The 68,897-nt window shown below is 48.1% G+C and overlaps 4 protein-coding genes and 1 non-coding gene across 6 annotated transcripts; 3 read left to right on the forward strand and 2 right to left on the reverse strand.

Annotated features, from left to right (window-relative positions):
* The first annotated feature begins 21,982 nt into the window (after positions 1-21,982).
* On the forward strand, positions 21,983-22,174 carry LOC113265722 (U2 spliceosomal RNA). Its single transcript, XR_003320127.2, has one exon. It is a non-coding gene; the product is annotated as a U2 spliceosomal RNA (small nuclear RNA).
* An 873-nt stretch (positions 22,175-23,047) lies between these two features.
* ATP5MC1 (ATP synthase membrane subunit c locus 1) lies at positions 23,048-25,850 on the forward strand. Of its 2 annotated transcripts, none has more exons than XM_026513081.3 (5): positions 23,048-23,120; positions 23,679-23,726; positions 24,531-24,608; positions 25,098-25,276; positions 25,633-25,850. In XM_026513081.3, the coding sequence occupies exons 2-5, from the start codon at positions 23,688-23,690 to the stop codon at positions 25,745-25,747; spliced, it is 411 nt and encodes a 136-aa protein (XP_026368866.1). In that variant the 5' UTR covers positions 23,048-23,120; positions 23,679-23,687; the 3' UTR covers positions 25,748-25,850. The 2 variants fall into 2 exon arrangements, with proteins under 2 accessions (XP_026368866.1, XP_026368865.1); XM_026513080.3 differs by having other exon boundaries at positions 23,089-23,190.
* A 7,727-nt stretch (positions 25,851-33,577) lies between these two features.
* UBE2Z (ubiquitin conjugating enzyme E2 Z) lies at positions 33,578-48,324 on the forward strand. The gene is made up of 7 exons (XM_026513076.4): positions 33,578-33,981; positions 35,948-36,020; positions 37,928-38,115; positions 40,460-40,571; positions 42,843-42,955; positions 43,895-43,985; positions 46,264-48,324. Exons 1-7 carry the CDS (start codon positions 33,665-33,667, stop codon positions 46,432-46,434), a joined length of 1,065 nt encoding a protein of 354 aa, XP_026368861.1. The 5' UTR covers positions 33,578-33,664; the 3' UTR covers positions 46,435-48,324.
* Positions 48,325-49,659: 1,335 nt separating this feature from the next.
* Positions 49,660-58,074, reverse strand: SNF8 (SNF8 subunit of ESCRT-II). The gene is made up of 8 exons (XM_026513078.4): positions 57,925-58,074; positions 57,509-57,559; positions 54,813-54,951; positions 53,813-53,917; positions 53,113-53,185; positions 51,848-51,989; positions 50,908-50,982; positions 49,660-49,893 (listed from the first exon to the last, which is right to left on the reverse strand). The coding sequence occupies exons 1-8, from the start codon at positions 57,976-57,978 to the stop codon at positions 49,756-49,758; spliced, it is 777 nt and encodes a 258-aa protein (XP_026368863.1). The 5' UTR covers positions 57,979-58,074; the 3' UTR covers positions 49,660-49,755.
* Positions 58,075-62,536: 4,462 nt separating this feature from the next.
* GIP (gastric inhibitory polypeptide) lies at positions 62,537-67,410 on the reverse strand. The gene is made up of 6 exons (XM_057318159.1): positions 67,348-67,410; positions 66,529-66,631; positions 65,203-65,349; positions 64,329-64,418; positions 63,505-63,606; positions 62,537-62,644 (listed from the first exon to the last, which is right to left on the reverse strand). Exons 2-6 carry the CDS (start codon positions 66,612-66,614, stop codon positions 62,635-62,637), a joined length of 435 nt encoding a protein of 144 aa, XP_057174142.1. The 5' UTR covers positions 66,615-66,631; positions 67,348-67,410; the 3' UTR covers positions 62,537-62,634.
* Positions 67,411-68,897: the final 1,487 nt, after the last annotated feature.

Consider the following 68,897-nt stretch of genomic DNA (forward strand, 5'->3'; position numbering starts at 1 on the left):
GGTGCTCTCATACTCCGCTGGTGTGATGTAATGAGAAATATGTAATTGGTCTCTGCCACAAGGTCTTAACACGGAGCTCCTAAAACGGAATTTCCTGAGCAGAGGAAAGGAACATCTTTTGTTATTTTCACCCTACCCGAGTTTATGCTAATGAGGTGATCCTGGAAGGTGGGGGTTGGTTGTCAGAGGAACACACCTAGGATCAGAGGGTTGGAACGTTCAGTCCCACCTCCTACCCCTCTCCACCCCACCTCTGCCTCTGGGGAGAGCAGAGTCTGGGGATGAAATGAATCACCAATGGCCAGTGATTTCACTAATTGTGCCTATGTAATGGAATTTCCATTAAAACCCTAAACGAGGGGCGCCTGGGTGGCTCAGTCGGTTAAGCGTCTGCCTTCAGCTCCGGTCATGATCTCAGGGTTCTGGGATCGAGTCCCGCCTCAGGCTCCCTGCTCAGTGGGCAGCCTGCTTCTCCCTCTCTCACTCCCCCCTGCTCCTGCGTGTGTGCTCTCCCTTTCTCTCTCTGACAAATAAATAAAATCTTTTTTAAAAAAATCTGAAGGAAGGGGTTTGGGGAGCCGTCCAGGTTGGCGAACACAATGAGGTGCCGGGTGCACCTGGAGAGGGTGCGGGGGTCTGCACCTCCTCCCACATGCTTGGCCCTGTGCCTCTCTTCCCTCGGACTGTTCCCGTGTTGCCTCGTTCTTGATAAATCGGTAATAGTTAGGGGTGTGTTTCCCTGAGTCCTCTGAGTCATTCTAGGAAATTATCAAACCTGAGGACCAGGAATCCCCAGTTGATGGCTGGTGGGTCAGAAGTATGGGAGGCCTGGAATTGCGATTGGTGTCCGCAGTAAAGGGCAATTTCGTGGCACTGAGCCCCTTCACCTGTGGGGTCTGTACTTACTGGGCAGTTAGGGTCAGAACGGAATTGAATTGTAGGGTGCCCCGTCGGTGTACGGAGACTTAGAGAATTGGTTGTTGTGGGGGAAAACCCCGCATGTTCGGGTCTGAAGTGAACAGAGGAAACACTTTTCCTTTAGCTGTTTCAAGTCCAAAATAGTGTGGTCCCTACGGAGGAGGAACCGGCAATCTCTAACAAGATGGGCATTTATGTTTTGACCTGGCAGTCCCACTTCTAGAATTTACCCTGAATATACCCCTCCAACAATATGGAAAAAACAAGGTTTTTCAGCATTATTTATAAGAGCGAAGTTTTAGAAACTCCTACATCCAAACATAGGAGATTGGCGAAAGAAATCACAGTCGGTCCAAAAGAAAGAGGACGTTTGCTCCAAACTTGAGAGCCAGCAACAGCCAGGATATATTGTTCAGTGAAAAAAGCAAAGTACAAAAGAGTGTGTATGTGGAGAAGGCTTCCTTTTGGGTAAGAGAAGTAATCTCTGCCACAAATGGGATCGAGGGACCTGGGCATTCTACATGGGAGAGTGTCAAAGGAGAGTGAAGCCAGTGAAGCCGGTGAAGCCGCAGACCCACCGTCCAGATGCAGCAGGAGGGCAAGGGCTCCTGGGAGGACAGGCTCAACCTTGCGGACACATAGTGAAAAGTCACAGGAGGGGAGGGCAGAATTAGCAGCAGCTGCAAAGAAAATTAAACAACCAAAGAAATGAGACTATTAATTCCAGGCAGCACAAAAAATTGCATAAGAAAAGAAATGTCATCATAATAAACTCCGTGCCTCAGCTGGGAGCCATAGTTATTTGTCATAAAATGTAAACATTGGGCTGTCTGGCTGGCTCAGTCGGTGGAACATGCAACTCTTTTTTTTTTAAGATTTTATTTATTTATTTATTTGGCAGAGACAGCCAGCGAGAGAGGGAACACAACAGGGGGAGTGGGAGAGGAAGAAGCAGGCTCATAGCAGAGGAGCCTGACGTGGGGCTCGATCCCAGAACGCCGGGATCACGCCCTGAGCCGAAGGCAGACGCTTAACCGCTGTGCCACCCAGGTGCCCCTGGAACATGCAACTCTTGATCTTGAGGTTGTAAGTTCGAGCCCCACGTAGGGTATAGAGATAACTTTAAAAAATATTAAGTGACTATAAATACATGAATATTAATGTTAAATAAAAATAAATATTAAATAGGGGCGCCTGGGTAGCCCAGTCGTTAAGCGTCTGCCTTCGGCTCAGGGTGTGATCCCAGCGTTCTGGGATCGAGCCCCGCATCGGGCTCCTCTGCTATGAGCCTGCTTCTTCCTCTCCCACTCCCCCTGCTTGTGTTCCCTCTCTCGCTGGCTGTCTCTCTGTCACATAAATAAATAAAATCTTTTAAATAAATAAATAAATAAATAAATATTAAATAAAAATGAAGAAATAACAGGTAAATGTTTAGCTGAGAATTTACCAAAAATGGTGATATACAGAATCTGAGAATATGCATAAAAGCTACCAGAGTTCCCTGGAGACTGGAAAACCCACCTCTGTTCTCACTCTGTCAGACCACATTCTACCCCTCTGATTTCAGTCAAGTCTGCACAGAGGAGAATCTCACCGGCAATTATCTGATCGTATTGGGAGATGCTCGAGCATTTAAGACCGGACAAAGGACTTAACTTGGGCTCCCCCAGAAACAGACACTGAGTCAGTTCTTGAAGACAGATGGTGTTACCGGGTGTCGATCCCAGGAAGCTTGGGCAGGGAGGGGACTGGGGAAGTGACGAAAAGGAAGCCAACACGGGGTCTGTGAATGAGCGCATGACTGCTGTGGACAGCCGGGGCTCAATCATTTAGAGAACCCACCTCAGAGTTGTCACAACCAAGAGTGACAAAGCTGGGGTATCTATCCACCAGCTCCTCTCTACCACTGCTTGAAGGCCACCTCCAGAACAGTTAACTCCCCACAGCTGCCCTATTTCCGGGCTGCCCCAAGTAGGCTCAATATGCTTCAACATGCCTCGGATGGAAAGTTGCAGGTGCTTGACTAGAGAACCATCTGTGTAGAAGGGAACGTATGGAAGGGAATGGCGAATGTGGAAGGGATGGGGGGGGGCACTGATGTCTGCACGGGACTGAGAGGGACTGACTCTCTGGTCATCCAGAGATGGAGTATCTCAAGAAAGAGCTGGGATACATGGTGTTGACCGTCCTCTAAGAGGTGTCAGGGAGCAAGAATTCCTGTCCCCTCAAAGGTCCCTCTAGCTGGACTAAGAACGAAATTGACATGAGACAGAGTAACAGGAGAAAATCAAGTTTAATAGCATATGAGCGGGGAATCCACACAGACATGGAAATTCCAAAGACAGTCAGGCAAAATGAGACCTACATGTCATTCCAAACTAAGAGAAGAGGTAAGGGTCTGGGACTTCAGAGGGAAGGAATGCAATTCACAGGAGGGTGGAAAGGGTCAATGTTTGGTGAACAAAGGGGTGTCCTGCCATACAGATGGGTTACTCGGATAATATTCACCTCTGCAATAACCCTTATTCTGGAAAGATCCTCCAGTTTAGATTCTTCTATGCAGTTAAGAGAGGGGCAAAATTTCTCTTGAGGGGCTCCTGGGTGGCTCAGTGGGTTAAGCATCTGCCTTCGGCTCAGGTCATGATCGCAGAGTCCTAGGATGAGCCCATGTCAGGCTCCCTGCTCAGTGGGGAGCCTGCTTCTCCCTCTGCTCCCCAGAAGTTCTCTCTGTTGCTATCTCTGTCTCTGTCTCTCCCTCTCTCAAATAAATAAATAAGTAAAATCTTTTTTAAAAAGTTTCTCTTGAGCTCATAGAATCTTTGTTGCCTTCATCTCAGACTATTCTTCATGTCAAAGTGGCCCATCTTGGGCAGCCCATCCTTAGCCCCTATAGAGGGAAAAGGTGCCGGGGGAGGTGGGGGAAGGGCACAGAGAAAGCTGGGGCAGAGGGGGCGTCCATGTTAAACACCCTCTTTTCTAAGGCTTAGGATGGGAAGACACCCCCCCCCCATACAGTACAATTGGGACACATAAGGTTGATTACTGCCTGTTTTTTCCACACGCCATTGCTCTTTTGAGCTCCTTCATTCACTGTTTCCCACTGCGTGTTTCATGAAGGGAAGACAGGCCCACCATTTGACAGTGATCTAATACTGAGATCACCCAGAAGACCTCAGTTCACCCTCCATCCCAGATTTCTAGGTGGAGTAACTATTAATCACCCCTTCATGGTGTCAACTTTGCCTGAAGACTCTCTTGACTGCCAGGCAACCACAACAATTCCAGGCATAAATCCAGGCAACAGTATCCAGAGTAAGAAAAAGGATCGTTTACCCATTCTGTATCTCTTTCTCAGAAACCCCCTGGCAGACGTCCCCCTAGAGATCATTGGCCAAACTTGGGTTCCATGTAGAGGGACCAACCATCCTGGTTTGCTTGGGACTGAGAGATTGTCTGAGATGTGGGATTTTCAGGCTAAAACAAAGACAGTCCCAGGAATACTGAGATGGTTGGTCACCCTAGTCCCATCCTGTAATGGACGCCATTGGTGTCTCACTCAAATCCCCTTTGCTGTGCTGAGGATTTTACTGAGGGTGGATTGGTAAGGACTCACAGCTGTCTGCAACTCCAAAGTCTTGCAACTGTGACCAAAGCCACCTTGCTATGGCGTTTCCACCACCACCACCAAAACTGCCCCTCCTTCAGGGGAGCCTGCAGCCAGTGACGACTGATGGGGAGAGGAAGGAGGTACGAAAGGTTAGCCCCTGGTTCCAAGATGGGAGCAACTATGTGGCTCATTTCACACTCCAAAGCCCACCATGTACTCAGATTGAAGCTAATCTCCAAATAAGACCACATCCTCCCTTCCCTTTTCCCTGCTTCCCTCATTTCCTCGGGGCAATCGGTTCATCAATCACTTGCGCAAGCATCCCTGCCTCAGGCTCTGCCCTAGTGACCCCAATACTTGCCCATTACTAAGCCAGTCAACAACCAGGGAAGTGGAACTGCCACGATTTACTTCAGGCTCTGCCCCGGGCTTGGGATGGAGCCCCCTTCTGACGCACATAACACCATGGAGAAGGAACACCTGGTCCAAACAGGTGGGCGATTAAGAAGGAAGAAGAGGAAGACGTGATCATTGGTAAGGCCATCAAACCAAAAAAGGTCCTTTAATAAATAACACTCTTGAGGGAAGAAAAGAAGTAATTCTGTCGCAACTGGGCTACCCATTGTATAAGGAGAAACGTCTGGGGTTTTATGAAAGGTAAGGCCCCGCTTTTGCTCCCTGTGAAACACCTCTGTATCTTTATAATAATCCTCCCAATGTTGGGGCGCCTGGGTGGCACAGCGGTTAAGCGTCTGCCTTCGGCTCAGGGTGTGATCCTGGCGTCATGGGATCGAGCCCCACATCAGGCTCCTCCGCTGGGAGCCTGCTTCTTCCTCTCCCACTCCCCCTGCTTGTGTTCCCTCTCTCCCTGCTGTCTCTATCTCTGTCAAATAAATAAATAAAATCTTAAAAAAAAAATCCTCCCAATGTTTTAATAAATTGCCTTGGAGTCTGTTACTTGTGACCAAGGAGACCTAAATGATATAGACATGAGAATGTTTCCCCCATTTCTCACATAATGAAGCCTGGGAGAACCTTTGGCTGCGTGGTGGGGGGGGGATGAGTGTAAGGAGGACACGGGACCACAGAAAGGGAGGTGGCAGTCCTTGCCATGGGGTAGTGAAGTGGGTGGTGAAGTGCTTCCCTGATGTCTTATGTGCTCAGCTCACACGTCCTCTGAGACCGAGGCTTCCGGTGACTTTACAGCAAGCAGGATGTGTGGGGCATGGCTACGGGCTTCCGTAGGGTGCAACCAAAGACAATCTGTTATCCAGCAATGACCCCGTTGACAAAAGATGGTTAAAACCCAGGGTAGCCTACCTGTGATTGCTGCGATCCAGATAAGAACAAGCCTTGAGGAGCATCTGACCGGCTCAGCGGGAAGAGCGTGCGACTCTTGATCTCTGGGTGGTGAGTTCAAGCCCGACGTTGGGTGTAGAGATTACTAAAAATAAATAAACTTAAAAAAAATGAGCCTTGACTTGCAGATTCTCTATGCCACCTCCACACCCAAGAATGAAGTTAGAGCATTGATTCGAGCGTTGATCGGAGCATTGATTAGAACACTGTAAGATCTTAGCTGTGGGAATGAGGGTATTGAAGAATCCCCTCCACACATATTCACTGAGCCCCTGCTGTGAGCCAGGTACTGCCCTGAGCACTGTTAAAAAACAAAAATGAACCAAGTAAGTTGGAAGCTCTAATCTAAACTAATCTAAAGATTCATAATTGTGGCAGCATCCCAGCGAGCCAGGAGAGGGCCACTCCAAGGAGCTGTACAAGATGGAAGGTAAGGTCACTTGCCCTTAGCAGGGAGGGCAGAATGTCTTATGCACATGACCTCATCCTCCTTTGGGGGTTGGAGAATACCTATGCACACACGACCTCATTGGGGCTTATCAGAAAATTCCTGAGTGACCTTTCTGGGGGAGGTTGAAGCTGCAATTAGATTGAGTTTGGTGACTTGGCCCGGCCCAGGTAACGCCATTCTGGGCCTGTTGGTTTTCCTTTGCACAGCACAGTGAACAACACAGGCAAACGTCCCTGTCCTTGAGGACCTCAAACTGCACGAGGGTGAAAGATGAGAGACAGTAAACATAACAAACAATTGCATCTGTTACAGTCAGAACAGAGCAGCATGTCACAAGGTGCTAAGGAGCCCCTGAGCGGCTCAGACTCTGGATTTCGGCTCAGGTCCTGATCTCAGGGTCCTGGGGTTGGGCTCTGTGCCCAGCGGGGAGTCTGCTTGGAATTCTTCCTCCCTCGGCCCCTCCCCCTCCTCTCTTTCAAATAAATAAATAAATAAATAAATAAATAAATTTTTAAAAGGTCCTAAGCGCTAGAGAGGAAATAATAGAGCTAGGGAAGGAGTTTGGGGAGTGTGGAAGGTGGTGGTTGCAATTTTAAATAGGGAGGTCAGGGCAAGATTCATGGAAAAGGCAAGCTTTGAGCAAAGACATGGAAAAAGCAAAAATAAAAAACGAGGCGTGAGCTCCATGGACATAAAGGGGAAGAGCAAGAACATGCCTGGGTGTTCAAGCAACAGGAGGGGAGCCCTGGGGGGCGAGGCGTAGGTGTGGTCAGGCAGGCATTGGGGGATAAGAGGGATGGGGTTTAAAGACTTCAGCTTTCGTTCTGAAAGATTTTGAGCAAAGGCGTGACATGATGTATGTAGATCTTAAAAGGATCTCTCTGGCTGCTGGGTGGGAGGAGGAGAGATGATATGATGCCAGGAAAAGCAGAGCAAGCGTTAGGCATTCTCTGCAATGATCCAGATAAGAAACTGGCAGGGGCTGGGGCCAGAGCAGTAACCCCACACTTATGGAGGTGTGGACAAGTGGCCAGACCCTGAATGTAGTCTAGAGGCAGAACCAGCATGGTTTCCTGGGGATGGAATGTAAGGTGTCAGAGAAACCAGCTTTTTTTTTTCTTTAATATTTGATTGATTGATTGATTGATGATAGAGAGAGCACAAGCAGGGGGGAGCAGCAGGCAGAGGGAAAAGCAGGCTCCCCGCTGAGCAGGGATCCCAGTGTAGGGCTCGATCCCAGGACCCCGGGATCATGACAGGAGCCGAAGGCAGATGCTCAACCCACCAAGCCATCCAGACATCCCACCAGCTTTGCTTAAAAAACAGGAAAAAGGGGGTGCCTGGGTAGCTCAGTCGTTAAGCGTCTGCCTTTGGCTCAGGTCATGATCCCTGCGTCATCGGGCTCCCTGCTCAGCAGGAAGCCTGCTTCTCCCTCTTCCACTCCCCCTGCTTGTGTTCCCTCTCTCGCTGGCTCTCTCTCTCTCTCTCTCTCTCTCTGTTAAATAAATAAATAAATAAATAAATAAATAAATAAATAAATAAATAAATAAATAAATAAATAAATAAATAAATAAATAAATAAATAAAATCTTCAAAAAGAAAAAAAAAAAAAACAGAAACAAAACCCCCAAAACCAAACCTCAGTTCTCTCCAAAGTATCTTCCATTGAGCTCCCTCTGCTGGACAAATGTGAAATTGCCTCCCTTTTAAAAGACCTCGGACCGCTGTGGAGTGCACAAGTACAGGGTTAATTAACCTCTGGGCTCATTAGCGGAGAAATGCTCCCCTTAGACACTTCCGCCCCCCATTACGCACCATTCGTACTCAGGGGCTAAGACCCTTCCTTGAAGAGGAATTGAGCAGAGCACCCTAGCCAAGCGAGGTTCTGACTCTACAGGGCCTGGGAATTATCGAAGAAAGGTGAGGTTTCCGGTTTGCGCTATATAGTAGAGACACCCTCGCCCCCCCCCCCAAAATGCTCAGGCCAGCAAGGTTTTATGGGAATTGTAACACCAGAAAAATATCTATATAATGCTGGCAAACAGAGGCCAGAGATTTTCTTAAACCAATGTTGCTGGAAGACTCCATCCCAAACCCCATAAAAAGGGCAACAGCAATAGCAGGAAATGAGTGGCACAATCGTCACAACTCCCTGTAGGAGACCCTACCCACTGGTCTTCTTTGGGACAGCCTTGAAGGATGCTGGTTGTACAAGAGCAGTCCTCCAAGCAGGTAGGTCATAGGAACCAAGGAATGCACTCCACTCTCCAGAGACTTAGTGACACGACACGGCACCCGTGAGATCTGCTGTTCTGTCAGTTACCCGTATGGACGTGTTCAGCAAGATACAGCACAGCCTCTAGACCAACGGCCAAGTACGGTGCTTTCATAGAGCCTCCCCACTAAACGCTTTGCTTAAGGGTAGCTATTATGATCGTCCTTCCTTTTGTTCTTTTTTCGTTCCCACTACTGTATATGAGTAATGATTAATGGTAGGTCCTTCTAATCAGAACTAGAATTGGGATTTTGTTATGGTCGGTAGTATAGAGGGAAATGTACCTTATAACTGACGCTACTGTGAACATGGATGTTTAGGAATATATGTGTCAGGGAAAATTCAATAAAATGAGATAAACACTAGTGATGGTCGCACAACAATGTGAATGTATTTAATAGCACTGATCTGTGCACTTAAAAATGGTTGAGATGGAGGTGCACGTGGGTGGTGCAGTCGCTTAAGCGTCTGGCTCTTGGTATTGGCTCAGGTCCTGATCTCGCTGTCCTGGGATAAAGTCCCGCATCAGGCTCCACGCTCCGTGTGGAGTCTGCTTAAAATTTCCTCTCCCTCTGCCCCTCGCCATGCTCATGTGTACTCGCTCTCGCTCTCTCTCTCTAAAATAAATAAATCTTTTAAAAATTGGTTAAGATGGAGGAAGGGAGTGGACTAAAAAAATGGCTAAGATGGTAAATTTTATGTTACTTGTATTTTAACACAATAAAAAATTTTCAAAAAAATAGATGAGTGGGTCTCATCAGCAACATGCTGGGAGTTGCAAAACTGATTTAGACATGGATTGTACCATCTGGCATTTTTTTATTATTTTACTTTATTTATTTATTTATTTGACAGACAGGGAGAGCACATGCAGGGGGAACAGCAGGCAGAGGGAGAGGAAGAAGCAGGCTCCCCGCTGAGCAGGGAGCCTGACGTGGGGCTCGATCCCAGGACCCTGAGATCATGACCTGAGCCAAAGGCAGATGCTTAACCCACTGAGCCACCTGGGCCCCTCATCTGACATTTTTTAAATCATGAGAGGGAGGAACCAGACTGGAAATGGAAGAAGTTTGTGCAAAGATAACGACTGATGAAGGTGTAAGCTGTGGATAAAATGAAATACAATAAACCCAGGTGCTCCAAGAGGACTTGGTACTACACCTGCACAAAGGAACCAGGTGTCCGTGAGTCTGTTCTGACACTTGCACCAGAAGAGCTTTGCTGCATGGCAGGAAGCCCACGTGAACGTCAGGGAGCAAGAACTCCTGTCCCCTGCAAGGGTCCCTCTAGCTGGGCTAAGAACCAAATTGACATGAGACAGATTAACAGGAGAAAGTCAAGTTTAATAGCATATGACTGGGGAATCCACATAGACATGAAACTTCCAAAGACAGTCAGGCAAAATGAGGTCTACATGTCATTCTAAACTAAGGGAAGAGGTAAGGGTCTGGGACTTCAGAGGGAAGGAATGCAATTCACAGGAGGGTGGAAAGGGTCAATGTTTGGTGAACAAAGGGGTGTCCTGCCATACAAATGGGTTACTCGGATAATATTCACCTCTGCAATAACCCTTATTCTGGAAAGATCCTCCGGTTTAGACTCTTCTATGCAGTTAAGGGAGAGACAAAAGTTTCTCTTGAGCTCAAAGGGTCTCCGTTGTCTTCAGAATAATCTTCATGCCAAAGTGGCCATCTTGGGGTGGCCTGCCCTTGGCCCTGACATGAGCCGAGGGTGGGGCAGGTGGACGTCATACTTACTGCTTAGTCCGTAGATGACAGAGCGATGTGGAGCCATCCTGAGGTGAGATTGAGCCTGAGCTACGAGACGTTCGTAGGTTATGTACTTGGGGAATGGCCACCCCATCATGGTCCTCTGGAAACTAGCTGGCCGTGGATAATTTTAACTTTGGGAAGATGAGTTGTAGGTGTCCTTGAAATGATCGGGTCCTGCTTAGTGGGCTCATCTTGGGCTGTATTAGGAGAAAGGTGTGTGTGTGTGTGTGTGTGTGTGTGTGTGTGTGTGTGTGTTTGCACACATGTGCACACATGAACTAGACAACAAGGCCTAGAAAATATGGAGACCTTTTGACGTGTCTGCTTGGTCAGGACTCATCACTTACCCTTTTGCAGAGACAGCCCCTCAATTCTTGGTATGACTCCAAGTCATATTTGAAAGGGTGGTTTTTTTTTTTAATGTCTAAATGCATAGATTTTAACGTCTTGATTTCTTATGTAATTGCATTGTGGTCTGCGAATGTGGTCTGTGTGATATTGATTCTTTGGTATTCATTGAAGCTTATTTTGTGGCTCAGTAAGTGGTCAGTTTTTATAAGTGTTCCATGTGTGCTCGAGAAGAATGCATACTCTCTAATGACGGAGTGCAGAGTTCTCTGTAAATTCAATAAATGAAGGTATTTAATTGTGCCTCTCGAATCTTCTATACCCTAGTTAATTACTGGTCTGCTAGATCCGCCTATGACAAACAGAGATGTATTAAATCTCCCACCATGCTGATAATTTCTGAATTTCTCCTTATAATTCTGTCAGCGTGCACATTACATGCCTATTATTAGATGCATACAGTTTAGAATGTAGTTTCTTTATGACTTGAACCCTTTATTAATGTATAGATGAGCCTCTTGTCTATAGTAGTGCTTTTCGCTTTAAAGGATAGTGTGCCTGATATTAATATAGTCACCTAAGGCCAGCTCCTCTTGGCCACTTAAGAACATTGCTTCAGAAGTCCTCCCTTCTCTCCTTTATTATCAGTGTTTTGCATCTCTGATGGTTTATTCCAATCATCATAAAGTCATGCTGCTAATATTCTGTCTTAAAGAAAAATTCATTCGGTCTCACTTCCTCCACTAGCTACTGTCTTGTTTCTGTTCCCTTTCCAGCAAAATTCCTCAAAAGGGTATTTATTAGTCCTCTCTCCCCATTCCCTTATTTTCTCATGGTATCTCATTGCAGAGTTTTTTCAGTACTTTTTGTTCAGGATTATGTTTTTAAATAACCTGCTGTTATTTCAAAAGACACACACGAGCATTGCAGAAAATTAGAAAATGTATGGGCGCCTGGGTGGCACAGCGGTTAAGCATCTGCCTTCGGCTCAGGGCATGATCCTGGCGTTATGGAATCGAGCCCCACATCAGGCTCCTCCGCTATGAGCCTGCTGCTTCCTCTTCCACTCCCCCTGCTTGTGTTCCCTCTCTCGCTGGCTGTCTCTGTCCTGTCAAATAAATAAAATCTTTAAAAAAAAAAATTAGAAAATGTAGGTAAGCAAAAACAATAAAATGGAAACATCATATTCTAACCACATTGAGAGTACCAATGTTAATAATTTGGTACTCCAGTAATACCTGGATCTTGTAGACCCATATATATGTTTTCATGTATGGGTTTTTTAATCAACATGAGATCATACTGTGTATACTATTTTATAACCTTTTTTTTAATCAGTTAATCATCGCTGCCTTTCCAAATCAGAAATTTTTCATCTCGGGGCGCCTGGGTGGCTCAGTCAGTTAAGTATCTGCCTTCGGCTCAGGTCATGATCTTAGGGTCCTGGGATCGAGCCCCACGTCGGGCTCCCTGCTCAGCGGGGAGACTGCTCTCCCTCTCCCTCTGCTCCCTGCTCGTGCTCTCGATCTCAAATAAATAAATAAAATCTTAAACACACACACACACACACACACACACACCAGAAACAGAAACACCAAACCCCTTAACAGTCACTCCCACTTCCCCCTCCAGCCCTTGGCAACTGGTAATATCTCTGTCTCTATAATTTGCCTATTCTGCACAAATGCCATATAAATGGAATCACACGATATGCGACTTTGCATCTGGCTCCTGTCACTAAGCATAATGTTTTCAAGGTTCCTCCGGGTTGTAAAATTTATTAGTACTTCGGTCCTTTTTATGACCAAACACTGTTCCGTGGTATGGATACGCCGCATTTTGTTTATTCATTTGTCGGTTGATGGAACTGTGTGTTATTTCCATTTTATGGCTATTACAAGTACAGCTGCTATGAACATTTGTGTACAAGTTTTTCTAGAGACATACAGTTTCATTCCTCTTTCATTTCTGGGTGTACACCTGAAATGGAATTGCTAAGTTATATGGTAATTCTGTGTTGAACATTGGGAGAAACTGCCAAACTATTTTCCAAAGTGGCTGCACCATTTTACATCCCTACCAGTAGTGCGTGAATGTGCTGACTTCTCCATGTCTTCACCAACAATGGTTATTGTTTGTTTTTTTTGAGTATAGCCATCCTCGTGGGTGGGAGGTGGTATCTCATTGCAGAGTTTTGTTTTTTTTTCATTGCAGCTTTGATTTGCATTTCCCCAATAGCTAAGAACTGATCATCTTTTCATGTGCTTATTGGCCACTTGCATATACATTTTTTTAAGATTTTATTTATTCATCTGTCAGAGAGAGAGAGAGAGAGCACAAGCAGGGGGAGTGGCAGGCAGAGGGAGAGGCAGGCTCCCCGCTGAGCAAGGAGCCCGTGGGACTCAATCCCAGGACCCTGGGCTCATGACCTGAGCCGAAGACAGAGGCTTAACTGACTGAGCCACCAAGGTGCCCCTGGCCATTTCTGTATTTTTGAAGGGGAAATGCCGCTTCAGATCTTTTGCCTATTTTTAAATTGTGTTTGTTCTTTTGTTTTTTGTTTTTTATTTTTTGTTTTTTTTACTGAGTTACAAGAGTTCTTCATATATTTTAGACATAAGTCCCTTACTAAATATATGATTTGCAAAATTTTTCTTGCATCATGTGGGTTGCCCTCTCACTGTCTTGATGGTATCCTTTGAAACACAAAAGGCTTTAATGTTAATTATGTCCAATTTATCTATTTTTTTCTTTTGTCACTTGTGCTTTTGGTGTCATATCTAAGGAAATATAGCCTAATCCAAGGTCAGGAAGATTTATACCTATTTTTCCTCTAACAGTATTATAGTTTTAGCTCTTATGTTTAGGTCCGTCGCGCATTTTGAACTAGCCTTTGTACCTGGTGTGAGGTAGGGATCCAGGTTTATCCTTCTGCATGTGGATATCCAGTTTCCCCAGAACCATTTGTTGACACTAGTATTCTTTCCTCCATTGAGCTGTCTTAGAACCCTTGTTGCGGGGCGCCTGGGCAGCGCAGTCGTTAAGCGTCTGCCTTCGGCTCAGGGTGTGATCCCGGCGTTCGGGGATCGAGTCCCACATCAGGCTCCTCTGCTGGGAGCCTGCTTCTTCCTCTCCCACTCCCCTGCTGTGTTCCCTCTCTCGCTGGCTATCTCTCTGTCACATAAATAAATAAAATCTTTAAAAAAATAAAAAAATAAAGAACCCTTGTTGCAAATGAGTTGACTATAAATGTAAGGATTTATTTCTGTACTCTTACTTCTTTTACGTTAGTCTGTCATCTCTCCTTATGTTAGCACCACACTGTCCTGAGTACTGTAGTAAGTCTTGAAATTGGAAGGTATGAGTCTTCCAACTTTGTCCTTCTTTTTCAAGACTCTTTTTGCTGTTAGGGGTGCCTTGAATTTTCATTTGAATTTTAGCAGCAGCTCCTCAATTTCTTGGGTTTTTAAAAAGATTTTATTTATTTATTTGAGAGAGAGAGTGCAGAGCAAGAGAGAGAGAGAGAGCACGAGCAGGAGCAGGGGCAGAGGGAGAAGCAGGCTCCCCACTGAGCGGGGAGCCCAACTCAGGGCTCCCTCCCAGGACCTTGGGATCACGACCTGAGCCAAAGGCAGACGTTTAACCAACTGAGCCACCCAGGCGCCCCGTAGCTCCACAATTTCTGCAAAGAAGCCAGCTGGGATTTTGATAGGGATTATATTGAATCCCTATTGCAAAAATCCCCTTCTATTCCTAGTTTATTGAATGCTTTTATCATGAAAGTATGTTGCATTTTGTCAATGCTTTTTTCTGTATTTATGGAGATGGTCATGGGGTTTTTGCTCTTTATTATATTAACATGTTGTATTACATTAATTGTTTTTGTATGTTAAACCCACCTTGCATTCCTGAGATAAATCCCATTCAGTCATGGCATATAATCCTTTGTATATGTTGCTGGATTTGGTTTGCTAGTATTTTGTTGAGGGCTCTTGCATTCATATTCATAAAGGATATTTGGCCTGTAGTTTTCTTGTGATCTTATTATCTGATTTTGGTAGCAGGGTACTACAGGTTTCATAGACTGAGTTGAGAAGTGCTGCCTCCTACGCTTTTCTATTTTTTTAAGAGTTTGTAAAGGACTGATGTTAGCTCTTCATTAAGTGTTTGATAGAATTCATGGGTGAAGCCATCTGGACCTGGGCTTTTCTTTTCAGAAGTTTTTTTCTATTACTGATTCAATCTCTTTATTTGTTATATATCTGTTGAGATTTTCTATTTCTTCCTTTTTGAAGTTTTTAAAAATTGTTTATTAATCTCTACATCCAGTGTGGGACTTGAACTCATGACCCCAAGATCAAGAGTCGCATACTCTTCTGATTGAGCCAGCCAGGTGCCCTGAGATTTTCTATTTCTTCTTAAGTCAGTTTCAATGGTTTGTGTCTTCCTAGGAATTTGTCCATGTCATCTAACTTATCTAATTTGTGGGAATATAATTGTTCATAGTATTCCCTTATAATCCATTTTATTTCTATAAAGTCAGTGGTGATATTTCCTCTTTCACTCCTAATTTTAGTAATTTGAGTCTTCTGGTTTTCTTGGTTAGTCTACCTAAAGGTTTGTCAATATAGTTAATCTTGGGGACGCCTGGGTGACTCACTTCGTTAAGCATCTGCCTTTGGCTCGGGTCATGATCCCAGGATCCTGGGATTGAGTCCCACATTGGGCTCCTTGTTCAGCAGGGAGCCTGTTTCTCCCTCTGCTTGTGCCCCCCTCTCTCTCTTACAAATAAATAAATAAAATCTTTAAAAAAAATAAAATAAATATATAGTTAATTTTGTCAAAGAATCAACTTTTAGTTTTGTTGATTTTCTCTACCATCTATTTTCTATTTCATTTCATTTCTTTTCTTTTTTTTTTTAAAGATTTTATTTATTTATTAGACAGAGATAGAGACAGCCAGCGAGAGAGGGAACACAAGCAGGGGGAGTGGGAGAGGAAGAAGCAGGCTCATAGCTGAAGAGCCTGATGTGGGGCTCGATCCCATAACGCCGGGATCACGCCCTGAGCCGAAGGCAGGCGCTTAACTGCTGTGCCACCCAGGCGCCCCTATTTCATTTATTTTCATGTTATCTTTATTATTTCCTCTCTTCTGCTTGCTCTGGGTTTAGTTTTCTCCTCTTTTTCTCGTTTCTTAAGGTGGAAGAGTGGGTTATTGATTTGAGATCATCCCTCTTTTTTTTTTTTTAAAGATTTTATTTATTTATTTGACAGAGATAGAGACAGCCAGCGAGAGAGGGAACACAAGCAGGGGGAGTGGGAGAGGACGAAGCAGGCTACCAGTGGAGGAGCCTGATGCGGGGCTCGATCCCGGAACGCCGGGATCACGCCCTGAGCCGAAGGCAGACACTTAACGACTGTGCCACCCAGGCGCCCCCATCCCTCTTTTTTAATACAGGTGTTAACAGCTATAAATTTACCCTAAGCACAGCTTTATCTGCATCCTATAAAGCTTGGTACATGTGTTTTCATTTTCATTTAGCTTAAAGTATTTTCTAATTTCCCTCATGGTTCTTCTTTGACCCATTGGTTATCTAGGACCATGTTATTTAATTTCCACACACTTGTGAATTTTTTCTTTTGTGTCAAATAGATATTTCTAGTATGTCATTTTAATTCTCTTGTTTCTTTTACTGAGTTATTTTTTTGAGTTATTACTTAATGGCTGCTGTAGGGATTTCAATTAGCAGCTTAACTTAAAACAATCTACTTCAGATTAATACTAACTTAATTTCAACAGTATACAAAAACTTTAGTCCAATATAGCTTAATTCCCCCACTCTCCTTTGTACTATTATTATACAGATTATGTCTTTAGATATTATAAACCCCATTAACACAGCTTTATAATTATCTCTTTATGTAATTGTCTTTTAAATCAGATATTAGAGAAAAAAGTTACAAACAAAAACACATTATATTGTCTTTTATATTTACCTGTGTGTTTACATTTGCTAGTACTCTCTATTTTCTTTTTTTTTTTTTTAAAGATTTTATTTATTCATTCGACAGAGATAGAGACAGCCAGTGAGAGAGGGAACACAAGCATGGGGAGTGGGAGAGGAAGAAGCAGGCTCATAGCGGAGGAGCCTGATGTGGGGCTCGATCCCATAACGCCAGGATCACGCCCTGAGCCGAAGGCAGACGCTTAACCGCTGTGCCACCCAGGCGCCCCACTAGTACTCTCTATTTTCTTCATGTGGATTTGAGTTACTGTCTAGTGTCCTATTGTTTCAGCCTGAAGGACTCCTTTTAATATCTCTTGTAGCTCAGTTCTGCTAGTGATTAATTTCTACTATAGTTTTTGAAGGATAGTTTTGCTAGATATAGAATTCTTGGCTAACAGTCCTTTTCTTTCAGCACTTGAATATGTCATCCCACTGTCTTCTGGCCTCCATAGTTTCTGGTGAGAAATTAGCTGTAAATCTTACTGAGGATCTCTTGCCCTGTGATGAGTTGCTTTTTCTCTTGCTGCTTTCAAGATTCTCTCTTTGTCTAGGTCTTCTCGCAGTTTGGCTATGATGTGTTTAGATGTGATGCACTCTTTCTTTCATGATCTCACCCAGTCTCAAAATGTTAAATGCCAACTATTAACTGATGACTCCCAGATCTATATTTCAAATCCAGACTTCTCCAGGACCCCAGACTCACATATTCAAAAGCCTACTTATCATCCTCACTTGAATGTCTAACAGTTACCTCAAACTTCATATGGCGAGATTGAAATCCTAATCCCACTTTCGAAAAACAAAAACAAAAACACAACGTGCTCTAATCACAGTCAAGACTCATCCCATTTGATGGCAGATCCATCATCCCCGCTGTTTAGGCTAGAAACCACAGAGTCTTTAATTTCTTTCATTCTCTCATCTTCATCACCCATGAATAGCTACTCATTGCCTCCACCTTTATTTATTTTTTTTTTTTAGATTTTATTTATTTATTTGTCAGAGAGAGAGCACAAGCAGGGGGAGCAGCAGGCAGAGAGAGAAGCAGGTTCCCCATTGAGCAGGGAGCCTGACACGGGCCTCAATCCCAAGACCCTAGGATCATGACCCAAGCCAAAGGCAGACGCTTAACCAACTGAGCCACCCAGGAACCCTGTAAACTTATCCAATTTTAAATAATAACAAATGTGGGGTGCCTGAGTGACTCAGTTGGTTAAGCGTCTGCCTTCAGCTCAGGTCATGATCCCAGCGTCCTGGGATGGAGCCCTGCATCAGGCTCCCTGCTCAGTGGGGAGCCTGCTTCTCCCTTTCCCTCTGCTGCTCCCCCTGCTTGTGCTCTCTCACTCTCTCTGTCAAATAAATAAATAAAATCTTTAAAAATAAATAAATAAAATCTTTAAAAATAAATAAATAAATAATAACAAATGCATCAGTAACACTATGTGCCAAGCACCATTCTATACTAATTCATTTCATTTTCATAACAGCCCTGTATCAGGCAATGGAGGCACAGAGAAGCTAATCAACTTACCCAAGGTCACCTGAATAGTAAGTAGAGCACTTGGACTAGAATCCAGGCAGTGGGACTTTAGAACCTATACCTTTACTGCCTCTTTTATAGTTGAATTTTCATCTGAAAAATTGTGTTGTCTGAAATTCTTGCTATTTGCTGTGTTTGCTCATCTTTGCTCATTGTGGATTATTTCTGTTATTGTGGGACTGCTGCATGGGTCGAGAGGAGGAGATTCACACTGTTTCAGCACAAGGGCATCCCTCGTCCAGAACCACTTTTTTTTTCTTTAAGATTGTATTCATTTATTTGACAGAGAGAGTGAGAGAGCACAAGCAGGGGGAGCTGCAGAGGGAGAGGAAGAAGCAGGCATCCCGCTAAGCAGGCAGCCTGATGTGGGGCTTGATCTCAGGACCCTGAAATCATGACCTGAGCCAAGGCAGCCACTTAACCGACTAAGCTACCCAGGCGCCCCGCAGAACCACTTTTAATGCCAATTCCTTATCTTGACATTCCTGGACAACAGGGTATAGATTTTTCTCTTTAATGTGGCTTTATTTATTTATTTAAATAATCCCAATGCCCAACATGGGGCTTAAACTCTCAACCCCAAGATTAAGAGTTACATGCTGTACCAACTGAGCCAGCCAGGTGCCCAACAGGGTATAGATTTGAATTCAAAATCAACATAAAATATAATCCTATAGTTACAAATTCTTAGGAAAGTTGTGTGTGTGTGTATGTGTGTGTGTGTGTGTGTTTCATTCAGAGCCAGGAATAGGTGATAAGCTTCCTTGTTACCTCCCTGTGGATGGAATTTTTTTTTGAAGTCCACCCTTCAAAGGGTATAGCCTTTTGAGGATCTTAGCTTTATTTGGAAATTTCAATTCCAACTCCCTTTCTCACACAGGCCCCAAACCCTTCCATCCTCCTGGAGGATTAAAACTCAAGCCACTTAATTCCTGTGACTGACACTCCTTTCTCTATCGCACCATATTCCCAGCCGTGGTTGCTTCAGTTTGATATTACATGTTACTGCTCTGGTTTTATGTTCTTTCTTTGTTTCAGGTCCCTAAGGACTTTCCTTATTTTCTTTTGAGCCCAGCTATGCATTTAAAAGCTAGCATTTATCACCATGAGTCATTTCTCCCCATCCCCCCTCCCCCAAAAAAGTCCTTCCTTTTATATTTGTTACTATTGTTGTTCCAGAATATATCATCACCAGCTGGGTCATTTAGTAGAGGAGGTGTTTTTTCGGACTGTGGAAAATTGGTAATTTAATATAATAGAGAACATATTTTATTTTAGTTGTCAAAAACAAGGCCATGCATTTAAAAATGTATTTGTTATATTTTATCTTTAGGTAGCATCTTTAGGTGCTGCGGCAGGAGGACTTTCAGAATATTTAATTTAGCCATATTGCTGGAAATGGAAGTGTAGCAGTCACAGGACAGCCGTGTGCTGGCCATGGCTGACTGGTCTAAGATTGGACGCACCAACTCTCCTGTGTTTTTATACATGGTTTTCACTCTGCCTGGAATAGCCTCATCCTTTCTCACCCTCTCCCCTGACATATCTAGCTAACTTATATTTATCCTTAAAACTCAGCCCAGAATTTTTTTTTTCCCCAAAAAGGCCTTCCTTGGTTCTCTCCAGATGAAGTTAGTCTGTCCCTTCTTTGTATTTTGTAGATAGTTTTCTTGTGGTGCCCAGTAAGATGATTAGTTTTAATGATTTGTTTGCATAATTATTTTCCTGCTAGTTTTGAGCTGGTTTGGGGTAGAAACTGGTGTTATTCATCTGTGCTCAGAAATGTTTGTTGAGGGGCGCCTGAGTGGCTCAGTCGTTAAGTGTCTGCCTTCCCCTCAGGGCGTGATTCCAGAGTCCTGGGATCCAGCCCCCATCGGGCTCCTCCGCTGGGAGCCTGCTTCTTCCTCTCCCACTCCCCCTGCTTGTGTTCCCTCTCTCACTGGCTGTCTCTCTCTCTGTCAAATAAATAAATAAAATATTTAAAAAAGAAAGAAAGAAAGAAAGAAAGAAAGAAAGAAAGAAAGAAAGAAAGAAAGAAAGAAAAAGAAAAAGAAAGAAAGAAATGTTTGTTGAACTGAATTCCTAGTGAGGAACTGGGCTTGAAGGAAGAAAGACATCTTGCAATAAAACCCTAGGTGGGAAAGGAGGGTTTTGAAGAATCAGAAATGCCTTTGGAAAGAGAGCCCTCCTGGCTTATTAGCCACAAGCTTGCTCTTTGCCACCTTCCTCAATAGCATTTCTGCCTACACAGCAATCCTCTGAGATCCCACAGTTTTTCAGCCTCCTCCAAGAGAGCTTGTCTCACCCCAAGATGCTGGGTCCAGATTTGAGGTTTCCCAACTACCTTTTACTTCACACCCACTCCTGATTTACTAGTACTTTTCATTTCAATAATTAAAAGACCACCTCCACATATACTCTCTCATTTCCTCCTTATAACAATCCTGTTGAAAAAGGAATATTTCCCTTTTATCGATGAAGACTGAGTCTTAAAGAGATTAAGAGCCTTGCCCCAAATCACACAGTAGTAAGTGGCAGTGCCAGGAGTTGAAACCTGCTAGTTTGACTCCAAAATTCACATTGAATGGCCTGAATTCCAGTAGGTCACAGGATAAACTTGACAACTTTGAGTGTATGCTAGGAGTAGAGCTATATGACAAATCTGTATGTGAAAAAAAATTAATACACATAGACAAAGAGATAATCCATGTGAAAATATAACTTTTCTTTTTTTTCTTTTTTCTTTTTTTTAAGATTTTATTTTTTTATTTGACAGAGAGAGAGACAGCATAAACAGGGGGAGCAGCAGGCAGAGGGAGAGGGAGAAGCAAACTCCCCGCTGAGCAAGGAGCCTGATGTGGGGCTCGATCCCAGCACCCTGGGATCATGACCCGTGCTAAAGGCAGACGCTTAACCAACGGAGCCACCCAGGCGTCATGAAAATATAACTTTTCTTAAGAGTAGGAACAGAAAGAGAATATTCACCAACCACTAGCCTATGCCTTGCATGTATTTTATTTTATATTTCTATAAGGCAAGTAGTATTAACCCTGTTTTACATGTTCCTGGCGTTAGGAGGCCCAAGAACCTCCTTAGCCGTTAGGTTAAGAGCTTCTGCTTTGGACCCAGACACACTTGGGTTCCAATACTGACTTTACCTCTTAGCCGAATATGTCAAACTGGAGAAAGATGTTCTGTGAAATGTGGTAATCTGTCAAATGGGGATAATAATACCTACTTAAAGTGTTGTTCTAAGGATTAAATCATGGACGAGTTGAAGGAACTTAACACAATGCTTGCCATAGGATGAGGCCTCAACCAATGGTAGTTTATAACACTAAAGCCAAGAGAGATTTGGTAATCTCAGAGATATGCATATCTAGTTATATGGTAGAGCCATGATAGGAACTCGGGGAAGTCTATGTTATCTCAAAACTCCACACTCCATTATATCATGCTGGCAGGATAGCCTACATCTCCATCTTAAAAATATTTTTCAAGAGTCCAGAGGTCTAACCTTCCAGATTAGTATAATTTTTCATCTTTTTCTATTATTATAGACTCATAAAAATATAAATCAACCTTACTACACTATCCAGAATTAACTATTAATATTTTGTTTTATTCCTGTAAAGATTTCCTAACTCATCTGTTCACCGGCAATACTATAGGATAGTGCCTGGCTCACACTAAGAAGAATTCTGATCGTTTTTAGGCCTTCTAGCTAAGATCAAGGGTAGTATCTGTTCTTATCAGTTTAATATCTGATACGTCCTCTATCCGAGGACAAGATATTAAATGGATTTTTGGAGCAGGGAGTTGGACTAGGAGCTTGCCCCGTCCACTCCACTCATCGACCTGGTAATTGCAGTACTTGCAGGAGAGGTGCACCCCCTTGGGGGAATAAAGGTTGCCCAAAAGAAAGGGGGGAAAGGAAGAGAAAAGAGGAAAAAAAAAAAAAAAGAATTCTGCTCTTTCGATAAATGCCAAATGACACGCTTAAATTTCTATTTTTTTGATTAGCGAAGTTAAACATTCTTTCCTTTAATTTCTATTTATTCTTTAGCGGACTGCCTGTTCCTATCCTTCGCTCGTTTTTCTCAGGAGTATTAAGTGTTTTATCCTTAGAATTTGTTTTTCACAATACAAAAAAAAAAAAATACTTAAAAAAAAAAAAAGAGTCTGGCTGGTAATCCAGGGCTGCTGAACTGGCTGAAGCCCACAAAGCCGTGCTCGCCCACTAGTTAACTTTCAAGGCCAGCGGGCGGCCTTTATTCTCCAAGGCGGAAGGAAGGCTTCCACGAATCACGAGGGCGCGAATTGCTGCAAAGGCGTTGGCTCTCCCGGCCTCGGGAGGAACGTCTCGCGGGATCTCAGCCGTCCTTGGAGCCTCCGACCCGACTACAAATCCCGACATACAACGTGCCAGAAGGCCTACGCGCCCGAATGAAGGCGCAGGTCCAAGGTCATGTGTCTGTCTGCGTAAGACGTCCGGTCATCTCTCCCACGCCTTTTTCTACAGCTTCCACCTTGGCCGCCATTTTGTGCTGGAGGTTCTGGAACCTCTGAGCCCCGCCGACTCTATGGTTGAGCATTTCAGGGATCGACCAATCGGAAGCCAGATTTCGGAGGAAAACCCCGCCTTCACCCGCATGGAGGCGGGAACTGCCACGAAGCTCCTGTGGAGAGAGAGGAAGAAGCTGCGGAAAGCCAATAAGAAAGGAGGACTTGAGGACGTCAGCCAATGAGGGTGCGGGGGAATTGCGGCCAATGAGAGTGGGGGGACCCCGGGACACGTGGGTGGGGGAGCTGAGCGCTGAGACCTAGAGCTAAAGCCGGGAGGTGAGTCAGTCACCTTGAGCGGGGCAAGAACTGTGGTCGGAGTAGGGACGGCGGGGCAGTGGGAGTGCAGGTGACTCGGGGCGGAAGCCAGCGTTCGTCAGGGGTGTGGGCTGGGCTGTGTGGAGGGGCATTTGTCCCCAGGGCCGGGAGAAGCGATGGGTGCCTATATCCTTAACAATTAATGTTAATTACCAACGGTAGTGCGCGATTAACTGTCCCCATTGAGGCGGGTCGAGGACAGCTGTGTAAAATGGGCAGGACTCTGCCCGGCACCGACCCAGTATCTACCTCCAAAAGTCGTCCCTGGAGACCATCCTCTTTAGCAACATTTCCTTCCTGGGGTTTGGGCCTCCTTCCTCTACTGAAGATCTCCGTGACCTTCCTTTGCAGACCCTTTCGCGCTGTCCCTCTGACCTCTAATGCCCTCCTCAGCTGGGGCACGGTGCAAGGAAGAACGTGGTCCAGGGAGGGCGGGCGGGGTGAAGGGGACGACCGAAGGTCGCCGCTCTAAGCAAACGACTAGGCTGTGAATGAATCTTTTTTCCCCCCCCTCTGCAGACTGAGACAATGCAGACCACCGGGGCACTACTCATTTCTCCGGCTCTGGTAAGCTGCGGCTCCGGGGTGGTCTGTAGTGCCAGATGTGGGAGCTATCCATGTTTAATGAATGAACTGAGAGGAGCTTGGCGTCCAGACGATGTTGGCTCTTTGGGGAGGTTGTAGTGATGCAATTAACCCCTGTTTATTCAGACCTGTAAACCAAGATTTCTGGGCTTTGCAATGTGATCAGAGTCTGGATATGATCTTTACACCCAGTCTGGCATGGCCGGAGCCAGACAGCCCACTGAAGGCAGTCATTCTCAAGCTTGGCTAGAGCTCTCCAGGTGATTCCAATGTTCAGCCATGTTTGAGAACGTCTGCATTATGTTGACATGTCTCAAGAAAGCCAGGTTACAGGGGGCTGTGCTTAGATGGTTGTTGGAGGAGCCTCACCAGGCTTACTGGCCCAGTGCATTCAGGGTGTGTAACAGTGAGTACACTCTAACCAAATATGATTTCCCCCTTCTGATTCTTTGGGTGATCTGGGAACAAACCTGTCCTGTACCTGGTTTGATGTTAGTGTGGGTTCTGCCATTCTGGGATACTGATAAGGGCTGTGCCCGTAGAAATGAACTTTGATACCTGGGTTTAAATGGGAAAGTCACCACTGCTAACTACACCTGGGTCTTGGACAGCTGTCTCTGGTGCAGGCCTGTCTGGTAGGAACAGGAATGCATTAATTGACCTTGAAACACATGGGGCTTTTTTCTGTTTATAATCTTGTTATTTTTGACAGAAGTTCAGCATTGCATCTAGGTTTTCCTGTTTCCCTTTCTTGATTTGGAGGAATGTGTCTTTCTGATTTGACAGATCCGCTGTTGTACCAGGGATCTAATCAGGCCTGTGTCTGCCTCCCTCTTGAGTAGGCCAGAGATCCCAGCTAAACAGGTAAAGGAACGTGGGCCCTCCTGTAAATTTCCGCAGGGACGCCTGGCTGGCTGAGTCGGTAGACCGTGCGACTCTCGATCACGGAGTTGTAAGCTCGAGCTCCACTTCGGGTGTAGAGATTACTTAAAAATCTTAAAAATTAGTTAATGAATTTCCCTAGGGAAGGGTTCTTCAAGATAGTGGCCTGTAGGCCAAAGAGGGAGGACAGTTAGAGAATCTGTGGTGCTTTAATAGCTCTAAGTATCCCAAGGTGAACGTTGTAGGTGAAAAGTGCAAAAGCGAGGTTTCCCTAACCCACAAAATTTCCCTGGCTCTGTCTGAAATTGGGCCCGAGGACTAATTCCCAGCATGCTCTGCAGTCTGAGCAGCTGTACCTGCCTGGCAATTTGCCAACAGTTTCAGAGCCCAGGTGGGTCGGGTGAGAGGGGATGGGAGTCAGCCACCTGTCCTTATGCCTCACTACCTCTCCTTCCCTACTTGCCTCTCTAGCCATCCTGCAGCAGCTCCCCGCTCCAGGTGGCCCGACGGGAGTTCCAGACCAGTGTTGTCTCCCGGGACATTGACACAGCAGCCAAGTTTATTGGCGCTGGGGCTGCCACAGTTGGTGTGGCTGGTTCAGGGGCTGGCATTGGAACAGTGTTTGGCAGCTTGATCATTGGCTATGCCAGGTAAGTTTGGGGGTGGCCTAGAGCATCTCCCACCATAAATTCCACCCCCTTTGGGAGAAGCCTCAGCAGGAGCTCCCACTAGCTTGGGACTGATTTCATCGACCTCTAGTTTTCTCCAGTGATCTCTGGATCATTATTTAAATGTTTCCAACCTGACTCACTTAAACTTAACCGTGTTGGTATTCTGCTTACCTGTCCAAATCGCTAGGATATATGTAGGTTAGGCCCTCTCCCAGTTTCAGCACCCACTGCCCCCGCCGCCCCTCCCCAATTGACCTAACCTACCCATGTCCTCCACCACCCATGCCCTCACCCCTTCCTGTCCCCCGGCTGGCATCGGTCTCTGTCCCTGGCAGGAACCCATCTCTCAAGCAGCAGCTCTTCTCCTATGCCATTCTGGGCTTTGCCCTGTCCGAGGCCATGGGGCTCTTCTGTTTGATGGTCGCCTTCCTCATCCTCTTCGCCATGTGAGGTTCCGTGAGGGTCACCTACCTGTCCCTGCTGCTTCGACTTCAGGCCATGCCTGGTGCTGGAGTATGCTAAGCTTTACCATTAAACACAACGTTTCTCTAAACTCATATGCCTGCGCCTCTGTCCTTTGCCCCTGCGGAGGGCCTTGGTGGAAAGGTGGGACAAGGGAAGTGGGAATGGGCCAGCCATGGGTTGAGAAGCAACACCGGGGCTGAGAAGCAGCACCGCCATGACCTGAGAACATGGAAGGTTCCCTTTATTTCCCAGAGGGAGCAGGGATTTGTCCAAGTAATGATAATTGGTGCTTTTTTTTCCCTTTGAATTTAATATAATAACATGCCATTTTTGAGGGGCTTAATTTGCACCAAGCTCTGTTTTACATTTGTTATTTCAACAACCTTATGACCTAGGAGTACAATGGTTTGTACCTGTTTTGCAAATGAGGAGACCCAGGCTTAGGGCAGCAAAATAACTTGTCCCACATCACAGAGCTGGGAAGTGGAAGAATCGGAGATTCCACCGCAGGCCAGCTTAACCCGTTAATTGCTGTGCTGTCCCATCTGTTTTCGCGATGGCTCCACGAGTAAGGTGGCACAAACAGGGAAACAGTCCCAAACAAGTGCTGTAGCCAGTTGGAAATGGAGGCGGGCCTCCATCTGCCTGCATTTAGCCCCACTTGTAAGTTTCATTTTCATTCTTAGATGAAAGAATGAAAGACACTTTCCTAGAGTGTCTAAATGTTCTAGAATAAAGCAGATGAGGTACAGTTCCTGTTCTTAGAGAATTTACAATCTTAGCCTTGCTGGGGATAAAAAGGGTGAGTTTGTTTTGGTTGAACCAACTAGCGAATTGCTTAGAGAGCCTTGCCCAGCATCTTCCTCGCGGTCCCGTTCTGTGCCCCGCAGGCTTCCCCAGCTTGGCTCACGTGCAACTGATAACCCAGGGAAGAGGGGGCTAGGCTGATAACATCCCCAGCCGCTGCTTCTCTCAGCCCTGGCACGAGCAAACCATGACAGCGAACACAGAGGGGCTGGTTAACACGATCTGTCTCAAAAGGACTAAGAGTGGGACCCGTTTTGTGAAAACCTTACACCTCAACTTCAAAACTTCTGTGAAATAGTGAAACCAAGAGTATTTCTATCCAGCTGAAGGGCAGCTAGCAAAGAGGGTTAAAACACCAAAAATGTGCTGGGGCGCCTGGGTGGCACAGCGGTTGGGCGTCTGCCTTCGGCTCAGGGCGTGATCCCGGCGTTATGGGATCGAGCCCCACATCAGGCTCTTCCACTATGGGCCTGCTTCTTCCTCTCCCACTCCCCCTGCTTGTATTCCCTCTCTCGCTGGCTGTCTCTATCTCTGTCGAATAAATAAATAAAAAATCTTTAAAAAAAAAAACACCAAAAATGTGAGTTAATAAGAGTGGACTGAATTTACGTGCAACGTAAGGGTAGTCCACAAGTATTTAGGTGCTGTGCATCCTCCTGGAAGTCTTGGGGAAGGCAAAGAAATCTAAGATCCTGCCCTTAAGGAGTTTGGGGTGTTAAGAAAGTGGGAACCTTGAACAGTGTCCCACATCGAATATGTGGGCATAAAAACTATGTGCTGTGGATAAGGAAAAGCAAGGAATCCAGTGTGGTAATAACCTCAGCTAACATTTGAGCGCTTGTGGGTCAGGCACAATGCTAAGCATTCTCTGTGAATAGCTTCCAACATCCCTATGAAATAGGTCATTTTATAGTCGAGGAAATAGAGGCCCAGAGAGGTGAGGCAACCTCGGAAGGTCACACAGCTGATTAGTAAAACTGGAATTCAAACTCCAGAACCGTGTTCTTACCACTGTGCTGACTCACCTAAGCTTCACACAAGTTCCCTGACGTGCCCAATAGCACACAGCAGGCCAACGATTCCAGTCCCAAGTCCATCTGACATTCATTCAACAATCATGGTCTCGTACCACAGGGTTTTTCAACCTCGGCACATCTGGGACCAGATAATCCATTGTGGTAGGTTGTCCTGTGCCTCGTATGGCCTCAGGCAGTATCCCTGGCCTCTACACGCTGGATGTGGGTAGCCACCTCCAAACCCCCGAGTTGTGACAACCAATTGCCAAACACCACATGTCTCCTGGCTGGGGGCAAAATCACTCCCAATTCAGAACTACTGGTCTACCATAATCTGCTGCTTGTCTACCCTAAGGCATGCTCCCCAGGCTGTCCACAGCAAGCCAGCGGTAGAACCTGAAGCCGAGCCCGGGAATCTGAAGATCAAAGAAAGAACGGAAAACTCAAGTTGAACTGGCAGCTGAGGTATCCCCAAGGGAGCAATGGATTAACCAGTAATGTTAAAAACGGAACGTAGTAACCTTTTGGGACGTCAGGCTGGCATCCTTGCCAGGTCACTACCCTCTAATGGTAAATCAAGGAGCAGCCCCCAGGGAAGGTGATTGTCTTTACTTCTGTGAAGCTCCAGGAACTTAGTTTTTGCCAAGGGGCTGGCAAGAATTTCCCTTGACCGTGAGCTCCAAACAGGCTTGGAATTGCTGGACTTACAAATCCAAATCAGCAAGGTTGGGAATGTAGTGGGGCCTAGGGAACCCTAGAGAGTCAGGGGAGACTGCTGCCCCACCCCCAACAAGGCTGGTTAGTCCATTACCATTGAGATTCTTTAGGGTCTGTGGTCTAGGGTGGACCCAATTTGCTTAGTGCAAAATACTTATGAGTAGATACAGAGATACACGTTCTTGGGAGAGGACCCGTTGTTTTCATTATACTCTCAGAGGTAGTAACCAAAAACAATTAGTAACCACTCCTTAAGAGTTCAGCATGGTAGCAAAGAGCATAGTCAGAGGGGAATGCAAACGCCATCCCTGCCACTTCTTAACCGGGTAATTCTCTCCCCTGAGACTCGAATTCCTCATCTCTAAAATGGGATTAAAAACAATTCACAGGGGGCGCCTGGGTGGCTCAGCCGTTAAGCGTCTGCCTTCGGCTCAGGGCGTGATCCTGGCGTTATGGGATCGAGCCCCACATCAGGCTCCTCCGCTGGGAGCCTGTTTCTCCACTCCCCCTGCTTGTGTTCCCTCTCTCTGGCTCTCCCTCTCTCTGTCAAATAAATAAATAAAATCTTTAAAAAAAAAACAAAAACAATTCACAGGAGTTGAGGGGTGCCTGGGTGGCTCAGCCGTTAAGCGTCTGCCTTCGGCTCAGGGCGTGATCCCAGCGTTCTGGGATTGAGCCCCACATCAGGCTTCTCCGCTAGGAGCCTGCTTCTTCCTCTCCCACTCCCCCTGCTTGTGTTCCCTCTCTCGCTGGCTGTCTCTGTCAAATAAATAAAATAAAATCTTTAAAAAAAAAAAAAAACAATTCACAGGGGTTGGGACAACAAAATGAGACTATAGGTAAATACATCAAATAATGATAATACATATAATACAGGCATTGCAGTATTAATGAGATACATGTAACATCAGAATGTATTCAGAGAGATGTAATAACACATGTATTACTAAATTTTTCAAGGGGGCACCTGGCTGGCTCAGTGGGAAGAGCATACAACTTGATCTCGGGGTTGTTTGAGCCCCACTTTGGGTGTGGAGATTACTTTAAAGAAATTCAATCTTTCTTTAAAATTTCTTTAATATAGCTATTATTATTATTATTATTAGCTATTATTATTGTAATCAGAAGCCGCAAAACCCCAGTCCAAGTTCTGATTTTTCCTTTTAGTCCAGGATTTATGACCTGGATGGGAACTCTTCATCTACCCCTGAGCATTGAGCCCAGGACAAAAGGCTAGGCCTTGTAGGGGAAGGACTACTCCTGAGGGACACAGAACTTTGGGAAAGGGGAGAAAGATCGTCACAATTTCTCTTCTTAGAGTTGAGGCACAGCAGTGACCTGGACTCTATGATGCTTGCTGGCCTCTGTCCTTGGGGGAGGACACTTGCCTAGTTGCCATGAGCAAGGTGCTACCAAACTTCGTTGCACTACGAGATGGCTCAATGCAGGGCAGTCCAATGCTGTGGAGGAGAAAGAGGCTAGGATCCAAATTCCTGTAGGGAGACCGCTTAGTTGTGTCATCCACCCCCAGAGGACATGGGAGAGGCTGCAGAAGGCACACTCTTGCCCTCTAGCCAAGCTGCCAGAAAAGCAGCCAGGTGTTGCCTTTGAAAAGTCAGTAAACACTGGACTAAGTAATGCCAGCTTCTGACACTCTGCTGCTAGCCTTTCCTTGGCCCTTCCTCTTTTCCGGCTTAGAGGCTTCCTGGAGTTCCCTTGGAAGGTGGTGAGCTGGTCCTTTAAGCAGCTGCCATGCTCTACAGCCCTTTGGGCCTTGTCTTGCAGATTCCTTATGCAAGCCTGGCTCAGCCCTTTGGAAAGAAAAACAGGCATATCGGAGAAGGAGGAGGAGCTGAAATTCTAGAGATCCATGGCCAGGGGAAGGGCAGCTGGCTACCATGTCCTCATTTCTGCTCTGTTCACCATGTCTGCAGCACTCCCTGAATGTCAGTTCCTAGAGGTCCAAGATGGGTGCTCCATGTTTTCTGCCCTAGAGTGTGTCGCACGGAGTAGCTAGACAGATGAGTAACCAAACCAGTAAAACAAAAAGTAGTATGTGCTACAATAAACTCGAGGATGGAGTAATTTTAAATGGCTAATTAATAGTAATAATAATAATACACCTGGAGGTGCTACGGCTTGACAGAAAAAGTAGTATTTCGGCCTGCACTGGCGATGAGTAGGAATAATAAGAGTTAATAATTATTGAACATTTACTCTGACCAGGTATTGTGAGCATTCATTATCACATTATCACTTTCTTGTTTTTTTTAAGATTCATTTATTTACTTTAGAGACAGAGAGTGCATGGGGGGGGGCAGAGGGAGAGAGAGAGAGAGAATGCTGAAGCAGACTTCCTGCTGAGTGTGGAGCCTGACGTGGGGCTCGATCCCAGGACCTCAAGATCAAGACCTGAGCCAAAATCAAGAGCTGGCCACTTAACCGACTGAGCCACCCAGGTGCCCCACATTAGCTCTTCTTTCTAGCTACTATCATTTTACCAGTATTACTGATGAGGAATAGAGGCTCAGAGGTTCAATAACTAGGATTTCCCCTGGTAAAGTAGAGGGAAAGAGAATTCCCGGTAGAGAAAGTATGAGCAAAGGCCTGGAGGAGAGACAGTACATGGACAAGTGGGATTAGACAGTGCTTGCCACTCTACAAAACACTTGTAGAATTGTCACCCTTAATCCTCAGAAAAACCCTAAGAGGTAAGAATTAGCACTGTTCTGTGGATGCAGAAATAGGCTCAAAGAGGCTATTGGTAGAGTGGTACAGATCAAAAGCTGGAACCTCTTTCTTCTGGATCCAAAGTAAGCGTTTTCTTTTCTTTTTTTTTTTTTTTTAAAGATTTTTTTATTTATTTATTTGACAGAGATGGAGAGAGCCAGCGAGAGAGGGAACACAAGCAGGGGAAGTGGGAGAGGAAAAAGCAGGCTCATAGCAGAGGAGCCTGATGTGGGGCTCGATCCCATAACGCTGGGATCACGCCCTGAGCCGAAGGCAGACGCTTAACCGCTGTGCCACCCAGGCGCCCCAAAGTAAGCGTTTTCTATCCACTAAAAACAATAGTCCAGTAGTAAGGAGAGAACCACACGGAGGAATCCTATCCCCCATTGGGCCATCTTTGGGCCTCTGCAGTCTGAAGCCATGGAGGACCAATGGAGTACTGTTTTCCTTTGTGTGAGGTTATCAGTGAATTGACTTTTGACCACCTTACTAAATAAGTAATACCCAAATGAAATCCAAAATCCTTTAAAAATTAATAAAACCGGGGCGCCTGGGTGGCTCAGTCGTTAAGCGTCTGCCTTCGGCTCAGGGCATGATCCCAGCGTTATGGGATCGAGCCCCGCATCGGGCTCCTCCGCTGGGAGCCTGCTTCTTCCTCTTCCACTCCCCCTGGCTGTGTTCCCTCCCTCTCTGCTGTCTCTCTCTGTGTCAAATAAATAAATAAATCTTTTAAAAAATAAATGAATAAAACCTAGTCTGAATAGGCAATAGATCCACAGTACAATATTTTAAAGGTACACAGACATACACATGCTTCGGCCCACCTTGTCAGCCCTCAAACCATCTAGAGGCAACAACTGTTCCTAGTTTTTTGTGTATGTTTTCATGATATTCTGGTATCCTTATCATAGAGTGATAAAATGCTATACCAACAAAAAACATGAAATCTATATAAAACATCATGTTGATTCATTGCATTTCATGTTAAGTACCTAAGCTGTACCAGGCCCTCTGCTGGATTCACAGACAGTACATGCTCAAGAGCCCTGAGAAAGGGGGGTGCGGGGATAGGGGTTGGGAGCAACAGGTAGCAAAGGACCACAGGAAGTAAACTTCGGTAAGTGTGGGAGAGCTCCAGCCTGTGACAGTACCACATAGTGGTTAGAACTTTTTCTTTGGAGTCAGATTTGGCTTACAGCCCCAAATCCGTTGCTTGCTTTCGGTGTGACCCAGGTTAAGTGATGGAACCTCTGTAAGCCTCTGTTTTTCCATCTGTCAGAATGGACTAATAATAGTACTTACTTCATAAGGCTGTTGAAAGGAATAAATAAGACAAAGTCTACAAAGTGCTTGGCACATATTAAGCACTCAATAAATGTCAGCTAAAGAAACAAATGTTTAGCCTCAATAAGTGTTAGCTATTACCTGTTCAAGTCCATGGTCCCTTATTGGAAAATTCAGGAAGCAGTGAAAACTGGACTTCTCTTCTAAAAACCAGTTTGGGCAGCAAAATATAACACAGAGTGAGGTTATTTGTTTGACGTAGTATCAATATTCATAAATGTACCCAAATTAGTATGAATATTCTTACACTTTGCTGTCGAAATACCAATGTTTGGTTACCGGGAGCCGCCCCAGACCTTACTGGGAGTATTCCTCTCAATTCTGAAATGCATCTAGCCAAGAGATTCCGGACAAGATTATGAGCCTGTGTCCTTGCTAGAAAGAAAAGGGAAAACCTTTTTTCGAAGGCTTCTGGTTTTCTTGGTCCATAGTATGCCATTTCACCTTACAAATCCCAGGAAAGCCCTGAAGAATCCTCCCAGGATTTTAACTCACAGCCCCTTGATTCCTATATATTCAAGGACTTGTGGGAAGAAAAGACTGAGCTTGGAGTCAGGAGGCCTGATTTTCTTTCTTTTACCAAGCTTCTCTAGGTCTGTTTCATTATCCCTATGGCAACGCCTAGCAACAGTGCCTGGCATTTAGTAGCCCCTTCATAAATGTATATTGAATAAACTCTAAAATGAGGTCGTTTTTCACTCGCAGGTTCTGATGCCTTCCTCTTGGTCCTGTTGCAGGCAGGGGGCAATGGCAGCCTGCCCTCCGTGGTGACGGTGCGGGAAGCAAGGATAAATTAGAGGTTTTCAGACAGGAAAGAGCCCTGAGCAAGTCGACTCATCTATTCAGAACCTCCCCCAAAGAAGCTCGATGCCCCAATCCTATCCCGTGGACACGACTGAGGAGGGTCTCTCTCGTTAAGGGTGGGGGTATAATCTCCCTGCCACACTTGAAAATAAAACATTGCACCGCACTGGGCTCTCCGCCGCACCTCGGCGACCCGGCACGCTTCAGAGCCTCCTCCCGCAAAGCGTGGGCCGGCGCAGGCCCGGGGCCCTGGCTCCGCCGGCTAGTTCCCACCCCCTCTCGCCCTGGAGGACCGTGGGTGGACGCTCTTGCAGAACGCCTCTCGCTGGTCGGGCGGGGGTGGGCGGAGCCAGCGCCGCCCGGGCTGTGGAAGCGGAGGGTGGGGACACTCTGGCCCGGCTCTCGGTGGTGCGGGAGCGGGAGGGAGCAGCGGCCGCTCTGGTCGGCGGACGTGCTGCCGAGCAGTCCCGGAAGCGAAGCAGCGATGGCGGAGAGTCCAACTGAGGAGGCGGCGACGGCGACGGCGGGCGCCGGGGCGACGGGCCCCGGGGCGAGCGGCGTCGCCGGTGTTGTTGGCGTTAGCGGCAGCGGGTTCGGGCCGCCTTTCCTGCCGGATGTGTGGGCGGCGGCGGCGGCAGCGGGCGGGGCCGGGGGGCCGGGGAGCGGCCTGGCTCCGCTGCCCGGGCTCCCGCCCTCGGCCGCTGCCCACGGGGCCGCGCTGCTTAGCCACTGGGACCCCACACTCAGCTCCGACTGGGACGGCGAACGAACCGCGCCGCAGTGTCTACTTCGGATCAAGCGGTGAGCTGGGGTTTTTCCTCCCCCAGCCCCGAGCTGCGGGGCTCGACCTTCCCCGCCCCCCCTTTCCCATTACACCCCCCCCCCCCGCCCGCTGTTTCCGAGCTTCCCTCGCGGCGGCCCAGCTCCAAGGCCCACGTCTTGCCAGCCCGAAGCGTCGCGATCCAAGTCCCCTCTCCCCCCGCCCTCCCGCAGCTCCACACGCATCAAACCCCTCCTCGCGTGCCCAGGTCCGACCCCGCCCCTCGGCTACCTCCCTTGAGCCCTCCGTCTCGGTACCGGACACCCTCCCCCATACCTCCCGCCCGAAACCCGACCCTTTCGCGCTTCAGCAACACCCCTCCCGCCTTCCGCGCCGCCTCTCTCCCCCCTTCCCCACCCCAGCCTTGCTAGATGCTGCCCGGAGGCCCCACCCATTCCCCCCCCCCCCCGTCGTCTCCTCCCGAGCCCCGTTTGTAACACACATAGAGCTTGCTTTCCGTGGCATCAGAGTCGAGGCCAAGCTTTCTTTTTATTCCCCATCTCCTCAGACCCTCTCCGCAAGTCTAGATCGCTTCCTTCACATACCCGCAATCTCCCCTTGAACCACTTCTCCAGAACCCTAAAGCTATCCACTCTCACACCTGTTCCAGGAATGCAGGCTTTCTCCCCCCAGTCTCACTCTGGCTTGTATTATCCCACTCGAGACTTTCTTGTATTTTTTCCTCTCAGTCATCTGGTTTACTTTTCTGAAGCAGATATACCTAATTGAAATACAGGAACAAAGGCCCAAGTCCTTTCTGTGCTTATTTCTTGGGTGACTGATCTTAGATACTATCATTTAATAGATAATGTTTCTGCAAAAATGCTTAGCATAGTACCTATCGCATAGGAAAAGAGTAATGCTGTTTAGCCGCTATTAATCCTGAAACCTGTTTCCTGATGACCAGTCTCTGCCTCTCCCTCTGTCCCCCCACTGCAGCCATCTTCATCTAGGTAATCTCATACACCCCCCCCCCAAGGCTCCAAGTCCCTTCGGATGTCTCTACCTACCTGTCAAGGTTGTAATAACAATTAAACAGCACACTGTGTGTAAAGTACCTGGCCCAGTGCCTGAGATAGACACCAGCTTCATTAGGGTCTCCACCTCTAACTTCAGAACCTCAGCACTCCCCTCTGCCCCTGTCCTCCATCCACTTCAGTCCGCCAATACTGACTTTTGTCTTTGAGTTCTGCCAGTACTTCTTTCCTCTGCTCTCTCACTTGTTTGAACTTTATGTCCCGATGTACCCTACCAAGTCTTCCCACCTAGAATGTCCTCTAGACCCTCACTCACAGCTGATGCCTTCTAGATTATTCGATACAACCTACAGGTCCTCTCAGCTGTAGTAGCCACTGCATGTCATCTTTCAGATGTGAGACTCTCAGCAATTTCAGAGGGTACCCTCCAGTCTGAAGAGATGTACCCTGTTGGGCCCCCGGGCAGGAAGACCATTATTGCTCCTTGCTAGCTTCACTTGCTTCGTAGAATCCTCTTGCCAACAACGGTCCTCTGCATGGTTTATGGGACTCACTTTTTTAGTGGAGTTGATTATGTCTTCCCAGTTACTGAGCAGTCTTCATTTAGCATTCAGTCATAGTACCTGGGAATCTCGGAGGTGGGGAGTGAATGAATTGCCCTGTGGGAGGAAGAGAGAGTAAATGGGATGTGGCTTTTCCAGGGTGACATCTGATGCCATTGGGATCTCTGATTTTTCCCCCTCCCCCTGAGGAAACAATGCCCTTTTGATAATAATTTGCTCTCTGCTTGCCTGACAAGTACTCAGCTGAGATTTCTCAGCCAACAAGACAGTGCAGACATTTGTGGTACCAAGCACCACTTTCTCAGACCCTGGCCTCGTTGAGGTGATAACAACTGTCCTGCTCAAGGGATTCCCCTTTTTTCTCCTCTCCCTCACTCCCTTCCCCACCTCCTCTTGGTGTTATACAGGGATATCATGTCCATTTATAAGGAGCCTCCTCCAGGAATGTTCGTTGTACCTGATACTGTTGACATGACTAAGGTATGTACTTGGAGGGGGTTGGGGGTTATTGGGAAATGGGGCCCAGAAAGTTGGAAGAGCCTAAAAGATTATCCAGCTCACATCTCTGATTACATAAATGAATAAATCAGGATCCCGAGAGAATAAGTGGCTTGCCCAGGGTCCCACAGTGAGGTGCAGCAGAGCCTTGCACAAGTGTGCCAGTAGGCCTGGTTGGCTTGGAAAATGCCCATTTATGCCTCTTGTCCCAGCTTAACTATTATTAGGGCACTCTTTCACTCTCAAAAATGCTCCAGTTGGGCTAAAAAATTATAGTCATCCTATTCATTTTACTACCCAATCAATTCTTCCCCCATCCTGTCACTCTTGATTCTTAAGTATGGTGCTGTAAATCAAATGCAGAGAAAGTTGAGGATGGGGCAAACCTGAATGAACAGAGTTTATACTTAAAGGGCCTTGTTCAGGCTCCTATCCTTACTGGTTGCTTTTGAATATCCTCTCCACCCCAAAGACCATTCCTGTCTTGTCCTCCACACACAAACAGAGAAGCTGAAATTCCCCTGGCTTAGATACCTAGGCCTCTCTGTCATTGAGCGCTCTACCCTCAGAAGTGAATTTTCACTTAAACTGATGTTGGGAAGAAATCTCATTTCCTAAATCTAATGTTGTTTAAATGAAAACTCTCCATAGTTTCAAATTTCTTACAGTAAAAGTTCAGACAGTGTATTGTTGGTATATCTATTTTGTTTCAAGTAGGTTTCCCTGTAAATTGATTTTTTCTTTTTATGTGGTTGGAAATGTTTTTCCTGGGACATCTTGTCCTCAGTCAAGTATCAGTGTTAATATGCTAGTCCCTGGGGTCCCAGAATTGATGTCCCGTGGATGCCATTTGCGCTTGCTCTTCCAAATGACTGAGGGCTAAAAGATAATCCAGGGTGCCACCAGGGCAAAGAGGCATTGGATTGCAGGTCTTTTTTCGTCTTGCTGTTTAAATTCTGAGCAGACCTAAGTGCCTAGCAGCCTTTGTAGGAGAAGAAATATAATGGAGTCAATTCAGGTTTTCCTCTTTTCAGGAAGGGAAAGCTTGTTCAGTAATCGTGGCTGGAGGAAAAGAGTTCAGCGTTCTGTTTTCAATGCTGCCGATTTTTTTTTTTTTCTTTTTAAATTGACCAACAGTGTTGGGGAAATTTCTAAGGATGGTTTCAAGGCTCCAAATGGGCCCTGAGTTTTCCCCTTTTTTCTTTCTGTCTCTGACACAGCTGGATGCGGCCTGAGCCACATCCTCCGCGGTAGGTCTGTCCTCTGCGGAGGCAGCAGACAGCCCAGGCCTCCATCACAACCCGCAGCTCTGCACTCTTCCTGGTGCCGCGGCCTCCAGTCCCTTTGCTCTTTTCCGTTCATCTTCCGTCCCCTTTGTGCCACTTAAGCAGAGGGTGGCTCGCATCACACGCATGTTTAACCTACGCACATCCCAGCTGACATGCTCAGGAAAAATACATACTCGTTTCTTAAAATGAAGCATGCTAGGATAATATTTTATAGGTGCATATATTAATTTGCACAGTGGTGTTCCATCTAGATTTGTTACATATAACACTGGTGAGAGAAGTCTAAACAAAAATCATGCTGTCGTGGAGTTTTAAGGGACACTCAAGGGTGATTTTTGACTGGAATCAATTTTCACCTTGAGCTCTCACTTTAGAATGTAACCCCCAAGTAAGATGCCGCTCCACCGTAATGGGATTTCTTAAAATTCCAAACGCATGTAGCAGTATGAGTGAGTACGGGCCGCTCAGCCTGCATGGTGAGGGTGTGGAATATGGATGCCCGCTGACGGTCCTGCTGCTGGTGTGGGTAGCACGTGGAAGCCAGGAGGGGTTGGGATGGGACATCACCTCACGATTTTGAGATGGGGTTTTATTTTGCAGATTCATGCATTGATCACAGGCCCATTTGACACTCCTTATGAAGGGGGTTTCTTCCTGTTCGTGTTTCGGTGTCCGCCCGACTATCCCATCCACCCACCTCGGGTCAAACTGATGACAACGGGCAATAACACAGTGAGGTTTAACCCCAACTTCTACCGCAATGGGAAAGTCTGCTTGAGTATTCTAGGGTAAGAGGAGACTCTTCTAAGTGGCCAAGTTGGTTGTTAGCAAATAATTGCTGTAGGCCAGCCTTTATCAACCAGGGTTCCTCATCTGAACCACAGAACACGATTGGAGTGACTGTTTCCTCAATTCTCCCCAGGATGGTACACGACTCGTACCATTCTAGGTGCAAAAGAGAGAAGTTCATTTATGACCTACACTGGCTGCCTTAGTGAAGTGATTCTCCCAGAGCAGCAGCACCCAGGAGCTTGTAGCCCCGCAGATTCCGGGGTTCCACCCTAGACTTCCTGTATCAGAAACTCTAGGGCTGGGGCCCAGCAATCTGTGTTTCACAAGCCCTCCGGGTGACTTCTGGCGCACACTGCAGCTGGGGAACCACTCCCTTAAGGCATCAGGACTTAATTCTCTCCCGAACAGGTTGAGAAAGGCTGCAGATCGGTGCCATTTAAGACTGTGGGTGTCTCGTTTCTGAGTCTCTCAATGAGTGGCTTTGGAGGCGGTGGTGATGATGAAGATGATTATGATATTTTAACAACTGAATGAAAAATGTCTAAGGTTGGAAATCACATCAGATAAGAAACATGAGTTTCAAGTACATTTTGTTTCTGGGTGCTACTGAGATGTTGCTTCATGTGGTTCTCATTCGTTCCCTTTCACGTGCCTTTGGGGGTTAAAAATTCAGAATGGAAACGTCTTCTCACGTCTTCTGGATTGGTCTTGTTCCTGTGGTCTGAATTTCCCCGGGGCGGAGAACCAAGTGCAGGTTGAAGTTGGGAAAGTCATCCAAACTGGTGGCGCTGTTTTCTTTCTTGTCCGGCACGTTTCCGAGTATGCGGGGGGAAGACGCAGCTGACCCAACCTGGAGACGTGATTTGATTTATTTATTTATTTTTTTACTCTCTCCGATCCAGGGTTATGTTCTGTGATGATGGCAGGGAGGAAGTCCTTCAAAGGAGTTTGTCCTTACAGAGGTCCTTGATGTCGTTAGGGTATCTGTCTCTGCTGGCAGGGCAGCGGTATATCTAGCCCACAGCGGCGAGGAAACTCAGCTGTTGTTTCCGCATGACAGTTGTGCGCCACAGTGTTTTTGCTCTAGGTTCTCCATGAGGCCAGTATAAAACTGTTTTAAATAAACATCAGCTCAAAGTTGAACCAGGGGAAGTAAGAAGGTGGGGTCAAAGGGGCAGAATCATGTTGGGTGGAAAAGGAGAAGCTACCCTGAAATTGAATTTTGACTGCAAGGAATCACAGGGTAGAAAATTCCCATGTGTTCTCCGTTGACTGTTCCCTCTGTCAGCCTCAGTCCTTTCCTCCCTACCTAGAAAAAAAGATTGGGGCTTCCTTACTGACAAAAAAAAAGTAATGAAAATGTACCTCATTGGCTCGCCTCCCGGAATATGGGAAGTCTTAGCGCAGGGTCTGGTGTTCCTGGAGGAGCAGAGCTGAGGGGAGCAGGCCGAGAGGCTAGAAGAGCAGGCCTTGAGGAGAATGAGCTTGCCTGACTGGGCTTTCCTCGAGTTTAGCAGGGAAAGGGAATTGGCCTGTGAGCTTGAGCAAGCCCGTGCTGGCTTGGGTTGTGTTCAGCTTCCAGATCAGGTGCCATCTCTTCAATGAATTGAACTAAAAAGAAATGTCATTAATGTCCAGGCTGCGCTCCTCCTCGCAGGACTTGGTCAGGTAGATGGAAGAGAGGAGCAATTTGGGGGCTTCTCTTTTATTCAGCATGGTTTCCATATATTATCTCAGACCTTCCATGGGTCTGACCCTTACTCCCTTCCTGTCCTTTGGCAGAGTTGTGTAGTCTTCAGAGAATCGGACACTCTTTGGGGGCTGGATACAGAGCAGGATCCCTGGTCATCAGCCCCACCACATGGCCTCTAACCAGATGGCTTCAGGCCCCCCTGCGCCCCTTTGCTCAGCTTCTCCTCACTAACTCCTTCACCCCCCACCCCCACCCCGTAAATAAGTAAGCTCCGGGATCCACAAAGGTTAACACTTAGACTGCCTTTGGTGCTGTTTTCTTACCTTTTTCTTCCATTGTGATGAATGGAACCTTCCCTGGCTACTGTTGCTTTCCTAGGCCAATGAAAATCCCTTCAAAGTCGTCTTGCTTGCGTTACCCTCTTTTCTTTTGTCCTACTTGATAAGAGGATTAGGCAGTTGACTGATTTCTGGTGAATGAGGGTGAGACAGGCTGGGAAATTCCAGAGCATTAATAGTGAAAGAGAAACGTTGACTCACTGAGCGGGTGCTGCCAGGCCCCAGGGTGCTGGTGCACTCGTCTCTCTGTGGTGGCTTCACCGAGGCACTTGGCCTCACCCTCTTCCCGCCCTCTGCTGTGTTTTGCAGGACGTGGACTGGCCCCGCCTGGAGCCCAGCCCAGAGCATCTCCTCTGTGCTCATCTCCATCCAGTCCCTCATGACTGAGAACCCCTATCACAATGAGCCTGGCTTTGAGCAGGTAAGGCCAGGGGGACCAGCTGGGGAGTGGAATACTGAGTTTGAAGAGCTCTGAGGGGTGTGCTTAAGGGTCCTGTTTGTGTGTTTAATGTCACCATAGGAGAGAAAAGGAGCTGGTATGTGTGCTCCTTGAAAATGATTTTTTTTTAATGTAAGTGACAATAACACTGTCAGGTTATTTCCATTTGACTTGGGTTAATCTACAAGGTGGGAATCAGTGGAGTCATCTGGAAATTCATTTTAAGCCTGCTTTTGGGAAAAGGCTGTTGCCACAACCGGTGGGTTCTTCTCTGTGTGTCCATTCTCCCAGTTTCCCCTTAAGGTACTAACTGTAGAGACGGGCTGCTCCGCCAGGTGCTCTTCTGGAGTTAGTTACAAAGTACTATTGGCTGAAGAGCCAGAGGACCTAGCCATTAGCTAGTAGGACAAGAATATTTTAGTCAGGCTGCCAAAGAGAAGCGGGGAGTTGCGTTTTCCAGGGGTAGACTATATGCCAGCCGCTGCCAAATTTTCATATATATAATATCACATTTAACCTTTACGCTAACTCAAGGTCAGGGCACCTGGCTGGCTCAGTTGGAAGAGCGGGCAGCTCTTGGTCTTGGGGTCGTGAGTTCGAGCTCCACGTTGGGCGCAGAGATTACTAACTTGGGGTAAATGTTATCCCCATTTTCAGATGAGGTAATGGTGACACGGAGAGGTTAATTAACTTTCACAGAGATACATAGATAATTGGAGAACCCAATATTTTCCCTGGAGCTGAGAGTTTTTCCATTGCTCCAGAATGGCTGCCAGGATTACTCAGAAGTACAGGGAAAGAGTCCAGTGATAATCCCCAAAGGTAATAATTCTGTCTAGGTGATTAAAACAGTTTAACTAATTTTTAAACTATTTGAGATAATGCTAACATTGATGGTTCTTTTATAGACCGGAACAATGGGAAATACCCTTTAAGAGTGAACAAAAGTTACTCCCAAAACCACCTTTCCAAACAAATAGTGTATTTGATTTTGAGATTAGGTAGAAATGGAAAAGGACGTCATTGGCTAACCAAGGAGCTGATTTTAAGGTCTTTTCTTTGGAAATTCAAGAGATGTGACTTTTATTCTTAATACTCCCCAAACATTATTGGTTCACAGCCCCTGGTATCTAGGTGGCTTTTTTACAGCTCCCCAGGCAGAAGGAAGTGCCCCGCTGTTTGGTTTCTTAAGCAGTTAGATCCAGACAACTCACTTCTTCCTTCAGTAACTAAAATGGCTTCATGACAGGAAGGGTACACTGGTTGGGCACCACACAGCTTTGAAGATCTTGGAATCCGATCGGATCCACCACCCTCAGTTCTCTTCCCTACTGTTTTCCTCTGCTACTTGGTATTTATGAAAGTAGTGATTGACAATCCAGTTTCACAAAGATAACATGTCATCGAAAGGAATATAATGCAGTTTAACGTCAGAATGGACCCACTGAGCCCAAGCTAGTAGTACACGTGGTGTTTGACAGGTGGTCAGTGCTGTGGTTTTCTTCAAAAACTTTAACGTACCCCACAGCACCCCTGTGATCTCGCTGTGGTGCCTTTTGGAAACCACGGTAGTAGACGGAAGGTGTGTACGTCTTTTCTGTTCATGATGTGTTTTAATCAGAGGCCAGGGTTCTGGTGCCCAGCTTGGTGATCGGAGGAGCCTTGAAGCGTAAAGGAGGAGTTAAAGGATGGAAGACTGTTCTCCCTTCCGTTTATGCCCACACTTTCGTATTGGCTTTCTCAATCAGTGTCGGAGTTTTCTTTTGGAAACTTCAAGTTCTACTGCGGACACATTCGTGGTACTTGATTTCAGTGATGGTGGAACCCTGCAGACACAGAAAGGAGTTAGCTGGGAAGCATCCAGATAGTTACGGGGTTTTTTTACTGAGACTCTGTAATGTCAGATTTACCTTTTACCCCACCACCATTCCTAACATTTGGTTCTTTCCCAACCAATCTTTACCTCAGAGGCCCCTCATTTCAGCCTTAGGAGAATTTGATGGGTCTGGTTTGCTGCTTCCAGGTTGAGTGACCTGTAACAGAGGAGGGGTATTGGCACGCGTGGGGGGAGGTGAATGATCTCAAAAATAAACACTCAGTTGCACTGCATGTATCTGCCGTAGTCGGAGAGGGATCTTCTAGGTTTGTTTACTTGGTTCACATACCCCATATTAATCCTGAAGTCTCTTCCTGTTGACTTTTCTCTTTCCCTAAATTTTGTATTTGGACACTCTGGTGTCGGTTGCATTACAGGAGAGACATCCAGGAGACAGCAAAAATTACAATGAATGTATCCGGCATGAGACCATCAGAGTGGCGGTCTGTGACATGATGGAAGGAAAGTGTCCCTGCCCTGAGCCCTTACGGTATGTGTGCGCCAAGAGCGCCCACTTGGCACTTGTTGCTCCTGTTGCAGACTTGGCTGGTTCATACCTTTAAGAACCTTTGAGGCGGAATCCACTGTTGGGCACCAGGGGAGATACAGAAAAATGAAAGTTATGGTTCGTGCTTTCAAAGAGTGGTGGCTGGGGGTCACTCAGGAGGAAGCTGAGAGAGCTGCTGTGCTCTAGGAGAGTGCCAAGCCTGATGGGAAAGATATAGTCCATACCCTTAGGGAGCCCCCAGTTTGATGAGGGCCTGGACCTGTTGAAGATCCTTATTTGATCTACAGCCAAATGAGGTGTAGAGCCCTTCATAAGGAGCCCGTCTCTCCGTGTTCGAGTTTATTTGTAAGTGTTCAAACTAGATGAACAAAGTCAGAGTTATTGAAACAAGCTTCCGGAAGAATTTTGAGTTAGGTTTGGGATTAGGGATGGCCTATGGAAAACAAATGAGATTGAGTCATGAGTTGAAGTTAGATTCGAATGATCAGTATTAATAGTCACCCTCCTTTAATAATCCCTAAGGTATAAGAGAAATCAGCCTTGGGCCGTCAGCTGTTCCTTTTCCCTTTTTCCATTGAAAGATCTTTGTGAGGGGGGGCGGGACACCTGGGTGACCCAGTCAGTTGAGCGTCTGACTCTTGGGTTCAGCTCAGGTCATGATCAAGCCCCCCGTCGGGCTCCACACTCAGCATAGAGTCTGCTTGAGATTCTCTCTCCCTCTGCCCCTCGTGCTCGTGCACGCTCTCTCTTTCTCTCTCTCCTCTCTCTCCTCTCTCTCTGAAATCTAAAACAAAAAACGGGGTCTTTGTGAGATACCGAATCTGGGCTTGGGAATCCTAATTTGGCAGTAAGGTTAGATGGTGAAGGGATGGTTCCTTCCCCACCACGTTCCTAACTTAAGTTTCTCTGCTTGTTTTCCAGAGGGGTGATGGAGAAGTCCTTCCTGGAGTATTATGACTTCTATGAGGTGGCTTGCAAAGATCGCCTACACCTTCAAGGCCAGACTATGCAGGTAATGCAGCCCCTGCCCTGACTCCAGAGGCTTCACAGCAGACCACGTAAACCCGCCACCAAGGATAGCAGCTGCATCTCTCAGAGAATTCAGAGCCAAGAGGAACTTGGTTCATTGAGGTCGCTGCGGCCCAGAGAGGAGAGCGACTTGCTAACTCATGTGGAGCTGTTTCTCAGTCTTGCCATAGAATAGATGCTCATGAGTAGAGGCTGAACCGTCCTGCTTTCTAGCCTGGAATGCCTTCCCTTGTTAGTAGTCTTTTCAAACCAAGAACATTCAGCTCTCTCAGAATCTTAGTGATGATAAGGTTGAGTGCTCTATGGAGTTCCGTCCCTAGCTCAGAGGGGTGCTGAGAGAACGAGGCTAGGGAAACGTTGGGTATGTGGTGTTGTATGTTGAAAGATTCCTGTTACAAAGACAGTGTGCAGTTGTTTAATTACTCTCTGCCTCCACTGGAGAAACGTGCTTCCACTTTTAATAGGAATGCAGGATTTAGGCTTGTTTTAAAGAGGAGATTCTTGGGGCACCTGGCTGGCTCAGTCAGTAGAGCATGTGACTCTTGATTTCGGGGTCGTGAGTTCAGGCCCCACATTGGGCATGGAGCCTACTTTAAAAAAAAGAGAGAGAGAGAGTCTTACTAAACCAAATTGTAAATGGGCTCAAATATAAAAGACCTGGTTGGTAAGAGGGTGAGACTCCTCTTGTCCTGAGGACCAGTTCTTGTGTCTTTTGGGTCATTTACTGGTGGTCTTGCTTAGAATCGTGCTGACTTGGATGAATGACTGAGGCCACTTAAAGTTCTCTCCAGCTCTTCCTGAGCTGCTTCCCCACCCGGGCCCCACCAGCAGCAGTAGGAGTAAATGTCTTCTCTCTTCAGCTGCTGCTTAGAAATGGTAGTTCCCCTGTCCTTCCTTCAAGGACTTCCCACCCATCTGCCACACGAAGACTCAAAGGGCGGGGCGCCTGGCAGGCTCCGTCAGAGGAGCCTGTGACTGTTGATCCCAGGGTTGGAAGTATGAGCCCCACATTGGGTGTAGAGATTACTTTTTAAAAAATAAAAAACAAAACAAAAACAAAAAACCTCAGAGGGCAAGGCCAGCTCAGCATTAACTTGTTCAGAGTCCATCGTAGGTGATGCCTGCCATGGTACGTTCCCCATGAGGAAGTCTCATTGCTGGTATTCAAAAGCATTTCCAGTATTCACTCTGTGGAGGAAAAATAACTCGTGATGAGAGAAGGAAAGGGAAGAGCAGCGTCTAGGGAGGAGGGAAGTGGGTGGAAATGGAGCCAAGGATGAAAAAAGGAAGATGTGAAAAGTGGATAGCTCCGGACGAAGTGTGGAGTCCAGCCTTTGGGGACTGGAGCCCTCGGCAGTGAGAAGTGTGGGCTGTAGCCACAGTGACGGTGTGTTCACCGGTCCCTGATCATGAGGGTGACGTGTGCGCAGCAGTGTGGAAGGAGTTGATGTGGGAGAAGCAGAACGTGAGAGGGAAAAATCGTGTACCTTACTGTGACTCAAGAAAAGAGGTCTCCACTTGGCTAAACCCTGGCCGTGCGCTGCTTTGCTGCCAGATTCTCTGTGGAGCATTTTACGGAGCATTTTGCGTCCCTTGTGTTTACACCCTCCACTCCAGCCTTCCTTGTTTTTGAGACTTTAAGGACAGTTAACCCCTTTCTACAAAACGTTGGGAGATCTTTGATCTAGAACAACAAGGATCAAGGCTGGTGGCTCTGGAGGGATACCACAAAACGGACACCCACAAAACGGACAGGAAGGGGGTGACAGGTCTCTCTGGAAGAGTGTACGGGTATGTATCTGGAAGTCAGAATTCCCGAGTTCCAGACTCGCCTGTGATGTTGGAAAAGCAAATTTTCCTTTTTGAATATAGGGAAAGAAGGATGCTATTTCCCTTATGTGGTTCTTATGAAGTTAATTGAAAACACAGGCACACATAATGATCACAGCTCTGGTCTTGAATTTCTGCTTCTTGCCTGTCTCACCTTTACTGTGACCCTCTTCTGCGTAGTGGCTTGCTTCCAGGGAACGAAGACACATTTTAGTGTTGGCCCAGGCCCGACCTGTCTGGGTGGTTAACGTGCCATAATTTCCCTAAACAGAGGGTATGCTGTCTGCTGTTGGGAACTGTCAGTGCTCTACCCTCCTCTACTCCCGACTCAGAAGTTGAGCGTGTGTCCAACATGGGCCCGAAGCTGCTCTCTCTAGGGTGAGCGACCCAGACTCGAATCTTCCATCCCGCTTGTCTCCTTTCCCCCACAGGACCCTTTTGGAGAGAAGCGTGGCCACTTTGACTACCAGTCCCTCTTGATGCGCCTGGGACTGATTCGTCAGAAAGTGCTGGAGAGGCTCCATAACGAGAACGCCGAAATGGACTCTGATAGCAGTTCGTCTGGGACAGAGACAGACCTGCATGGGAGCCTGAGGGTTTAGACCCTGCTCCCTTCTCCCCTCCCCCCACTCAAGAGTCCCAGCAAAGTCCCTTCCCCCCCACCCCAGGGATGGAGAGGCACTGTGTATCTCCCTCCAAACGTGACGTCATCCTGCAAGATGGCAAGAACCAAGCAAGCTCGGATCCCAGGGTGTGGGAGTGGGGAGGCTGTTCCCGATCTGACCTCCCTGGCTCTCGAGCATCTGGGGTTGTGTTCATCCCATAGCAGGGGCCAAGGTACCTATGCAGGAGCACCTAGGGCGAGGGCCTCTGGCAAAAACCAACCAACCGACACACCTCTCCACAGGGCCAGCTCCTTGGGGGTAGGTGGGAGACAGAAACTGTAATTCCAAGAGGGAGTGTGCCCAAATGATTGATGGGGATATCTGGAAGGGAGCTTTGGGTGGGGGGCTGTCTGTGACACTTAAGCAGTCTGGGTGGTTGTCTGTCTGTCTTCAGTCTTGAAGCAGGGCTTCCCAATGCCCTTTTCCTCCCTGCCTCTCTTCTCCCATTACTTCCCATGGGCCAGCATAATTTTGTTTTTCCTAATTTATAGTCACTGTTCTAGACAGACCAAAGAGAAGGAACAGTGGTGGAGTCTAGGCTGCTGACCAGTAAGCTTTACCTAGCACCTGAGCACCTTTCTCCTCTGCCCCCCCATTCCCTCGCCCATTTCTAGATTTAAGACAGAAGGTAGATGTGACGGACTGAACCAAGGTCCTGGTAAAGCCTGCACAGGCACCATGAGCAGCTGATTTTGTTCCCGCAATCACTGATTTGAAAAGTTCCCAATACAGCCAGCTGCTGTGTGGGGGGGGATAAGAGCCACTACATAGAATAGTCTCTTACAGATGTTCATAAATGCTAGCCACAAGGAGGGTATTTCTCCGGGGGCGGGGTGCAGTGGGGAGACTGATGCTAGTCCTGTTGTGTTTTGTTTGGCTGTCCATGTGTATTTTCACCCCGGCCTCTAGTCCCCTCCACCACCCTCCCCCCACTTCAATGCCCAGGAACTTGTGGGGAGCAAGGGTCGCCAATGGCAGAGGGGCTGGGGCTGGGACTCTGGGCTCCTCCGCTTCTCTTGCCTCTCCCCCTCCCCTTCCTCCCAGCTGCTCTGTCACTGGCTCTGATGGGCATTTGCCTGGCTGTGTTGCTTCTCTATCTGTATCTAGCTGCAGTGATCCTTTAGCTGGTTGGCTCAGAAAAATGTGCTTTAGGCGCCCTGTGGTACTGGGCACTGAGGGAATCCAGCCTTCCCCTTTTTGGTGTGTTCTCCCCATACTTTCCAGATTCTTACTGTTATGGCTCCCAGTGGGGTGTTGGTGATCCATGTGACGCAGGGCCTCAGTCAGTATCCAGCCACGTGTACGGGAGAGGATAACTTGTGCCTGCCCTGCCCGCTGCTGTGGAGGCCTCTGCCCGTGGGTCGTGGGACTTCGGGGGGAGTTCGGAAGGGGTTGGGCACAAAGGAGAGTGTCCAACTTGGGAGGGCAGGAAGCAAAGAAACTGGACAGGAAGTGGGCTTGGGGAACGGAAGTTTATCTCGGATACCTAAGGCTGGGTCTCTTAACAAGGAGACTCAAAAAGGGACCCTGCTTCCAATTTCCCTCTTCCATTCTCAGAGCAAGTACAGGGCTTAGAAGAATGCCCTTGGTCTGTTGGTCCAGTGGTTGTCTGTCATCCATTTAAGTGTTCCCACTTTCAAGTGACAATCCTCTCCTTGGCCCTGCCATGGGCAGAGCATGTCTGGCATACCAGCCTGACTTTTATGCCCTAATCTTGAGTTGAGGAAATATATGCACAGGAGTCAAAAGAGATGTCTTTATATCTGACTGTACATAAATGAAGTTTTTTTTTTTTTTCTTTTTGGTGCAATAAAGTTTGTTTTGGCAGAAGGAGGAAGCGACTATGGGTGTGGGAGGGTTTGTGTCAAAGGAGACTGGGATCCTCTCAACAACCACACCTCTCACCTAGGTCTGAAGCTGTCAGGGAGAAGGTGCTCGATGCGTTGTCTGAAGGCTGGAAACCCCGGTTACAGGACGTGGGTGGAAGCAGGGCTGCCGGGGATGAGTTTCCCGCCAACTAGAAGTAGAAGGGCCTTTTCACCTCTGGCAGTCAAGGAGAGGAATGCCATCTTGGCCTCAGTTACTTCTAAAGAACTCCTCCTTCACAAACTGGGAAGGGAGCATGGCTCCTCCACGGACAGGCCGGTCTAGACTGAATCTCTGGGTAAGGAAAGCGCGGTTTAAGTAATGGATAATCCAAACCCCACTGGGTTTTCGATCTCTGGTACTAAACCAGCTCTTAGGAATTCAGCACTCAGACCACCAGGACAGCCTCGTGCAACCACCTTCCTTCCCTACTTGCTAAAGAAGGGCTCTGGCTTTCTGGCGAGAGGCTTTTCCTCTTGGCTGACCATGTGTATAGGAAGACAGCCCACAATATCCAGCCAGCCTGTGTCCTGCAAAGCTGTGATACAGCAAAGTGAAAGCCCGCACATGAGTGGACTTAGGCTCTGGCTCTTTGATTTGCTTCTTAAGCTGGTGGCCCCCTGGTGAATTACTTCAGTTCCTCACCTGAGACATGAAGGAGACCTACTTAACCAGTGAAAGGGGCTGTGAGGATCAAGTGTGTTTAGGAGGTAGCACAGGGTAGGTAGGTGTTCATCAAATGATGCCCTTCTCACCACTAAGGCTGGAGGGACCTAGTGATCAGCACAGGAGGGAGAGCTAGTTCGGAACCCGAGGACTATACTATGTCCGCTGTTGGTTGATTCCCCTAGGTTCCATTGTTTCTTTCCTCTAACCACCATTTAACTTTGACCTCTACTTCCTTCACACTCAGCCAAGCCTGTCAGAACCCGGAAGCTCTAGAGGAAGCTGGAGGAGACTGGATGAGTGGCTATTACTGGTCCGTTAGGGTCTGCTCGTTTGAGATAAACATTTTTATAAGGACAAGGTTTGAATTAACAGCTATAATTTACGTCCCAGGGCTACAAAGAGACTAGACTGTCTAGCCAGGAGACAGGCCGCCTCCGTTCTAGACCCAGCTCTACCGTGAACTTGTAGATGACCCATGCAGGTCGTTTCGTACGCGCTCACTGTTCTGTGTTACTCAGGTTATCCTTACTGGATAAATGAGGTTTTCTCCAATAAAGATGCAATGTGAAGGCACTTTAAAACAAATAAAATAATGGGTGAATATTGAGGAAAGAAAAAACTTGGAACTTTTTCTTAAAAAAAAAAGTTATTCAGGTTTTATTCACCAGCAGTTCCGCCCTCCTCTCCCTGCCTGCTGCTGGGGCCCCTTCCGCACTCCCAGAGTCAGGGGAGGGCTTCTCTGGCCTCCTCAGCTGTAATCTCCTGGGAGTAGAGGTCAGTGAAGAGAGCCGGCAGCCAGTAGTGGGCCTCCCCTGGGGCCTGCAGGTCCAGCCAGGCCAGCCCTTCCTTCAGCAGGTGTTCCTGGAGGGAAAAGGCAGAAAGAGTCAGTTATGAAAACAGCAGTTCCTGTAGGGTGGACAAACAATCCCCAAACCTATTTTGGCTTCAGTGGGGTTTTCAAACTAAATCTACACGAGTGCCTTCACATATTTACACAACCAGACTGCAATTCCAGGTTCTGTTTGGCCCTGACCTTTGCCTGAGGTGCAAAAAACTGCCACCAAATCACTTAACCTGTGCTGCTGGGAAAGACGGTAAAGACAAGTAGAGTGGGCTGCTGTAGGAGGAACAAAGGGCTACGGAAACGTCCGCCCTGTGACCCTAAGCAAATCCCTGATCCCATTTCCCTGAAGCAAAATGGAGACCACTGTTGTAATTACGTTTCAGTTACCCTGTGGGTAAACCTTTCTGGAGAAATTAATGGAAGGGCTCTATTTAGAACGGACTTGCAATTCCTACAGCTGGAAATATGCTCAAGACGGGCTGGTTATGCCCAGTAGCATTAAATAGATGTTCATGTTACCGTACTTTCCAGAAGAAATTAAGTCTCTAGTTTTAATTACCTGGATATGGAAGAAGGTATTAAAAGCCAGGGTTATGTTCTCCTGCTACTCCTTCACATCAACCTCTCATTAGTACTATGAAATCTGTATATATAAAACACTAACTATATAATATACAGTATAATAGTATATAATTATGGATATGTAATTAAGTAGGTAACAATTCCCTGCACTCTGTATGAACAGTGTTCCTTCCAATACGAACTGTATGAACTGTCTGACCAGGCTCTACGGGTCAGGAGAGAGAGGCGGTATTGGTGGCTTGCCTACAGCGAAGTCAGAAGCCTGCCTCTGAGTTGGACCTCAGTGGCACCTTCACAGGAATGCGGGCGTTGCTTCTCCGTGGTGACAGCAGCCTTCAAGGCAAGAGGCCAGCAGAACAAGGCTGAACTTTCTGCCGGTGTGCCATCTCTCCACCCATCTCCACCCCTCTGGGGCCCATCTTTTCTGGGCCATTCCAAAATTCACATACCAGCACTTGCCGCGCGCGCTCGGTCTCCCATTTAAGACTGGCCTTGATATCACTGACAGTCACATAGCCATTTTTCTGAAGGAAGGAGGAATGGGGGAGTCAGTTAACTGTGGGCTTTCCCCCAAGAACCCAGCGTCTGCCCAGCAACAACGGACTGACCCAGCCCGGAGGAAGAACTGCCCTGGAAGCCTAAGAGCACAGAAAAAGAACGTTCAGAAGTCCCAGCAAATAGAGAAGCGACTTTCAGGGTGGCGGGGGGGGGGGGGGGGGGGAGGCAGGTTCAAGGCAGGTTCAATCTCAAAAAGTCGGGTCCCTGGTAGGAAAATATTAATTTAGACTTTCTCAGAGAACTTCAGAACATGACAAGTTTCAGAATAATTAACGGACAGGAAGAAATGGTGGCAATTCCCTGCCTCACCGTACCCGTTCCCCAGTAACAAAAGCCCCTCCTTATTTAGCTTTGTTCTACATGATCAGAGTAGGAAAACTGGACACGTCTTCCCTCGATCCAGGACAAGGACTTGGGGAAGAGGGGATATCCTTAAGGCATGCTGAGGAACGGGATGGCAAGCAAGATGGAACCTTCGCTTTGAGGAATCCGTACAGAAAGCAGCATGACGGAGACCCCGCGAGCACGCAGTTCGCCTTCTGCACGTGTGTCTGCGCCGCTAGCCTGTACGCTCCCCGGGGGCAGGGACTCTCGGGGCCCCTCGCTCTCCCCGCCCACAGCCCGGCCCGGTGCTTCGCACTGTAGCTGCTCAATAAACGTCTTCTCAACAAGCGCAGGTCTGACTGGTGCGTCCGCCGGACAGTCTCCGCCAGAGACCGCGGTGCGAGCTCCTCCCCAAGTGCCTCCCAGACTGCCCCCCCACGCACGCACGCACACGCACGCACGCACGCACGCGCGTCCCCCGCCCTCCCCGCGGCAGGCAGCCGGTACCTCGGCCAGCTGCAGCACCACCGTGTGATCCATGTTGAGCTCCGCCGGCACGGACTGAATGAGGTAGGTGCCGCCCACGGGGATGATGCCGAAGCCGCTGCCGAGCGCCTTCAGTTTCTTGATGGCCCTGAGCAGGTCGTCTCTGAGGTGAGGAAGAGCTGCTTAAAGGCCGCGGGCGCACCAGAGCCGGCCCGGCGGGGACACCCTGACAGAAGACTCGACAGGCTGCGCAGCGGTCAGTGAGGTCAGTGAGAAGGCGGGGCCGGGGGGGCACCGGCGGGGGGCGGACACGGGAGACGGGACAGGGAGGGGGCTCTCCGCACAGCGAACCATTCCGACCCGGACAGGGGCCCAAAATCTGCCCCCGGGGGGCGCCTGGGTGGTTCAGTGGTCAGGCGTCTGCCTGCGGCCCAGGTCATGATCCCAGAGTCCTGGGATGGAGTCCCGCGTCGGGCTCCCTGCCCAGTGGGGAGCCTGCTTTTCCCTCTGCCCCTGGCCCTGCTTGTGTTCTCTCACTAATAAATAAGTAAATAAAATCTTTAAAAAAATCTGCCCCCGGGAGCCCATCAGAGAATGTGACTGAATGAGCTGAATGCAAGAGACAACGGGGAGCAGCGTGAACTGTGGCGAAACAGAGAACGCTGATCCATTTCACAGAGGGCAACCCCGCTGATGACGGCCCTTTGGGAAGTCAGGCCCAGTCCTGCCGGATTGTCTGGTTTCCGGTTAACAACTAACTTGAATCAGGGAAAAAGAAAACCCACAAGACAATGTGTAGACCATATACCCAGCCCACATACTGACAGCCTTTCTTTTTAACCTTTTCTCAAATTGAAGTCACACACAGAGGCTGGTGAACCAGATCAATTTGTACCCCATCTTCTGACTCCCACTCCGTTCCCCAGCCTTTCTCAGTGCGCCCTAGTCTCCTTGATCTCAAATAACCTCAAGGGTATAAACCCCAGGTATGTTAAAAAAAAAAAAAAAATAGTAACAATACCTATGTACACATGAAAAAAAAAATGCTTCCCAGAAAATACACCAAAATGTCAACAGTTGCAATCTCTCAGTTGAGAAATCATGGGTGGTTTTGGTTCTTTATATCCCTGTATTTTCAGTTTTCTAAAAAACATGTTTTCTGATCATAAAGAGGAACAAAAATGATCCCAAACGTAGCCTATACGTGCGAGCAGTAAAGAGAAAAGATTTCCATCTGATTTTTAAAGACCTTTCTATACTCCAAGGGGTTGGAAGGCAAGACCTACTGGCTGACGTCCTGTGCGAATTTGCCCCTTCCTTTCAACACCTGCTGATGCAGCTCCTCCAGAGTGATCAGACCTGTGGGAGCGGAAGGAAAGCAGATGGACGATGACCCTCATGGCTAAGCCAAACCAAGCCAAAAATATAAAAAACAGAGGCAACATCATCTCTGAAAAACTATAAAGGCTCTCTTAACATCAAGGCCCTATCTACTTACGGTCAATGATTTATAACTGGTTTTAAGTTTTCTTTAACTTCAACACAGACCATTCAAGTGCTTAAGATGACACCACTGGGGCCATTTTTAGGTCACGTTTTGGGGAGCCCAGAAACTTGGCATCACCCCACCCTGAAGTGCCAGGACACACAGTTACTAATGATAAAATCATAACCCAGACGTGTGGTATATCGGGGAAAGGCCTATTTCCTCCCTCCCTATTCTTTTCTGTCATAACCAGAGGCTAAGAGCTTCCCGGGCAAAGGTCTCCAGGGAAGACAGACAATCATTCAGGTAATTCCATTTACCCCTGGCCATGGAGACCTGCCGGAGATTCAACCACATGAAGCCGCTAAGATGCTCTGAAGACCTAACGGCTTCTCAAGATCTTACAGGCCCGCAGACTGTAGGATGGAAAAGACGACTTTTCAAGGGTTTCTCCCTCCAAGAAGCCCAAAGCCCAGCGCGCAAGACCAAGCCAGCCTCACCTCCATTCCGGTGCTTCAAGGCCAGGCACACTTCGATGATCTGGACACCCAGCTCGTAATAGAAATCCCCCACGCCTAGCATCTCGGACCAAAATCCTTTTCCGGCTGAAAGACAGAAAAACAAAAGCCAGGTTATACGTTGGTTTCTTTCCTTTCTTTTCTTTCAAAGCTAGATTAAAACATCACTCCATGGGAAGCCTTCCCTGCCTAGCCTAAATCCTTGGGCTCCATTTACTACTCAGGATCCTCAAGACAGTTGAACATCTTGGAAATTCCTCCCAAAAACCAGGCTCTGACAGTTGTAAAGGGCAGGCAATCTAAAAGGCATTTCTATTTGGCTGATTCTGGCTCAGCACATTATAAAAATGAGTTTTCCTTTCCCAAATTATACAGTGAAATATAATGGGACCTAGGAGCTAGACAAGGCTGAGAGAAAGAATATGCAGACCTGGCATTCAAAAATCCACTGAAGACAACAGTTTATTGAGTAAAAAAATGCAGGTTACAGAGTAATTATAGCATAATCCAAGATATTAAAAAAAAAGTTTATAAATAGGATGAAGGTGTCCAGAAAAGTATCTTAGACTGTTAATATTTCTCGGCAACCATGGGACAGCGTCAGGAGACTTACACTTTCTCTTTTTCTTTTTTCTCCTTTATTGACCGACTCCATGATGACATGCTACTTTCATCAAAACAAAATTATCTTTTTAATAAAGGGAAAAAACAGCCATTCAGAAACTCCACTGTAGGTCACTCACGGGAAGGCCCGTACCCTGGCTACTAGCCTGCACGCCAGCAATCTCCAGCTTCCCCACCACATTGAGCACTTAGCCATCCTGCTAGGCACTCCCTAGAGACAACGGCCTCTCGCTCTCCCTGCAGGCCCTTCTAGAAGGGCCTTCTGGAAGATGCCCTAGCCATAATGATGACAGCCAGATGAGCTTCTGCCCCTCCAGAGCCCTAAGAGAACGCCACAGCCCTGCAGACAGCTCCTTACAGGCCAGAGGGTCCACCCCAATGGTGGCACACATGTCCTGGAACTGCACCCGGAACTCGGGATTCTTCCGGATCTCCTGCTTGTGCTTGCTGGCAAATTCTTCCAGGTTGCTCTTGAACATGTCCAACTGCTTTGACATCTGTAAGGTGGACCAGGGGGAGGTTAGGGGCAGCCCAGCCAAGTGACAGTCCGATGCCAAAAATAAGTTCCTGGCCCAGTGGCAGGGCAAAGGCTGAAATAACCTATCCTCTCCAGGCCTACCATTATGCTGTTTCTTGTTCCCTTTGCTTTTTGGGGTTTTTTTAAAGATGTATTTGTTGGGACGCCTGAGTGGCTCAGTCAGTTAAGCGTCTGCCTTCAGCTCAGGTCATGATCCCAGGGTCCTGGGATCGAGCCCCACATCGGGCTCCTTGCTCAGGGGGGAGCCTGCTTCTCCCTCTGCCCCTCCCTCTGCTTATGCTCTTTCTCTCTCTCTAATAGATAAATAAATCTTTTTTTAAAAAGATTTTTATCTATCTGAGAGAGTGAGAACATGCACACGTGCACACGCGAGGGGGGGGGGAGCAGAGCGAGAGCTCTTCAGGCGGACTCTCCACTGAGCGTGCAGCCCAACTGCGGGCTCAATGAGATCACGATCCGAGCCAAAACCAAGAGTCGGACACCCAACCAACTGAACCACCCAGGCACCCCTATTGTTCCCTCTCTTTTTATCCCTAACTTTTCTTCGTGGTTCTGTTGTCCGCTGGATTGGGATGCCATAATGTTTCCTCAATTCTAAAACATACATTTTTGGGGGCACCTGGCTGGTTCAGCTGGTGGTAGAGTGTGCCACTCTTGATCTCGGGGTTTTGAGTTTGAGCCCCATGTTGGGTATAGAGATTATGTAAAAATAAAATCTTTGGGGGCGGCTGGGTGGCTCAGTAGGTTAAGTGTCCTACTCTTGGTTTCAGCTCAGGTCATGCTCGCAGGGTCGCTGAGATTGAGCACCACAACGGGCTTTGTGCTCAGTGAGGAGTATGCATCCCCTCTCCCTCTGCACACACTCACTCTATCTTTCTCAAATAAATAAATAAGTCTTTAAAAAAACTAAAAATAAAATCTTTGGGGCGCCTGAGGGGTGCCATCAGTTAAGCCCCCACTCTTGGTTTCTGCTCAGATCGTGATCTCAGGGTCCTGAGATCAAGTCCCACCTCAGGCTCTGTGCTCACCTTGGAGTCTGCTTAAGACTCTACCTCTCCCTCTGCCCCCTCCAACCCATGCTCGCTCGCTCTCTTTTTTCTCTCTAAAATAAATAAATCTTTAAAAAAATAAAATCTTTAAAAAATAAAAATAAAAAATAAAACATACATTTTTCCCCCACACGTTCCTCTTCTAAAGTCAGAATGCATCTAACAATCAGCATGCACATCTAATGTGGGACTTTTTCGAAACTGTTATTAGATTGAATGTGCACCCCAGAATCCATTTTGCCTTAAAAATGAGGGAATGCGGCATTCAGAAAGAAATAAATCTTAAGCCACTGACAGAAAGGCTACAGAACAGAAAATGGAAGCCTGCTATGAATTAGGTGTGCAGTGACTGTTGAATCTTTCAGTCATGGACCTTCTTGGGAATCAACTCCAAATAAAGAATCCAAAGGGAGGGGTGGGTCTACCAGATTATAGTCCAAACTAAATACAAATGGTTTGGGGATTTTCTGACTTATTTGTAGTATTCCTTCTCTTTCCCTAATTAACAAAGCCTATGTTCTACCCACCAAGAGTAACCACTCCTGGCCCAACATCTCCTCGTTTGCTACGTATCATAAATTTACACATTGTAATCACCATTTCCAGTTGATTCCTGTATGTCATCTCCCCTACGAGTGGGGGCTTTCGTTTCTTTTTTTTTTTTTTAATAAATATTTATTTTAGAGAGAGGGGAGAGAGAGAGCACAAGCGGAAAGGGCACAGGGAGAAGGAGAGAGAATCTCAAGCACACTCCCCACTGAGCGAGGAGCCCACTGCTGGGCTCAATCCCACCACCACAACACAACCTGACCCAAAACCAAGACTCAGACACTTAACCAACTGAGCCACCCAGGTGCCCCTAAGTGGGAGCTTTTGAAGAGCACAGCCTGTGTCTACTATCTTTCCTCAGTACAAGGATCCATTTCCTTGCTTAACTGTTCCCTCCTCTTCTTTACCAGTCCCAGGAACTGAGTAAACTCAGGGCACGTACGTACATATAGAAAAGGAAACCGCAGCACCGCACCCCATCACTGACACATTTCTGGTGGTGTGATGGGCCACACAGGTTAAGCAGTATTTTCATGTTATTCTTAGGCACTTCAAGTGAAAGCCCCCAAACAGCTCTACCACCTACTACCCATGTAATCTTGGATAAACCACCTGAATGTCCTCAATTCTAAACTGGGAAGAATAGAGTTCCGTCCTGGTAGGATCATCAGGATGAACAAGATAGTGTATGTAAAGAAAATGGACACGTGCCTGGGACGATATAAGCCTGTAATGACTCAAAGATGTCAGCTATCAGTGTTATTGGCAAGTCCAGTGAAAGATCTGAGCAGCCCAGAAATCGAAATTTGCCAAATACCCTATTTTTAGTTCAATCCAAACAATCTAGTTTACATCAAAGGTGTCCTGTCCAGCCTTGTCAGGACTCCCTTCCTGCCTGGAGCCCTCCAACCGACTCACCTGGGCCAGCTGGTCCTCAGCCAAGACAGTGCCTCGCTCCTTATACTTGGCCTGTCAGACAAAGAGACCAGCGTGAGTTGAGAGTGGGCGCTGGCGGCTCCCACTTGTACTGCGTCCGATGAACTATGAAAAGAGGAGGGTCTCTCTTAAATGGTTTTTCTTAGGGAGAGGGAGGAGGAAGTAAAACAGACGGCTCGTCTGTAGTCGTAGTTGGGAACGCGGGAGAAAGGGCTGGTGGATCTGGGGCTGCCGACGTTCCAATCCACCGGAAGCTGAAGAAACTCAGTTCCCCGGCACCCGAGGAGCCCGTGTTAGATTCTGATGGGGGGTGAATTGAGGGTACAGAGCTCTCTGCTCCGAGACTTTCAGTCTCTCTCGGGTCGGGGATGGCTGTGGGTCGGCCTTCTTTCCCTCACCTCGGCAAGCTTCTTCTTGGCGATGGCGCCGGCTCCCACCCCGCGGCGATGCATCCCCGCCCTGGGCCCGGGGGCCGCCCCGCTGCCGGGACCCCGGGTCTCCGCGTCCCGGGATCCGCCGCCGGCTCCCAACGCGGAAGCGCGGGCCTCACGTCATCTCCGCGCGCCGGAAGCTAAGCGCCGACTTCCTGCCGCGGGGCAGAATGGCCCCGCCTTCCCCTGGTGGTCGGGTTGGGAGAAGCCCGGCAAAGCCCCGCGGCGGGGAGGACCGGCGAGCGTGGACGCGGAGTCGCGGCCTCTTTGTCGGCGGCGCGCTCCCCACCCACGTGGGCCCCTCCGACCCTCGCGTGTTAGCTCGGCTGCCGCCCGCCTCCACCCAGCCTCCGGCTCCCAGCCAGCGCTCGCGGCCGCCTACTATGGGCCAGGCGCTGAGTCGGCCCCGAAGCTTCCAAATTGAGCATGAAACACCGCCCATCTGCTATAATGGAGCCTACCTGTTGGAGTCACACGCAGAGATTCTGACCAGGGCAGACCTTACAGTTAAGAACTTGGACTCTGGAATTAGAAAGCCTGGCTGCATTGCTCACTTCCACTGCATATGGTCCAGTAACTTCAGGCAAAGTCCTGAATCTCTTGTGTTCTGGTGTCCACAGTTGGTACAGAGTAGCATCTACTCATGAAGTTGTTGTGAGAATGAAGTGAGAAAATCTGTAACAAAGCATTTTGGACAATGCCTGACATATAAGTAAACATCAGCTATGATTGTTATTCACCAGATTTGGAGTGGCATCAGCCATCTGTGTGTTTAGAAAGCTCCATAGGTGCTCTCTATAGCGTTGAGCCTAACAAAGGAGCTAATGAAGGATTCTGAAGTAACAGGAAGTAACAAGATCAAATTCTTGTTTTAGAAAAATTAGTGACAAATGGGGCACCTGGGTGGCTCATTCTGTTAAGTGTCTGCTTTCGGCTCAGGTCATGATCTCAGGGTCCTGGGATTAAGCCCTGATTGGGGCTCCCTGCTCAGCAGGGAGCCTGCTCCTCCCTTTCCCTCTGCCACTCGCCCTACTTGTGCTCTCTCCTTCTCTCTGTCAAATAAATAAAATCTTTAAAAAAAAAAAAAAAAGAAGGAAGGAAAGAGAGAGAAAGAAAAAAGGAAGGAAGAAAGAAAGGGAGAAAGAAAGGAAGAAAAAGAAAAATTAGTGACAACCTAGACTTAAGTCAGCCATGGCAATGCAACCTAGAAATAATGCAAGCTAGAATGAAGATAGTAGCCGTGAGGTAGACAGAATGGGACAGTTTCGGGAGATATTTGGAAGGTAGAATGATAAAACTGATAAGATGGAGACAGAGTGGGTAGGGAAAAAATGCTCAGTTTTCTGTCTTGGGCAATAGCCTGGTGCCATTCAGAGAAGGAAGGTGGGGGAACAGGGACTGAAACCACAGGATGAAGCTGGGGAAATAATTCAGAGTGGCTTTGAACGTGTTGAAATTGAGGTCTCTGTGACACCACAAGAGAGATGACCAATGGTCATTTGGGGGTATTAATATAAAGGTTTACAGAAAAAGCTGGGCAGAGCTATTGATCCAGAATCATCAGCAAGGTGAAATCACAAATGCAAATTTTGGAGTCTTATTTCAGGTTCACCCTCAGACACACCCTTAGACACTAAGTTCAGATAGTCTAAGTCCCCTTAGAAACAAACTTCCCCAGATACAGATTTGCTCCTCCAACACATACTAGCTTTTTCACATCCTCTCCTAGAACACTGACCTTCGGTATACCTAGCCACACCTTTCTGCAAAACAACTGGCCCCTTATATACACACATTTACCTCCTATTCTCATATTCCTACTACACCACTCCCTAACACAAAAATTTGGTCCTCTCCTGACTCACTGACACACATAGACACACCTGCCTCATTTCTCACTCTTTGATTCACACCGTATGACCCTTTAAGATGCATGCACTGATCCCTCACTCACACTCACGTCTTCAAATTTATTCATACCCTCAAATGCACACCCACTCACTGTCATAGATGCAAACATTGGCCGGAGATACACCTGGTTACCACACTCGGATGGACACACTCATTCCCTTATTCGGACACATTTGTTCTCTTTCATAATTTTAGAGAAAGTATGTTGACCAGTAATGTGCTGGTAAATGTTTAACAACCACCTCTCCAGGCTGGTAAGGAGGAGCTCTGATTTATAGCATTTGTCAGTTTCCATGGTGTACTCTGGCCACGGCCAATTTCAAGCTAACAATGATTTTACAACCTGCTCACAAAATTCCTGACAATTTCACAATGGCTCTCAGAAGCACTCAGCTCCAGTATAGCCTGAATGCCGACCATCGCACATGCCATCACTTGCTTTTAAGTGACTCACTGGCCTTAGCCACAGGGTGGCTAAGAGAATGGGACTTTAATTCTCTACCTCATGGAGGCAGTGTAGTGCATGGTTGACAGCTAGTATGTTATTATCGTAAAGTGTTGTGATGAGGCTTTAAATGATGTTTATAAAGAGCTGAGCACAATGCCTGGCCCGTAATAAGAACATTGTACAAATGTATTCTAAATAACCCTTTCTGGTTCGCTGACTCCCAGAGACACCCGAGACTCCAGACATAAAAATCCAACTTCTCCCCAAGACAACCAGTTCTACCATAGAGAATCACTAAACTCTATCTTCTGAGCCAAGGCATCCTCTAAATTGTGTGATACACACTCTCCAAACTCAAGGAGTTTAGAGAAGAGGAGACCTAAAATGTCAGAGCTGGAAGAGATTGCACACGGGCAGCCCTCAGGCAAATTCAGTTCTCAAAAGCGTTTTGTTTGGTCAGCAGAAAGCGTGTCTCTTCCATTTTCACAGTCCCCATCCTTCCCATTGTCTTACACCCTCCCTACTTTGCTCAATTATGCTGCGGGCCCAGCCCTTCAGCCAATCCAGTTTGCCACTCCCTGATTGAAAACGAATACCCTTGTATTTTAAAACTGAAGTGTAGGTGGGTAAATGATAACCAAAGTTAACTTTTATTGACCATTTACTTTGTGCCAGGCACTATCTTAATTAATACTTCCTTCAACCCTATGAGTCGGGTACTTCCGAATCTTCTTTTCACAGACAGGAAACAGGCTCAGAGAGAGGAACTAACTTGCCATGTCACAGACCTAGTAAGTGATTTGAGTCTTTGAATCGAGGTATGTTTGACTCTTGTCTACTACAATATGACTAGATCAAGGGGAGAAAGGGCATTCCAGGCAAGAATAGCCCAAGCGAAGAGAGAGGAGGAACAGCCCTGCCTTCGTGGATACCAGGCATTGGGAGAAGGCAGTGGACTGAGGGGAGAGGGGGAGCTTTGAACACTGGAAGATTAAGGTATTGACTTTGGGACAAACTGAGTTGGCCCCTTTCCCTTCACGCCCACTCCCACCACCCTAGGGTAGCCTGGAATCCTGCAAGAGGGTTCTCTTAACTGGTCTTCCTTTTCCACTGTCATCCCTGTTCATCTCGGTTTATAATCCTCACTCATGATGGTTTGGGAACGCAAATAGCTCTTCAAACCTGCCCCTGCTCAAAATCCTTCAGGACTTGCCCCTGCTCTGAGGATAAAATCCAGAAGTTTTAACATGGCCTTTAAGACCCTTTCTCTGGGGGCGCCTGGGTGGCTCGGTTGGTTAAGCAGCTGCCTTCAACTCAGGTCATGATCCCGGGGTTCTGGGACTGAGTCCCACATCTGGTTCCCTGCTCAGCGGGGAGTCTGCCCCTCCCTCTCCCTCTACCCCTTCCCCCTTCTCATGTGCGCATGCACTCTCTCGCTCTCTCTTTCAAAATAAATAAATAAAATCTTTTAAAAAATGAAAAAGACCCTTTCTCTGCCCACCTGCCCAGCCGGTTTGTGCCAATCTCCCCATTGCAGGTTTTGCTTTGTAAGAATAACACTGAGGTAATGTTTATTAAGGCCCCCCTCATCCTTTGGCCATCTCACTCAGCTTGGACGTCACTTTCTCAAAGAGGCCCTGAGACTCCCCACTCCATCTAGATGAGGGTGCTCTATACTCACAGCACTCTAGTCTTTCTTCACATAGCTTAGCATGCAACGTGATTCTTCTCTTTTTTGGGGGGGGAGGAGCAGAGGGAGAAGGAGAGAATCTTAAGAAGGCTCCACGCCCAATGCAGAGCTGGAGGCGGGGCTTGATCTCGTGACCCTGAGATCCTGACCTGAGCTGAAATCAAGATTTGGAGGCTTAACCAGGCGCCACAGCATGTTACATGATAATTCGTGTGTGTGTGTGTGTGTGTGTGTGTGTGTGTGTGTGTGTGTGTAAGATTAAGGTCTGTCCCCATCATGGGACTATGAATTCCTCAGGGACAGGGACTGTGCCCATTTCCTTGACGGCTGCGTTCCCAGTGGTTAGCGCGGTCCCTGCCTATGTTAACTCTCCAGTAAGTGTTTGTAGAGTAAATAGTGAATTACGGTTGCAGGTAGGAGCCGCATCTCCTTTTCCTGGGGTGGCACGCACACACACACATACATTGGCAGTGCTCAAGCAGACATTTGAGTAAGTTTTGACAGTGAACACAAGGATTTATTTCAGCTTCAACTTTATTGGTTTGGCTTCTCTTGGGTACCCTGGAGTGGAGCTGAGTCCTGAGTGAGCGAAGGGCAGAGTCCAGGCCCGAGCTGGGTTTGGTCTGAGTCACTGAAATCTGGGGAGAGTGGAAAGAGGAGGGGAAGTGGTTGGAGAGGAGGGTCATTATCTATTTGGAGTCAGCAAAGTCAGCTCATCGTGGTGCCCAGCCATAGTTCAGCTGCTCCTACCTCCCAATTACCTTTTTAATTATAAGTAATCAAAATAAGTCCATAAAGCACCCACCTCCCTGTGGAGAATTTCTCATTCTCTCCTCCTTTGTTCTGGTCACACGTTCCTCTTTCCCTCCCTGCCCTCTGCAGGAAGCCATTCCAGATCTGTTCCCTCCACCCCTCCCTAGCTCGCCAGCATCAAAGTCCGAAATGTGCTTTGGTTTCCAAGCCTCGGTGTCTGCATCTTGAATGAGTGTCCTGTCTCACCCTTTAGGTAGATGGACCTCTTCGTGGTATTTAGCCATCCCTTGCTCCTGGGACATAATTGATTAAAGGACTTCCTAACTGGTGAGATGGATTCCAGGCCCATTGACACCGATAATGGCTACAGACAGGGGCACCATGCCTCCAGCTCTAGGGGGTCAGGCACATGGGACAAGGGTTCAGAGGGAGAGCAGAGAATAGGATGGGCAGCTTAGCTCAGGGGGGCAGGGGAGGTGAGTGCAGCCACTCACCCGGATGAGGAGACCCAAGGGGAAGAATGATTGCTGCTGAACTCTTACTCCTCCCATGTTGCTCTCAGCTCTTTCCTTGGATTATTTTATTGAAACATGACAACAATCCACAAAGTGGTCTGAATAAGCCTTGTTTTCAGGCTTACTAGTTTGCTAGCACGAGCTGGGGTGCCGATCCGAACCCACGTCTGGCCCCAAAGCTCAAGCGTGTAAGCACTAGCAAGACGCCCAAAGCCATCAGACAGCCCCACCTGAGCCTGCAGACTTCCATCTGATCCACCATCCAGGCCAGCAGCTCTCGAATCAGTAAATCCTTTAGCAAATCTTCATCACTGGGGTTCTTGGGTAGGGAGCTGCCAAGGAGAAAGCCTCAGGCAGGCTGTTTGAGCCGGGGCCCCACCCGGAGTGAGTAAATACAGGGCCTGGGACTCCAAGGGGCAGCTGGGGTGGGGGGGCGGGGGAGTCAACACAGCTGCCTCTCCTTATCTCAGCTTTCAAAGCTCCACCCTGATCGGTGGCCCCAGGAATAGGCACTCTTCAGGGCAGGCAACGCCAAGCAATTCAGGTGGGAGACACCCCATCCATCCACCTCTGCGAGCATCCCCAAATGCATCCCCCAAACCCAAAAGATTACTTTGGGGACATTCACTCTTTAGAATGGTCCACAGATTCCTCAGCTTCCTCAGAGAGGGGGTAACTGATGTAAAGGGACTGGCCTTGAAAGGGTCCCTGTTCCTCAAACAGCCTTCCTGAGGTCTGTCGGTGAGAAGTGGGGAAGCCGGTTCCTGAGGTCTCCCTGAGGTCTCTTTCGCTGCCCCTCTCCTTGATTCTATGATTCTGCGCACTAAGTCATCAATCTTAGGGATCCTGACCCCAAACCTCTCCTAGGACCCCAGCCCCTATTCCTCCTTGGCTTCTCTCTTAAGCTTGGGCTGGCCTCCAGGAGTTTCTCGAAGACCCCTCTCTGAACTGGGAGTGGAAGGGGAGGCTTGTCTGGGGCCTTGCCCTGCTCTGGGGTCTGGGAGAGGGAACAATGAGGCCCTGCCCCCACCCCTTCCCTTGCGGGTTGACTCACCCCTGCTGCTCGCTGGCCTCCTCCTTCCTGTTAGATTGATGGGTCAGCTCCAGGGCCCCGGCCTCCCTCTGGGTGATGTTGTGCTTCCAGCTGGTAAGGTAAAGATGCGGGAGTGGGTGGGGCTGGGGAAGCTCCAGATGTTCTCCAGTCCAAAGGCTCCAATCTTTTGGGACCTTAACCCAAGTTGCAGAGCGAACCTCTTTCTTTTTTTTTTTTTTTAAAGATTTTATTTATTTATTTGACAGAGACAGCCAGCGAGAGAGGGAACACAAGCAGGGGGAGTGGGAGAGGAAGAAGCAGGCTCATAACGGAGGAGCCTGATGTGGGACTCGATCCCAGAACGCTGGGATCACGCCCTGAGCTGAAGGCAGACGCTTAACCGCTGTGCCACCCAGGTGCCCCTAGCGAACCTCTTTCTGGGTTCAACCGCCCCACTGCTTGTCCTCAGCTGCCGCTGAACAGCTTCTCAGCATCTACCACCATACCGACCGAGCAACGAGGACGAGATAAGAGGCTTGGCCAAGAGAAGGAAGAAGGACCAAGTCCTAAGTGGCCGCCACTGCCGGCAGCTCAGCTCCCTCTGCCTTCATCCGCAGCCCCGTGGGCATCTTCAGGGAGCCCCTACCTCTTCCCTGATCCCTCTCCTTAGAAGAAAAGGAGTGGAAAATTGCCTTGGTCCCACCACCCCAGACTGGGCTGCTGCCTGAGCCCTGGTCAGGGCCACCGTGTCGCCCAGCTGGCCATCTGTGCCTCAGTGAAAGACACCACCCGGAGCTGTGAGTCACTGGCCCGCGTGGCGCGTATGGCGTCCGGTGCACACGCAGGAAGGCACAGCCAGCCCCTGGCCCAGGAGGGAGCCTGTGCTTCGACTCACTCGTTCTTCTTCCCCTTCTGCGCCAGCAGCCAGTTCACAAAGTCTTGCTGGCGGATCTTGTCCATGGCAATACTGTAGTCACTGATGAAAGTCCCCTCGGCATATCTGGGGCCTCGAGGTCGGGAGCCACTGACCCTAGCGTGGACTCTGAGGGACAGAGAGACAGGAGAGGGCTAGAAACCAGGACACCGCAGGAGTGGCAGGGGGTGAGGGGAATCACAAGGCAGGGGCAAATGATGGTTCCTGCCACGTGGCCTGGGTTTGAGAACGAACCCCCCGTTTCTTGGGAGTCCGTTTTTATGAAGACCCCCCCCCTCCTATCTATGCATCAAACCCCTGGGACTTTATCCTCAGCTCAAGCACCCACTTCCTGCATCCTCGGTGTGTGTGACTCTCGCTTCTGGGCAAAGAGGGATCAGGGGTCCCCCTCATCCCAAAGGACTGATCTCAGTTCCCTCCTTTACTCCTCTTGCCTGGCCTACCCTGATTCAAGGCTTTGTTTCCAGTCGACAGGAACGAGAGGAGGCTCTTCCATAAGGGCCCTCACTGTGCGCCGGGTCCTCCGCAAGCCCTTTACTACAGACTCATTTAATCCTCATCACCCCTGTGAGGCAGACACTATTTCTCTGCCCTTTTTGTGAATGACAAAACCAAGGCACAGAGAAATTCACCCAGCACAATCTCAGCGGACAGATCCAGGATGTAGCTGCGGGCAGTCCGGGCCCACGTCTAAGTTCGCAACCTCTACACGCTGTTGCCCCTCCTTGGACCTGTCTGCCAGCCGCAGCTCGCATCTACACGGCTGGATGGATGGGCCATACCGCGAGTCCTTGCATCGGACAAGGCGCAGCTCTTCACTCAGATGAGTCTCTCTCCAGTTTGCAACTCGCCTAGGTGGTTCTCTGTGTCCCCCCACCCCCGGGGGCCCGTATGTTCCAGGAGGTACTCGCGGACCACGAGCAGTACTATGTCTCCTGCGGCTGGCGCGCAGGTGGCCCTCCACACGATCTGATCAAATGCTCACATAAATGAATGGTTAAGGCTTTCATGAGGAAGGGAGACGCTGTCATCTACTTCAGACACTTAACCACTGAGAAGTCCTTCCAGAGATCTAACCGCAGTCTCTCCTATGGCAACAGTAGCTCGTAATAAATACTCTTGGGTTCCGTCCTCACTCTGCACACAGCCGGCTGGCAGGTTTCCCCCTCCAGCTTCTTTCCTCTTGGCCTGGGATTCCTCCCTTTCCCACCTCCCCCCTGAAGACCAGAACGGGGTCACCCTCCCCAGCCTCCGCCCCTGTGCCCGACCCCTCCCCGGCACCCCTACCTGGAGTGACCCTCTGCCTTCTCTCCTAGCACCACTGCCAGGAGCAGGGACCCCAGCAGCAGACTGGAGATCTTCATGGCCACCATCTTCCAAGGGTGATTTCCTGAGCAACGAGAGAAGGGGGACCGGGATGAGGGAAGCACAGTGCTCAGGGACAGTCAGCCTGGCTGGCTGTGTCCTGCTGAGGCCTCAGAGCATGTGTGGGTTCTGCACCGAACTCTGCAGGACGGCAGTGGGGGAAAGGTCCAGGCAGAAGAAAGCAGTCAAGACCCACGTGCCTAACGACCCCCTTCCCGGCTCGGGGGGCCGGACCTCACAGGCATGTGGTTTGGCGAGACTCCCCTTAGAGCCTCCAAAGTCCAGACCAGCCCTCCTTCCAGCGGTTGGATTGGCCGTTGCTAAACCATCAGAGCCCTCCGCGCTGAGTGAAAGCCACAAGCGGGACCATTCCATCCTCTCCTCAGGCTTTCCTGTCTCTACTCAGGGATGCTCTTCCCGGGGTGCCCCTGCAGGAAGATGAAGCCTGGCAGCCCAAACATGTCTAGGTCTAGCTTTGGTTTTCAGGGCTTGGGAGGAAGGTTCCTTAATGCTCTTCACCCCTACTGAAGACCCCCTGGATGAAATGGGGCCAGACCTTGGTCGTCCTCCTGCCTTCGTCAGCTGGGTGTTACAGGAATCCTGAGAGCTGCCTCCTTATTTCTCATATAGAGGGAAAGAAAGTGAGGTGCAAGGATGCCGAGTATCTTTGGGTGCCAAGACCCCGCTGCCTCTCTAGTATCCTGTCCGTCCCTCCATCCTCCGTCCGGGCCGCTCTCTTACCTGGCTTCCTTCCCAGCTCTTCCAGAAGGACAGGGCAGGGGTTCCTTCCTCTTACCTGCTGGTCCTTTGGAGCCTGTCTCAAGAAAGTCTGCTGCTGCTCCCTTATATCCAGGCATCACAGACCTGCTGATTAGCCTAAAAGCGTCTTATCTCAAGAAATTAGGTCCACAGCTCCCGCCACATTAAGTCCATTTTACGCGTAATAAAGTTGTCCTTTCCACCTGAACTGTGCTAATCGATGATTAACATTTGGGTATCTCCAGTTGCCCGGGGGGTAGGCCACCTTAAGTGTCCCCTTTCTTCTACCCCCTCCTCCCTTCTGAGCATGGCGCCCAGTATTCTTCTAGCCCTACTTCTGTTACAGGGGTCCTCAGTTAGAAAGGGTGCCCTGGGTGAGGGCAGACTTAGGGTGGGTGGCACGAGCTGGGGTGGGACCGTTCCCACAGGCAATCGGCTATCCCTGGATCCGAGAGAGTGGGGCACAGTCATTGGAATCCCAGCTCTGGATAGTGGCCCACAGCTTTGGCAGTGAGGCAATGCTCCCGTTGCGAAATCTAGGGGGGCGGGTATCCCAGCCGGCTGGGGAAAGCACTGGAAAGCGAGAGGGTTGAGGGACCATGAAGGATGGGGGTTTCCTGGGTTCGCTGGAAACTGAGAACTTGCAGTCAAGCTGCTTTTCTGCTTAGGGGTGGGGTAGAGTGGGGGAAAGCGGTTCCCTTAGTCCTTGGGAACTTGAAGGAAGGTGGACAGCTATGATTCTATCTGTAAAGATTGATGACACCCAATGTGGACTTGTCTCTGCCATCAGACTGGGGGACCCTGAGGTCATGCTGTGCCTGTCAGATTGGAGGGATCTCCAGTGCACGGGCTTTGTCTCCCTGATCAGACTGAGGGCTCTCTGAGGTCAGGAGTGTGAACCAGGGGGGCCTATCTCTTCCCCGTCCTACAGAAGCTTCCTGAGGCTAAGGGCCACGTCTGCTCCTAGACTGGAGACTCCTCCAAGTACTGCCTCTACCTTTTCCCAAGCATTTCGTACATGCCTCTGTCCTCAGGGCTCGGTCTAGAAGGAGCAGGGCAGACGCTGCATTATTGGCCGACCCCCAAGGCCTCCTGCCCAGGCTCTTCCTTCTCCACTCACCATAGTACTTTGAACCATCAACAACCAAGCTCATGCTCTCCTTATTAGCTCCAGGGTCTAATAAGGGCCACTTTCCTTTCCAGGTAAACTCTGTGGTCAGGAAGCAGCTCCAGCATGAAATTAAGTGCTTGTGTGGGATGAGAGGTAACTGGACTAGGGGGGCAATTCACCTCTGCTTCCTAGAAACCTCGCCCACCCACCACCCATTTTTCACCATCTAGAAAAACTTCTCTCCGGGCAAGCTCTCCAAATTCCATCTCCCAGCTATCCATGGGCAGTGATTAGACGTCAATTCAGATTTGGCCTCCGAACGGGATGCGGGGGTGCTTGTGACCCTGCTTCCTGTTGAGCAACAGTTAATGGGCTGAGAAGGGTTTGTGTCAAAACCTGGACACCTCTGCCTGGAGGCACA

This window comes from Ursus arctos, unplaced genomic scaffold, assembly GCF_023065955.2.
Source record: "Ursus arctos isolate Adak ecotype North America unplaced genomic scaffold, UrsArc2.0 scaffold_24, whole genome shotgun sequence".
NCBI lineage: Eukaryota > Metazoa > Chordata > Mammalia > Carnivora > Ursidae > Ursus > Ursus arctos.

Excerpts from the sequence above, each read along its gene's own strand:
- ATP5MC1 (XM_026513081.3), top strand. The coding sequence starts at position 23,688 with ATGCAGACCACCGGGGCACTACTCATTTCTCCGGCTCTG. Across the intron at positions 23,727-24,530 it reads TACTCATTTCTCCGGCTCTG|ATCCGCTGTTGTACCAGGGA; the intron begins GTAAGCTGCGGC and ends CTGATTTGACAG. Across the intron at positions 24,609-25,097 it reads CAGAGATCCCAGCTAAACAG|CCATCCTGCAGCAGCTCCCC; the intron begins GTAAAGGAACGT and ends TTGCCTCTCTAG.
- UBE2Z (XM_026513076.4), top strand. The coding sequence starts at position 33,665 with ATGGCGGAGAGTCCAACTGAGGAGGCGGCGACGGCGACGGCGGGCGCC. Across the intron at positions 40,572-42,842 it reads ATGAGCCTGGCTTTGAGCAG|GAGAGACATCCAGGAGACAG; the intron begins GTAAGGCCAGGG and ends GTTGCATTACAG. Across the intron at positions 42,956-43,894 it reads CCCTGCCCTGAGCCCTTACG|AGGGGTGATGGAGAAGTCCT; the intron begins GTATGTGTGCGC and ends CTTGTTTTCCAG.
- SNF8 (XM_026513078.4), bottom strand. The coding sequence starts at position 57,978 with ATGCATCGCCGCGGGGTGGGAGCCGGCGCCATCGCCAAGAAGAAGCTT. Across the intron at positions 51,990-53,112 it reads TTCGCACAGGACGTCAGCCA|AGACGACCTGCTCAGGGCCA; the intron begins GTAGGTCTTGCC and ends TCCTCACCTCAG. Across the intron at positions 49,894-50,907 it reads AGCGCGCGCGGCAAGTGCTG|GAACACCTGCTGAAGGAAGG; the intron begins GTATGTGAATTT and ends TTTTCCCTCCAG.
- GIP (XM_057318159.1), bottom strand. The coding sequence starts at position 66,614 with ATGGTGGCCATGAAGATCTCCAGTCTGCTGCTGGGGTCCCTGCTCCTG. Across the intron at positions 64,419-65,202 it reads CAGAAGGGGAAGAAGAACGA|CTGGAAGCACAACATCACCC; the intron begins GTGAGTCGAAGC and ends TTACCTTACCAG. Across the intron at positions 63,607-64,328 it reads GAGGCCAGCGAGCAGCAGGG|CTCCCTACCCAAGAACCCCA; the intron begins GTGAGTCAACCC and ends TCTCCTTGGCAG.